Source organism: Oncorhynchus kisutch, linkage group LG15, assembly GCF_002021735.2.
Source record: "Oncorhynchus kisutch isolate 150728-3 linkage group LG15, Okis_V2, whole genome shotgun sequence".
NCBI classification, from domain to species: Eukaryota; Metazoa; Chordata; class Actinopteri; order Salmoniformes; family Salmonidae; genus Oncorhynchus; species Oncorhynchus kisutch.
The window spans coordinates 56,482,920-56,555,008 of NC_034188.2; the positions used below are offsets into that span (position 1 = coordinate 56,482,920).

A 72,089-nucleotide genomic window follows, 5' to 3' on the forward strand; every position below is an offset into this window, starting at 1 on the left:
ACATTGATGGAAGCTACAATCTATCTGCAATATTAAACCCGATCTACCCCACCAAAACTGTTTTAAAAATGTAAGATAAATAAAAGGGTCTTTAGAATAGGGGATCAAAAACCTAAAACTTACCCTTTCCTTGTCGGTTTTCAAAAAGTCTTCGAAATGTCACCTTCTCATGGGGTGTGTCTGTCTCTATGTCTATGAGGTGGTGTGTATGATTCTCTTGCATTAACACCAGCACTGTGTCTGTCCCTATTTAATACCTCAGCAACATGAGACCGGGTTGAGTTATGGGTGACGCCACAGATCAACTTCAACATGCTGCTTTGGCAAGTACTATCACTTTTGAAACAACAATGTCCCAATGTTTAATACCAAGGGTAAGAAGAATTACATATGGGCCTACAGTAAATTGCAAAAAATAATGTAAGAGTAGTGGTTTTAGTATGCAGTATGATTTTACCATGCAGTAAAACATGATTATAATAATCACAGATCTTTAAGTTTAGTTCCAATAATTATGTTGCAAACCTAAAATCCCTACTGCTCTGCAGAGGAGCCATGTGAGGAAGACAAAGAGACAACAGCTTCCTGCTTGGCAACGGTAGACCACAACACCCTGTAACCTACAACTGGCACCTGGAACAGTTACACTCTCACCCAGGCACTAAGACACAATGCCTCAAACAGTACCACCCCTATGCCTCAAACAGTATCACCCCTATGCCTCAAACACAACCACCCCTATGCTTCAAACACTACCACCCCTATGCCTCAAACACTACCACCCCTATGCCTCAAACACTACCACCCCTATGCCTCAAACACTACCACCCCTATGCCTCAAACAGTACCACCCCTATGCCTCAAACAGTACCACCCCTATGCCTCAAACAGTACCACCCCTATGCTTCAAACACAACCACCACTATGCTTCAAACACTACCACCCCTATGCTTCAAACACTACCACCCCTATGCTTCAAACACTACCTCCCCTATGCTTAAAACACTACCACCCCTATGCTTCAAACACAACCACCCCTATGCTTCAAACACTACCACCCCTATGCCTCAAACACTACCACCCCTATGGCTCAAACACTACCACCCCCATGTTCGACACAAATAACAATGCACTAACCACAAGTAAGACAGAAAACACTTTTCTTAGAATAATTGCGGTTTACAAAATGTTGATTTTGGCCAGTCTTATTACACACAATCACATATACCCAGACAGCAGTGTCAGAACCATAAAAGATAGAGCAGAATCAATTCCCCACCATCAGTGTCAAATGAACACAATCTGAGATATAATTGTCATATGCGAATGTCATCACAATTTCCATTTGACTTAAGGCTGCATTTCCTCCCACTGGCTCAGCACACTGATATGGGCTAACACTAGCTCCATTACAGCAGAACCAGTGAAGGCCAGCCCTGCACTGTCCCCTGATGATGCCCAGTCCTGACCTGCAAAGCACAGCTGACCTATGACAGCATTAATATGACAAGAAGACAGACCATTATATGTAAATCAATAGACAGTTGGTTCCTTAAGTCTCCAACCTGGGTATTTGACAGGGTAAGATTAGTGCCCCCTGCTGGTTAAATAAAAGCAAAAGCAGAATTGACTGTCCATAGTCAAATTCATAGTCGTATTAATCTTAACTAGATGTATTTTATACACATATACACATAAATACAAATGTACATGTACACGTTATATACTTTTAGAGAAATATCTATTGTTTATGTATATATCCATAGAAAAATATCAGTTCACATAAATTGTCTTGGACATTCTTATGATATACAAAGAACATGAAGCATTCTGTAATGCAACAGGAGGTTATGGTATGTGATCAACAGACTGTAGTATATGGAGATTTGGTATTTGGTATGTTATTAGGATCCCCATTAGCTGTTGCAAAAGCAGCAGCTACTCTTCCTGGGGTCCACACAAAACATGAAACATAATACAGAACATCAATAGACAAGAACAGCTCAAGGACAGAACTACATACATTCTTTTTAAAGGCACACACAGCCTACATATCAATGCATACACACAAACTATCTAGGTCCAATAGGGGAGAGGCGTTGTGCCGTGAGGTGTTGTGCCGTGAGGTGTTGTGCCGTGAGGCGTTGTGCCGTGAGGCGTTGTGCCGTGAGGCGTTGTGCCGTGAGGTGTTGCTTTAGCAATTTTTTGAAACCATGTTTTCTTTTTATTTGAGCAATATGAGATGGAAGGAAGTTCCATCCAATAAGGGCTCTGTATAATACTGTAGGTTTTCTTGAATTTGTTCTGGATTTGGGGACTGTGATAAGACCCCTGGTGGCATGTCTGGTGGGTATGTATGTGTCAGAGCTGTGTGTAAGTTGACTATGCAAACATTTTGGGATTTTCAACACATTGTTTGTTATAAAAAGAAGAGGTGATGTCTGTCTCTCCTCAACTCTTAGCCAAGAGAGACTGGCATACATAGTATTTATATCAGCCCTCTGATTACAGTGAAGAGCAAGACGTGCCGCTCTGTTCTGGGCCAGCTGCAGCTTAACTAGGTCTTTCCTTGCAGCATTCGACCACACGACTGGACAATAATCAAGATAAGACCAAAACTAGAGACTGCAGAACTTGCTTTTTGGAGTGTGTGTCAAAGCAGAGCATCTCTTTATTACGGCCAGACTTCTCCCCATCTTTACAACCATTGAATCTATATGTTTTGACCACGACAGTTTACTATCTAAAGTAGCGTTAAGTAATTTTGTCTTCTCAACTTGTTCAACAGCCAAACCATTCATTACCAGATTCAGCTGAGGTCTAGCAAGGAAGGATTTGTAACAATAGTTTTAGAGACGTTCAGGACCAGAGATGTGGTAGTTGTCAGTCAGTGTAAACCATCTAAAACACTGGTACAGTATACATCCTACACTGAGCATTAGTTTAGGTGTTTGAGCCATCTAAAACACTGGTACAGTATACTTCCCACACTGAGCATCAGTTTAGGTGTTTAGAGCCATCAAAAAAACACTGGTACAGGATACTTCCCACATGGAGCATCAGTTTAGGTGTTTATAGCCATCTAAAACACTGGTACAGTATACTTCCCACACTGAGCATCAGTTTAGGTGTTTAGAGCCATCAAAAAAAACACTGGTACAGGATACTTCCCACATGGAGCATCAGTTTAGGTGTTTATAGCCATCTAAAACACTGGTACAGTATACTTCCCACACTGAGCATCAGTTTAGGTGTTTAGAGCCATCAAAAAAAACACTGGTACAGGATACTTCCCACATGGAGCATCAGTTTAGGTGTTTATAGCCATCTAAAACACTGGTACAGTATACTTCCCACACTGAGCATCAGTTTAGGTGTTTATAGCCATCTAAAACACTGGTACAGTATACTTCCCACACTGAGCATCAGTTTAGGTGTTTATAGCCATCTAAAACACTAGTACAGTATACTTCCCACACTGAGCATCAGTTTAGGTGTTTAGAGCCACAGTATACTTCCCACACTGAGCATCAGTTTAGGTGTTTAGAGCCATATAAAACACTGTTACAGTATACTTCCCACACTGAGCATCAGTTTAGGTGTTTAGAGCCACAGTATACTTCCCACACTGAGCATCAGTTTAGGTGTTTAGAGCCACAGTATACTTCCCACACTGAGCATCAGTTTAGGTGTTTAGAGCCACAGTATACTTCCCACACTGAGCATCAGTTTAGGTGTTTAGAGCCATCTAAATGTGTTAACTTGATTCTACAACTGCACCTTTTGATGATTCAGTTCATGGCAGTCAGAGTTATTAGCCTGGTCCCAGATCTGTTCATGACATATTGTCACACCAAACAGAGAGACAGCACAAACAGATATAGGACCAGGCTACAGATTTATTCCAGTCAGCTTGAAATACACTAAACAATTAACATAGGACCTGATATTCTGAGTTTCTGATTTTTACTGAATTAAGTTGGAATGTGATTACCTGCTGTAATAGGTTCATCTGGATAAACCCAGAGTGAGATAGCTACCTAATCGGTTGCTCTTGCTGGTCTCCGCCTGTAATCATCTCAGCATCTCGATTGGTCCTTTTTGAAGATGAGATTGGCTGACAGGCAGTCGTTCACAGGTTCCTATTGGCCGGTTGAACTGTGGTTTGACCACCCAGTGGTGGGACTGTGGCATAGTAGTCAGAGCCAGATCTCATCACTGCTCTTGCTGTTCACCTTATTAGATGTCGCCCACCATGGAGTACCGGGCAAAGCCTGGAGGGGGTGTCAACAACAAACTTTATAACAATGTACGGACATATGTGTTGCACGGTATATACACACAAACAATAGTTATATATACACACACACACACACACACACACCCTTTGTAACAGCCTGAAAATATGTAACATTACATTAGTGTGGAGTGGGCCAACTAATTTCCATTCAACAGGTAAGCTAACCCTAAACCTCTGAACCCTGTCTTACCCCTCGCAGCATAGGCAGCAGACAGATCCTCCTCTTCCTCGCTCATCTTCTCCCCAAGGTGGTGTTTGGCGGCCTCTCGTGCTACAGAGTGACATAGTGATGAGGAAGTAGAATAACAGATGGGACGGAGTCATGGAGTAGACCACCGGGACAGGTGCCAATGCCCAGGGCACTAACATGGCCACTCTGTTTCCTGTTTTGGAATTGCTTTGCACCAATTTATGAGACTTCTACCTCGGTTCTAATGAGGTATCTGTCTCTCAGCAGTAGTGTCATACCTTTATGCAGGGTGCTGAGGTCCTTGAGTTGCATGTTGGAAGGTAGAGACATGTTCTCTCTGGGTAGGTATATCTTGTCTACCTTCATAGTAGGTGATTCGACACTGAAACAAGAATCATGGGGTGTATTCATTAGTGCACACCGTCGCAAACCAAAGCAATGAAAATCAGTCTCTTCTTGGATAAGTTCAGGTATGTCCCTGCCCGTTTTGGCATGTGTGCTTCCGTTTGTTTCCTAGTGAATACATATACATACATGTAAAGTATATAATTATACAGACACTTGCCTTATATACTGTACTGTAAATACAAACAGAGGAGCATGCGCATGCATAAATATATACCATTGAATACAATACGTAGGTATTACATCTTAGTCATTTTACCAGACGCTCTTATCCAGAGCAAGTTACAGTAGTGTTGAATGCAGACATTTTCATACTCCCTCCCACTTTACCTTTTTTTTCATATTCAAAGAAAGACACATTTTAAACCCACACCTACGCTGACAACTGACACAAACAACAGATAAACTAGCCAAATAATGTACGTTACTATTTTTTCGCCATTATAATCTCGACTGGCTCATCTGAAAAAGGACAGGCACAGAAATTTTTCTGAGACTTAAAGTACCTCATTCATTGAATCATGAAAATACAACAGTTCCTCCCACCCTCCTTGCTCCCCTGTCTCACCGATGACGGTCTTGCCCTTGTGCAGAAGGCAGAGGATGAGAAGGGTAATGAAGCCCACTGCGCCCCCTGTCAGGTGCCCAGCACTGGCACTTCCACCCTGGACTGGAGGAACACTGGAGAATACAGATACAGGACTGTAGTAGAAAAAGGGGCTTTTCACACTATTGAGTGGAACCGAGCTGGGCCAAACCAAGCTATGCTCAGGTGGCCTGGTTACGCGTCCACCCTTTGCAAGACGGTCTGGTTCGGTACCATAGTGAGAAAAGGGTAAAAGTGATAACGACCTGCCAGAGTTAGGTTGCTCTGAGCTGCAACGACACTGTTGCTGGTGTTCACAGAGACGTTCCCTGATAGACTGCTCAGGGTGACCTGCAGCGTGTGATTGGTCAGCCATGGGTAGCTCCGCAAGTCCAGGATGAGGAAGTTCGATGTGTTGGCCACCAGCTGGCCAGACTGGTCCACCCAGGTGATGTGGGCAGAAGGGTTGGACCGTACCAAGGCAAAGAGGACCAGGGAGAGGCCAGGGTCTGAGGTTTCAGTGTAGTGAGCGTTTACACGCAGAATCTCCGGCAGGACTGGGATAGAAAAGGTATGGGAACATAACAAATAGAGGGAAACTGAGCATCACATCAGTTCAATATTACTGGGTCTAAATAACCTACAGTGGTGGGATCATATTGGATGTTGATATTCAATGAGAAGATCTGAGTAGGCAGAAGGACTGGGGTTAATACTGTATTTGGTTATGACACCTTAACAGCCACAAGATATAACCATATAAACACATTCCCCACAACACATCAGTAGATCATTCAACAAGCCTCCTGACACTGCACATTGAGGGTGACGGTGGTGTTGTAGCTCTCTCCACTGCGAGGGCTGGAGGCGGCACACACCAGCTCTGTATCCCACTTCCTGGCTCTCAGAGAGAAGGTGCTGTTGTGCTTGAAGTCCGATTTGAGCAGCCCAGACTCCTCCACTGATGTCATCACCAGGCGCCCAGGTGTCCGTTTGTCTGCCGGCTGTCTCTGTCGCTTCCCGTTGAGATACCACGTCAGCAGGTGGCGGGGCATTAGGATTCCAACCCTCTGACTGGCAGTTGAACTTGTGGGTGACATTCTCTTTCAGTATTAGTGCAGCTTGATGCCGTCCATCAATCTTGGGATCATGTTCGATCGCACCTGGATCTAGAGAGAAGTTTATATGTTCAAAATATGTGCACTTGAAACCCAGTGTCCATTTAAATGTACTTTTCATCTGTTTCTCATGAGAATCCTTATCCTTAATCAATATATTGTGACTCATAAAGTACTGAGTAGTATACTGTGTGGTGGTATATTTTCCATGATCCAGTCTTGTTACTGACCTGTCCATGCCCAAGCCAAAGTGTGTAGCAGCAGGACAGTGGTGCCTGGCCCTTGCATCAGACACAGACACTCCATGCTCGTCCACAGGACCACCAACACCCAGCTGCTGAGACAGAGACAGACGGACGGACGGGACAGGACAGGACAGTAGTGCCTGGCCCCTGCATCAGACACAAACACTCCATGCTCGTCCACAGGACCACCAACACCCAGCTGCTAAGACAGAGACAGACGGACGGACGGGACGGGACAGGACAGGACAGGACAGGACAGTGCTTGCTCTCCAGTGACTGAATAGAGGGATTACACAGAGAAGAGAATGACAAGGAAAACAGAGGTGGACAAACAGACAGAAACAAGACAGGGAGAGACTGCGAAAGAGCGAACACTGACATGTAAGAATTACATTAGCCCTAGAAAGAAAGACAAGAAAACACTGACAGAAGGAAAGAAACTGGAACGAAGACAGTAAAAACACACCGGAATAAAGAGGATAGATCCCTACGAGAGACAAAGAGAATGTGGTGAACACAAGTTGAGACAGATAAACAACTAATGTGAACAAAACGTCAACAGAGGAGCAGTAGCTTCTTGGACAATCCATTAAAAAAAGACAAAGGAACAGCCAATCAGAGAGGATACAACAGTCTATGAAAGACACAGAAATAGCCTAAGTGCATTTCAAATGATTTTTTACATTTTAGTAATTTAGGGGACACTCTTATCCAGAGCAACGTACAGTAGTGAGATCATACATTTCCATACTTTTTTCATTTTTGGTCCCCTGTGGGAATCGAACCCACAACAATGGCGTTGCAAGTGCCATGCTCTCCCAACTGAGCCACATGGGACCATAGGCATATAAAGACAATGAACAGTGACGAGGAGAGGTAGAGCAAGAGTTGATTATGCTCCTCACAAATAGACCCTGAATCCAAAGTATTCAATCATTTGCTGGCTGTCCAAATTTGATTTGTGAGGAGTTGCAGTGTAAATTCTGAGTAGGTCTCTATCAGTAGATTAAAAACACAGGCCTATTTAAAAGAAGTCCAGGATTTCAAACCACACATATGCAAATGAATGTGTGAAAAGGCACCAGAAATGACAAAACGCCTGATACTATTAATCATGGATGGTCATAGTCACATGATCAATGTGTCACTGCCTTCCACTAAAGCAGGAATGTAAAGCATGACATCAACATATAAAGCTGACAGCATGAGAATAGTATTCCCCAAATCAACAATTGTGCAATCAGTCTAGTAAATAGAGGAGTGGAAGCTTGTCATCATAACAAGCACAGGCACGATGGATTGAAGGGAGTAACGGACAAGAGTGGGCTAGACTCTGCACAACACACTTAATCTGCTGTGCAGGGATGCATGCAGTGTCTCAAAACACACCCACCCAAACACATACACAGCAATGCACACAGCACTGTCTTTCAAACTCAGATACACCAACAAACAACACATAACAGTCCTAATCTTTCTTCCCCCATTCTTTCTTATGTTTCTCTCTCTCACACACACACACGTTAGTGTTACCTTGGCACAGTCGACAGAAAGGTGGTGGGATGATTCAGCCTGTCGGTCCTCCATGCATGCTGGGTAGGGTAGTAGAGGAGGCGATAGGCAGCAGCCCCCCCCCCCCCCGGCTCACTCAACTACACACACACGATCCTCCGACTGCAGCAAGCAGCATTTAGTGGCTGACGCAGGCAGTCATGCTGTCGCCACACAGATAACAAGGGGAGAGGGGGGGCGAGAGGAAAATGGGACAAGCTACGCAATGCATCCGTCATTTAATGAGCCACTAACCATGTATTCCAAGGTGTGCGAGAGAAAAAGGGCGAGATGGCTGGAAGGAGAGTGATGAGAGGGGGGGGGGGGGGGGCAAGGTGTCAGTCTTAAGGCGACTAAATGTATCCATAATTCTTGTCCATCTTCCAATCGCAGCATCCCTGCCTGCCCCTCCCCTATTACATACTACAGGGCTCCCATAGATCTGTGCTCAGCTACCATTGCCTGAAAAGCAACTGCAGTGCAGCTCTACAGACAGACCAAAGAAGATGATCACAGAGCACTGCAGCACCGAGGTAGAGGGATGTATAGATCAATAGCTTACCCAATGATCCACTTTCATCCCTACAGTGCTCCTGTGTCAGTGGCAAATAGGTCCTTTCCTTAAATCTGACAAATAGAACTAGTGGAGTTATTCTTCTCACCCATGAGGATTTCAGGTTTGTGCCCCATGTATCACATACTGTCAAACCTGGAGTATATGTCAGGGTTGATCATTTTTAAATGCAGTCAATTGAGGAAGTAAACTGAAATTCCAATTCCAGTGGGTATGTCTGTTTACTTTCTGAATTGACTTTATTGAACTGGAATAGAAAGCAACCCTGTTATAGTGCATAAAGATGTTTGCCGTCGGTGTACATGTTTGACCATCATTAAGTCTGCTCCTCAACTACAAGCAACTGCATCACAATAACTTCTATCTTTTGTATCGACTCAATCAGTATGACATTCAGACTGGCAAAAGACAAGCATTAATACAAGCAAACTTTCCACACAGGTGGTATACAGATTCCTTAAATGTATCGAACATCACCCAAACACATAGTCTTTTTAAATTATTTATTTATATATATTTATTTAATTCATCTCAGTTTGGTTGGAATTCTATTTAATCATTGTTGCACTTTAGTATTTTTGTACAAAAAAAAAAAAAAAATTAAATGAAAGGATAGAAAAAGAGAACATAGGATACAGGTGCCGAGCAGAGAGCTGGTTTACAGACGATGAGGGGGAAGTCAGACAGAAACAGATAAGGAAGAAGAAAACGAGGAGGTGGTCCCTCATCAGCAACACACACACAGTCCCTCGCTGGACCATGATGCACTGGGAGTCCTTGCGGACAAGGGGGAGGATAGGTGGGCGGATCATTCTCACAAACCCTACGCTCACTATCTGAACTGTACATACTGCGTTGGGGTCAAAACTTGAGAACGCTCAGTTTATGGTCAGTTCCTCATTTCTCTCCTTCTGAAGCGATGGAGGACTGAATCCAGTATTGGGGTTGGAGTAGGTCTCCCTTGCTGATCATGTGACAAAGGGAGGGAATGAGAGAGCGAGAAAGAGATAGAAAAGGGAGGCAGCATATGTGCAGAGTAGTAGTCTCCTCCTGGAGATGTGGCCGTAGCGGGGCCAGAGTCGGGAGGAGAAGCAATGTCCATTGTGTGTCGGCCAATAAGGGGGGCGATGAGGTCGGAGACGGAGGGTACCACTGCAGATTGGGGGAGCGAGAGGAGAAGGGTTCTTTCTCTCTCCACCTCTAAATGTCTTATGATGATGATGGGGATGATATGTCAGCTATATTACAGTTCCCCTCCATTTCATTTACTGCACTCCCAGCACCGAACCACCCTACAACGCCTTGCCTGCAAAATCTACCCCTAAAAAGCAGAGAACGATAACAATGGCAACGGCATCAATGATTGAAATGATAAAAAGTAACACAAATAATCACTCTCCTCTTCAAGTGTCTCGATAATAAAACAATAAGAACAATATTTTTTTATGACAATGAAGGAGACTTCTCCCTGTACTCTTTTGGCTAAAAATCTCAATATTCCCCCCCAAATAAAAAAAATATGACATCTGAAGACATCCAAAAATACAAAATAATAACAATATAAAAATGCCTCCCCAACACCTCCCCCCAAAAATACGATACAGAAATTGCAATCTATACATGGTGTCGCTGTACAGAGGAGGAAGGGGAAGAATGTCAGTTAAAACTACCCACAATGCCACACTGTCACAAGAGGGGGCAGGGGAGCGATGGGGAGTGGAAAAAGAGGGAGGAAGGATGGAATGAAGAACAGGGGGGGGGGGGGGGGGGGAGTAGGGCATAAAACATGAGAGAACAAGGGAGTGAGAAAAGGAACAGGTAGTATGAGAGGGTAAACAGGGAGAAGAATAAAACATAGCATTGAACTGAAAGTGCAGAATTACAGAAGTAATCAAAACTAAAATGTTGTCCTCCTTGCAACACAGAACATTTTTTTTTCTTTAATAATAATTGTCATTATAATCATAATAACAATAAAAACTTATTTTACAGTAAACAGTAATAACAATAACAGTAACAATAATGATCATAACTTCTAGATGAACATTAGCCGTAAAAATTAATTTTAAAAACAATTAAGAAAAAGAATGACAGAACAGGAAAATAAAATGTAAAAATGAGAGCTGGTTGTGCTGTGCAATCCTCGATGTCACTGAGCTCCATAGTTTTTTTTTAGCACCCCTGAGCCTGAACCAAACCCATCCCCGCAAGCCCAACGTAATGGGTCATTCTGAGAGAGAGCCTCATAGGATCTGAGATCACAGTCCGCTCCGGAATGGTCCACCGGAATACAGCGGAGGGGAGAGGGAGGAGCGGACAGAACCTCACAGGAATCCCCACGCACAGACTTGGTGTGAATACTTTGGGTTTGTGGCTGAGTGTTTGCACGTGTATGTTTATGTGATCTATATATTTTGCCTGTATGACTGCCTGGGACATTGAGGCGCATGAGTATGTTGCTATGGCAACAGTTGGGGGAGGGGGACCACAAGGGGTAGTAAGGAAGAAGTGAATGGGGGTGGCAGAGCCCAATCTATCCAATCGGATGGAAGAGCAGAAATGGAGAGAGCCAATGATGGCAATGCTTGCTAGATGGCTGTGCAGAACAGAATGCTGGCATTGGACCCACTCCCCTCACCCAGCCAATCCCGTCCCACCCACCCCGGACTGCAGCCTGCAGGCAGCCTGCCCTCCCCCAGTACTGACAGAGAGTGCCCCCCCCAGACAGACAATGGCGGTTTGGCGTGATGCTGCTCAACACAGGTGGCTGATGTGGACCTTTATACACAGGACACGCTCCTAGGAGAGAGAGAACACAAAGGGACAGCGTTAACGCTAGGGGTGAATCCCAATCGTCTTTCCCTCATCTCAAAACACATTGAAAGAGCAGATCTGAGGTTCCTCCCCACGGTCCTTCTCCTCCAGTGCACTTAGAGAAGGCGGTGAAAGAGGAGGTGAGGAACCAAGGTAATACTATTGAGATTCACCCTCGATATCCCCTAGCTAGGAGCACTAACAGTTCAAGTACTGTGCTTTATCATGTTCACCTCTTGACCAACAAAGTCGGTACTGTGAATGAGAATCAGGCCAAAAATGACATGCCTGGCAAAATGAAGGTTTAACTAACTGACAGCTGATCTAAGAACAGCATTAACAAACAGTGGCAACAGTATGGACAACCATTGACATGATTCTGGCTAAAGACATTCACTCACTGTAGACGGAGTGTAGCGCAACAGAGTCATACTGTAAGGTTGTCCAAAATGGCTCCCTATTCCCTATATAGTGCACTACTGGTCAAAGGCCCTGGTCAGAAGTAGTGCACTACACAAGGAATAGGGCACCATTTGGGACGCAACCTAAGTGCATGTGCGTACCCGTGCTAGACCCCGGCCTGCTCCATGCTGTACTGCAGGTCTGGGGGTTTGTAGCTGTGAAGGATGTTGCTGGTGCAGGACGACGGGTAGCAGGCTCCAGCGTGGAGCTCTCCCTCCACGTCACATACTGCCAGGAGAAAACACACACACAGCCTTTCAGAAGGAAGAACTCCTCCATGTTCAAGGCAGGTATTTGGTGGGTATTGTGAGTGCATGAGCATGATCCTCCGTGGCTCAGTTGGGCGGCAGGTAGCCTAGCGGTTAGGACGTTGGGCCAATAACCAAAAGGCCGCTGGTTCGAAATCCCTGAGCCATAACGGTGAAAATCTGTCTGTGTGCCCTTAAGCAAGGCACTTAACCCTAATTTGCTTCAGGGGCGGCGTATTACTATGGCTGACCCTGGAAGTTGTTTTTAGGATAGAAGCATCTGCTAAAATGGCATATATTACACTATACATTAGTCATGTGATAGAAATTATTTTAAATAGTTCACATTTGACCGAGTCTGCCATGTTTCACTCACTTTAACCCATTTGGTGTGTGTATGTGTATGTGACACTGACCCGACTCTTCCCGTTGGTGGAGCTGCTGGCTTCCTGTCAGAGGTGATTGGTTGAGGATGTCAGACATGCGGGCGGAGCTCAGAGCCTTGCCAGCCAATAGGCTCATCCCAGTCATGGGCTCGGCCTGGTCCTGAGGAGGTACAGAAAGACACGTTAAGTTCATAAATGCACGCAATGTTCAATTCCAAATCAACCCTTCGTCCCTACCCCTAGGCATGCAGATCTACAGATCTGAAAATATAGGTATGAGCAACACGGTGCATCGTGCCCTCTGATAGGTAAATTAAGACCTATCCATTGAAACTATCCAATCGTTTGAGATCTACATAAGAGGCTGAGAAATTCAGTACATTCTATTTCTATGGTCCCAAACAGAGCACATTATGGCACCGTGAGAAACTCACATAGGCGTCGTCGCTGGTCTGGATGGTGTGGTGGCGCTGTAGCTGGCCCCGGGGCCGATAGCCGTCCCCCTGGGGGACCCTGGTGGAGTAGCCCACTCCATTATGGTCAGGCACACCCTGCTCCATAACCTGCTGCCCCTGGGTCCTGCAGTCAACATGCTCATTGTCTGGAAGGGGGGGAGAGAAGGAGGCAGGGATTACTGAAGTTAACAATGTAGACTGTAGCTTGTGCGAGCGAAGCAGGAGAGCGTGTAAAACGCATGCGAATATTAACATACAGTGACGTGAAAGCTGTTTGAGACTACAGAAATAGAATGACTAGGTTCTACGTCTGTGGTTGAGCCTGCTTGGCCATTACCTCTGGTCGTGGTGGTGCTTCTGATGTAGCCGTGTCTGTGTGTGGGGGAGTTGTAGGGGGGCGTCCCTCCCCGAGGGGGGCCCAGTAGGTCATGGCCGTCCCCACAGCCTTGGGCCTTGGCCAGGAGGCCCTCATGGTAGCCGGGCGGCAGGTCATCCTCCTCCATGCTCTCAGAGTGGGGTAGGCTGGGGGGCTGGACGTCTAGGGGCATAATCTGGAGGAGGTGTTGGTAGGGGCTCCCCGGCTCCAGAGACTCCCCTTGGCCGAGCTGGCGCAGCAGCATCTCCCCGTATTCCTGGGGCACATTGGGGGGCGTGGGGGGTGCCGGTCGAGGGCTCTGCCTCTTCAGTAAGGAGGCCAGGTCCTGGGGGGGCAGGCGGGGGTCGGTGTGGCCCGTCAGGGAGTGGCGGGGGGAGAGGAGACCCTGTAGGATGGGGGTGACGTGCTGCTGGGGCCGGTACTCCAGGGGGGCGGGGGAGAGGAGAGCCTGCTGCAGGGCAGAGGGGCTCCCGTAGCCCCCACCTCCGGCCCCACCGACCACCCCACCCTGGTAGGCCTCCATCCCTGGCACCTTAAGGGAGGTCCCCTGGAGGTAGGGGTTGTAGCCACCCACCACCCCCGAGGCCCGAGATCCCTCACTGAACAGATGGGGGTTGTTGAAGGCGGCCTGGTCGTATGTGTTGAACCGTCCGAGGCTGCGACTGGGGAGTTAGGGACCAAGGGAAGAGAGGGAGAATAGTCAGCTAATGCCACTTGCAACCAAATGAACCGTCCAACACAAACTCCAGCAAATACTGAGAGAGTTCTTCGAGGAAAAAAACGAATACACCATTGAGATAGTATTCTGGATTCCTCACAGTCAAAATGTGCAAAACATAAGCATCTATCCATCGCTTTTGGGATTTTCTATGATCCCCGACTGTCTAGATTGTTTTTAAAAGGACTGGATTGAATGGGCTGATGGGCCCATATGTTTGACACCCCTGTTATATAGAGTACTTTGATCAGGGCACATGGTCTAAAATGGTTCACCATATAGGGAATAGGGTGCCACGGGCAACACAGTTTATAAAACTGTACTATGAGTGAGTTTTTGGCTTCAGGAACATGGTTTCCTAGGGTTGACTGAGGTATGAGAGACTGAAATCTACAATAACTGTGAACATTATGAAAACGAAAAATAAAAAGGTGGGGAGAAAAATGAAATTGAAGAATTCACAAAGAAAGTCCAAAAAACAGAATTGAAGAACATGAAAGTTGAAGAAAAGTGCTGGCAGAAAAAGATGTGCAAAGGCATGCCGGTTCAGGCACAAAGTGAGCAGCGGTGTGAGGGTCACCTGTGGGTCTCGGCGTTGTCTGCACTCAGCTGCTTCCCCAGGACCCGGTGGGCGCACGGCGTGGAAAGGAAGGCATGTTGCTGGCGCTGTTGGGCCCCGCCCCCTCCCAGCTCCACCTCCTGCACCTGGATAGTCACTTGCTGCTGGGGCATGGGGACGCCCCCCCCACGGGAGGAGGAGCAGGGCTGCTGCTGGGGCATGGGTACACCCCCGCCACGGGAGGAGGAGCAGGGCTGCTGCTGCGGAGGCAGGGTGACGGGGCGCAGGCCGCAAGGGGGAGGACTCCCGTTGGAGGGCTGATAGAGGGCGGGGCCGTGCTGGTACTGAACCGCTGATGGCACACCTGTGGGAAGGAGGGAGAGATCAGTCAGTCAGAAGAGAGCTACTGTACATACAAACTGGTTATTTCAACCATCACTTCATCCTAATAAGAGATCATTAACAATTGAGTCATATTGACCTTTATCATCCTTTAGTCTAATAAAGAAAGACAAGTAAGGCTAAGAGGTGGAGTTAGAACTCACCATGGCCCTGCATCATCGCTGTTGGAGGGGGACTCTGATTGGGCTGTCTGAACAAGTGGTTGCTGGCATGTGTAGGCGGTGGGCTGGAGGGCTGGATACGCAACCTGAGGGAAGGGAGAGAACAGACAGGGATGTAAATAACACTCATTAATAGAGCGGCACAAAAGCCTGGCTTGTTGGCGGAGCTTCTCTGAGCTGCACTACATGTGTTTAGCAGACAATTGCCATTGAGTGTGTTATTTTGAACCAAGGTGTCTAAAAATAAATTATTGTTTTTAGTCACTAATGATTATCATTAGTCTCTCGCTCAGAGTTGTTGTGTGTGTGGTGTTCTCACCTCTGGAGCTGGTGGGTAAGGTGACTGGGCTGGCACTCTCCGTGTCCCAAAGACAGGGCCTGCAGAAGGGGGAGAAAGATTCAGACAATGGAAAAACAATTTAGGAACACATCATGGCACGTGTTTACTGTATTTGTGTCACATCGACCAGCCTTTCATGGTGTCTTTCAGAGAGAGAAGAGATGGGGACAGAAATGTCTAGGCTAAGGTCATGGTGACTTGCATCTGCTAGTGTAGAAAACGCTGCTCCCGCTGATACAAACCATGCAGTGTGCGTGTCGTTCTCTGTGTGTGTATGTGTGTGTGTGTGTGTGTGTGTGTGTGTGTGTGTGTGTGTGTGTGTGTGTGTGACCATGTCGGTGTGTGTCACAGTGACCTGTATCTGCTGGTGTAGAATCTGCTGCTCCTGCTGGTACAGGAAATGCTGTTGTTGTGTGTGCTCAAGCAGCCTCTCGTCCTGGGGGCAAGCGTACATCTTCTGCAGCTGCTCACACTCCTGGTACACATACGCGCACAAACACACAAACATATTGTCGTTAGAGACCACACAAAGAAAGACGGTGGCACCCGGAATATAAGGAATAGCATTATTTGCTGTCACGTTCACTCAGAATAGCCCCATCCAATGACAATAGAATGCAATGATAAACGAGGCTCAAATCAATCCAAGTCCAGATCCAAAAGGCCTCTTAACAGGTTTTACCCTCAAAGCCATAAGACCGCTGACCAGCTAATCAAATGGCGACCCGGACTACTTGCATTGAACCCCCCCCCCCCCCCCCGTTTAGGCTGCTGCTACTCACTGTTTATCATCTATGCATAGTCACTTTTCCCCTACCTACATGTAGAGTTGAAGTCGGAAGTTTGCATGCACTTAGGTTGGAGTCATTAAAACTCGTTTTTCAACTCCTCCACAAATTTCTTGTTAACAAACTATAGTTTTGGCAAGTCGGTTAGGACATCTGCTTTGCGCATGACACAAGTAATATTTCCTACAATTGTTAACAGACAGATTATTTCACTTATAATTCACTGTATCACAATTCCAGTGGGTCAGAAGATTACATACACTAAGTTGACTGTGCCTTTAAACAGCTTGGAAAATTCCAGAAAATGATGCCATGGCTTTAGAAGCTTCTGATAGGCTAATTGACATCATTTGAGTCAATTGGAGGTGGACCTGTGGATGTACTTCAAGGCCTACCTTCAAACTCAGTGCCTCTTTGCTTGCATCATGGGAAAATCAAAAGAAATCAGCCAAGACCTCAGAAAAGAAAAATTGCAGACCTCCACAGACCTCATCATTGGGAGGAATTTCCAAATGCCTGAAGGTACCAAGTTCATCTGTACAAACAATAGTGTGCCAGTATAAACACCATGGGACCATCATGTCGCTAAGGAGGGAGACGCATTCTGTCTCCTACAGATTAACATACTTTGGTGCGAAAAGTGCAAATCAATCCCAGAACAACAGCAAAGGACCTTGTGAAGATGCTGGAGGAAACATGTACAAAAGTATCTATATCCACAGTAAAACGAGTCCAATATCGACATAACCTGAAAGGCCGCTCAGCAAGGAAGAAACCACTGCCCCAAAACCTCCATTAAAAAAAACAGAATACGGTTTGCAGCTGCACATGGGGACAAAGATCGTACTTTTTGGAGAAATGTCCTCTGGTCTGATGAAACAACAATAGAACTGTTTGGCCATAATGGCCATCGTTATGTTTGGAGGAAAAAGGGAGAGGCTTGCAAGCCATAGAAGACCATCCCAACCGTGATGCACAGGGGTGGCAGCATCATGTTGTGGGGGTGATTTGCTGCAGGATGGATTGGTGCACTTCAAAAAATAGATAGCTTCATGAGGTAGGACAATTATGTGGATATATTGAAGCAACATCTCAAGGCATCTGTCAGGAAGTTAAAGCTTGGTCGCAAATGGGTCTTCCAAATGGACAATGACCCCCAAGCATACTTCCAAAGTTGTGGCAAAATGGCTTAAGGAAAACAAAGTCACGGTATTGGAGTGGCAATCACAAAGCCCTGACCTCGATCCTATAGAAAATTTATGGGCAGAACTGAAAAAGCATGTGCGAGCAAGGAGGCCAACAAATCTGACTCTGTTACACCATCTCTGTCAGGAGGAATGGGCCAAATTTACCCAACTTATTGTGGGAAGCTTGTGAAAGGCTACACAAAACATTTGTCCCAAATTAATAAATTTAAAAGGCAATGCTACCAAATACTAATTGGGTGTATGTAAACATCTGACTCACTGGGAATGTGATGAAAGAAATAAAAACTGAAATAAATCATTCTCTCTACTATTATTCTTAAATTTAACATTCTTAAATGAAGTGGGATAGGGAATTTTTACTCGGATTAAATGTCAGGAATTGTGAAAAACTGAGTTTAAATGTATTTGGCTAGGGTGTATGTAAACTTCCGACTTCAACTTTACATATTACCTCGACGAATCTGTACCCCCACACAATTGACTTGGTACCGGTACCCCCTGTATATAGCCTCGTTACTGTTATTTTATTGTTGCTCTTTTACTTTAGTTTATTTAGTAAATATTTTCTTAACCAACAATGCAGTATTAAGAAAAATAAGAGTTAAGGGCTTGTAAGTAAGCATTTTACGTTAAGGTCTAAACCCGTTGTATTTGTCGCATGTGGCAAATAAGATTTGAGGTAAAAAGACCATTTCCTTCTTATGTACATTTGATGGACAATAAAGCTTTTTGAATTAAATTGAATACATTTCAGAGTCCATGAGGTTTGTATATAAGGCATGTTGTCCTTCCTTACACTTCTAAAATCGCTGTTGACTCCATAATACAGACCGGTTCTGAAATTGTCAAATGTTTATTTTCGCTATTGCTTTGTTGTGCACTGTTACAATGTCCTTGGAGATCCCTTCGCCACCTCTCATCCCAGCCTTGACATTAAACTGTTAAATCGATTAGCTGATATCTAGCCTGGTCCCAGATCTGCTTGTGCTATCCTTTCGGCATGACAAAGAGTTGACATGACAGCACAAACAGATCTGGCACAAGGATAGCTGAAGTGGTTTTGGGTGCCGAGATAACTCTAGCTCTGACCGAGGGCAGAGGTGCCGTCAACATCAACGGCAGCTTGTTTTGTGTTGCCTCACCCCCGTAACCCAGCAGCCTAGTGTTTACTCCGACCACGTCACCATTGAAACTTGAGTCTATGGGATTACTCCTAATTACCACTAGTTACATCAGCACCCGTGGCCAATCCCAATATCCCCTTCAACCTGCCTTTAAACCCTCTATACCCATCCTACCATGGCCAGGGACCTCTAACCTCTTGATACCCCCCTCGGTGCCCCAACCTTGGATCTACAGTACCAGTCAAAAGTTCAGACACACCTACTCATTCCAGGGTTTGTCTTTATTTTTACTATTGTAGAATAATCGTGAAGACATTACAACTTTGAAATAACATGTATGGAATCACATAATAACCCAAAAACTGTTAAATCAAAATCTATTTTATAATTGAGATTCTTCAAAGCAGCCACCCTTTGCCTTGACAGCTTTGTACAGTCTTGGCATTCTCTCAACCAGCTTCATGAGGTTGTCACCTGGAATGCATTTCAATTAGCAGGTGTGCCTTCTTAAAAGTTCATTTGTGGAATTACTTTCCTTCTTAATGCGTTTGAGACAATCAGCTGTGTTGTGACATGGTAGGGGTGGTATACAGAAAATATCCCTATTTGGTAAAAAAAAGTTTCAAGTGCAGTTGCAAAAACCATCAAGCACTATGATGAAACTGGCTCTCATTAGGACTGCCACATGAAAGGAAGACCCAAAGTTACCTCTGCTGCAGTGGATAAGTTCATTATATAAAACTGCACCTCAGATTGCAGCACAAATAAATGCTTCACAGAGTGCAAGTAACAGACACATCTCAACATCAACTGTTAAGATGAAAATCAGGCCTTCATGGTCGAATTGCTGCAAAATAAACACTACTAAAAGGACACCAAAGAAGAGACTTGCTTGGGCCAAGAAACGAGCAATGACATTAGACCGGTGGAAATCTGTCCTTTGGTCTGATGAGTCCAAATTAGAGATTTTTGGTTCCAAACGCCGTGTCTTTGTGAGACGCAGTAGGTGAACGGATGATCTCTGCATATGTGGTTCCCACCGTAAAGCATGGAGGTTTGCTGGTGACACTGTCTGTGATATATTTAGAATTCAAGGAATACTTAACTAGCATGGCTACCACAGCATTCTGCAGCGATATGCCATCCCATCTGGTTTGCGCTTAGTGGGACTAACATTTGTCTTTCAACAGGACAATGATCCAATACACCTCCAAGCTCCAGGGCTATTTGACGAAGAAGGAGAGCGATGGAGTGCTGCATCAGATGACCTGGCCTCCACAATCACATGACCTCAATTAAGATGGTTTGAGATGAGTTGGACCGCAAAGTGAAGGAAAAGCAGCCAACAAGTGCTCAGCATATGTGGGAACTCCTTCAAGACTGTTGAAAAAGCATTCCAGGTGAAGTTGGTTGAGAGAATGCCAAGAGTGTACAAAGCTGTAATCATGGACAAGGGTGGCTACTTTGAAGAATCTTCAATATATTTTGATTCGTTTAACACTTTTTTGGTTACTACATGATTCAATATGTGTTATTTAATACTTGTGATGTCTTCACTAAGATTCCACAATGTAGAAAAGACTAATACATTTTTTTTTAAAACCTTGAATGACTAGGTGTGTCTAAACTTTTGACTTGTACTGTATGACAAAGCGACTCTTTGGCTAAAGCAATTCAGTGTCTCAATCCAACGCTGCACAATCAGTCCTTAAAATGTGTATGGAATCCAACTAATTAAAAGGTTAAGTGGGAGTAAGTGGATGAGATCAATGGAAACTTGTTCACACTTCTACAGCATGGACATTTCTGTAGGCTGCTGCCTACACGCTTAGGTGCAGAAGGAAGATAAAATGAGACAGAAGCGTACGGGGTAAGGCAGGACAATGCTTAGGAACTGCAGGGCTTACTAAATAAGTATTGTAGACCGCAGATCAACGCAAAAAAATACAAGTTTGTCTTTACATATTTCAATATAGTTCAGCCAGCCCTGGAGTTGTGCAGGTGAGAAAATGTAGGGGGAAAATTGACAAAAAAGATGGAAAAATTGAGCCGGAAAAGTGCGTTGATTACTTGTTCTTTACATGGAAAAATATATAAAATTAAAAATGTCTGGTTTCTGGGAAAACTAAAATGGTATTGTTTCTGAAAAAAAAAAGATGGATGGGAGAGAGAGGGATCTTTAAGTAAACAGACTATACAAGAACCAACTTGCGTTTTAGTGTCTCTCTCTACACTGGTTATACCCCGTACCTACCTGTTCCATTGTAAGGCAGGACCCGCAGGATCAGGTGGGTAGGGTAAATAAGGACCAGCACAGATGTGACAGAATGAGAATTAAGAGGCATTAAAATCGATGGGATCTCAATGAAGAGCCAGTCCATGTTTCACACCACCTGGACCCTCCAGGGGTCCAAGTAAAGCACTTGGAAAGCTATCTAGCTGTGTGCGTACGCAAGTGGTTGTATTGTGACAAAGGAATTAATTGAATCACGGTAAGACCCGCTCTTTTCACTGAATGCATTCATAAAATACTTTCCAGTGACGCCAGACTGTTTGGTATGACGATAGAGGACGTCAGGGGCCAGGCATTAAACACCAGTACAACACCAGGTGGAGATGTTCACACTGAATCTATGTCGTCTAAAGAGGCTCAGGATCTAAATCTAACCCAGCACGCCTGTCCTTTCACTGTGTAGGAAAACAAACTAAGAGGAATTACATGGAAAGTGAGTGGATGATGTCAAGGGAGGCTTGTGTGGCATTCACACTTGCGCCCCAGGGGTTGTGGGCAGTCCGGGCACCGATGTAGGATGCATGCATGCTTAGGAGCAGCAGGTAGATACATTGGCGCAGGTACGGGGTAAGGCAGGGCTATGCTTAGGAGCTGCAGGTAGAGGTAAATCAGGGCTAGTCTCTCATGAAAGAAGAACACATTAAAAGGGGGTGTATAGAACCAGGTGGGGGTTTATAGTACTAGGTTTGGGCGTATAAACCAGGTGGGGGTAGGGTTGTGGCGCTCATGACATTTTGTCAGCCAGTGATTGTCATGTAAGTATACTGTCGGTCTCAGGTAATTGAACGTAATTAACAAACATGTTTTGCATCTCCTGGCTTCCACGCATAACCTATAAGCCACTGATGCAGACCTTTGGAACATCTACAAGTCTAATAAATCCATGTAATATAGCCTACACCATCACAATAAATCCACTTTAGGTGTGATACAAACATTAGGCTATATGTTCTGATTTTTAACACATTCTAAGGCTGCATAATGCGACACGTTTTGTTTTAAGTCACATGAAACGCTTGAGCTCTGCAGTTTCTTGTGCCGGCTGCACACACTTCATCAATCGCTCAGTCACAATTTGACAAGCACTTGGCAATATTCTCACCCATCAGACTACTCAATGTAATCTGGTCTTTACATATAGCCTAGTAATATATTCAATTTCAATTTGCCATACATTTTTAAACTGTGCTGTTTCACAAAAGTCCTGAACATTTCTATTCTCATAGTTTGACCGACTTTAAATTAAAGATAAACATTTTTGCCAAAAGTATTATTATATAAATGATCGATTGACTATGACTGTTCAAATCACCCAGTAGTGCTACCTGCACAGTTAGCTCCAGGTAAATATACAATTCTTCAGCCATTCCTGGACCTGCGACCAAAAACAAGCTACATATGGACAATGCCAAAACAAATGATCCTGTCTCTTCACAGCAAAATCTGCAGAGCTGGGATGGTTGTATCCCCCATACACACTACCGTTCAAAAGTTTGGGGTCACTTAGAAATGTCCTTGTTTTCGAAAGAAACCACATTTTCTTGTCCATTAAATTAACATTGATCTGAAATACAGTGTAGACATTGTTAATGTTGAAATTTACTATTGTAGCTGGAAACGGCAGATTCTTAAAGGAATATCTACATAGGCGTACAGAGGCCCATTATCAGCAAGCATCACGTGTTCCAATGGCACGCCGTGTTAGCTAATCCAAGTTTATCATTTTGTGTTAGCTAATCCAAGTTTATCATTTTAAATAGGCTAATTGATCATTAGAAAACTATTTTGAAAGTATGTTGAAAACTGTTGTCTGTTTAAAGAAGCAATACAACTGTTGAGTATCTGGTGCATAAGCATTTGTGGGTTTGATTACAGGCTCAAAATGGCTAGAAACAAATACTTTCTTCGGAAACTCTTCAGTTTATTCTTGTTTTGAGAAATGAAGGCTACTCCATGCGAGAAATTGACAAGAAACTGAAGATCTCATACAACGGTGTGTACTATTCCCTTCACAGAACAGCACAAACTGGCTCTAACCAGAATAGAAAGAGGAGTGGGTGGCCCCGGTGCACAACTGAGCAAGAAGTACATTAGTGTGTCTAGTTCGAGAAACAGACGCATCACAAGTCCTCAACTGGCAGCTTCATTAAATAGTACCCGGCAAAACACCAGTCCCAACGTCAACAGTGAAGAGGTGACTCGGGGATGCTGGCCTTCTAGGCACAGTTACAAAGAAAAAGCCATATCTCAGACTGGCCAATCAAAATTAAAGATTAAGATGGGCAAAAGAACACAGACACTGGACAGAGGAACTCTGCATAGAAGGCCAGCATCCCGGAGTCTCCTCTTCACAGTTGACAATGAGACTGGTGTTTTGCCACTCAAGTCTCAATGTCCTTGAGTGGCCCAGCCAGAGCCCGGACTTGAACATGATCTAACATCTTTGGAGAAACCTGAAAATAGCTGTGCAGCCAATCAAACCTGACAGAGCTTGAGAGGATCTGCAGAGAAATGGAGAAACACCCCAAATACAAGTGCCAAGCTTGTAGCGTCACACCCAAGAAGACTCAAGGCTGTAATCGCTGCCAAAGGGGCTTCAACAAAGTACTGAGTAAAGGGTCTGAATACTTATTTAAATATGATATATTTCAGTTTAAATTTTTTAATAAAAATGACAAAAATATTAAAACCCTGTTTTTGATTTATCATTATGGGGTTTTGTGTGTCGGTTGACAAGGTAAAAAAACGAACATAAGAAAATGTGGGGAAAAAATAAAGGGGTCTGAATACTTTCCGAATGCACTATAAACTCCAATCGTACTTTATCAAAAGCCTTTTCAAAGGAAGCTATAAATATCAGGCCTGTTTTTTTTTTTTCATAGTGTTTTATTGTTTCTACTAATTATATTATCTTCAATGTCCATGTAAAGTCCATGTAAATCACATGTCTGATTAGGATTAATAATGTCTGACAATACCTTTCAAATTCTATGCACAATGCTAGAATTTTTGCATCACAACACTGAAGTGTAAGGAAACTAACATTTTTTTAAATGGACTGGATCTTTATACTTACCACTTGGATTCTGTTTCAGTAATAAGGAAAATCAGACTTTCTTGTCGAGTATCTGATAATCTACTATTTTTATAAGAGTGGTTAAAAAACATGCTAATAACGGTCCTCTGAGTATATCAAAAAAGGTTTGGTATACCTCCACCGGGAGTTTTCCTCAGACTTAAAGGCTTTAATTGCATCAAAAAGGTTCCTCCTCTTTAATTTGGCCTTCACATGAGCCTTTCAGTAACTAAAGTTCATTTAGTTCATTTTACATTATTAATAGATTATTTTTTTTTACATACAATTAACTTAACTTTGGTTAGTGGAGACAGAGGAGACATACGAAAACATACTTTAAAAGGACTTTGCTTCCTCTCAAAATATTGTTTGGTGAAGTTTCAGTAAATTATTTTTGGTAGCATTTCTATGTTGAAGATTAAATAAACAATTTGGGGCATTTTTCCAATATTACATAAAGGTCGCTTTATTTTTTATAATATATTACACTCAATTTTTCTTGAATAGGTTCTTCAATTTCTTTTTGTTTTTCCTCTCACTTATTCTGTGCCTATGTTAGTTTTTATTGCTATCTGTCTGTATTGTTAGTCCTACTTCCTTTGTTATAATGGGCTCTTTTTACCTAAATTGCTTTGTTTTAGAGATGAGTACTGAATTGCATGGCCTCTAAAGGCACATTTAAAAGTGTCCCACACAATAAGGGAATCTGCTATACCTATGTTATTTTGGAAAAAGTCAGTTCTAAATTATTCTGTTTTAGCTAAAATCAAGTTATCATCCAATAGGCTTTGATTAAATTTCCAATATTCTCACCCATAGGGGAATTCTGCATTCGGTCCCCTCTCAACAATAAAAAAAAAACCTTCGGTGCCATCGAGAATAACATAAGAAAGTCGTCAAGACAACTAGCTTGATTGAGCCTCTGCCATGTATATCTCACTAGGTCAGGATATTTAAGCCTCCATATTTCCACTAGTTTCAATATATCAATGACATTGGTGATTTCCTTAAGTGCACGAGGGTGATAGTTTGTAGCGCGATTTCCTTTAAGATCCAGTTTATAATTTACCACCATTGTATTGCTTGTAGGTTTGATAAATTATTATATATATTTTCAAAGAATCATGGATCATCATTATTTGGACCATATATATTAAATGAGCCAAATCTGTTTATGGTCCCATAAAATATTTCAAATCATCCATCTACCTTGAGCATCTGTTTGGACAATTTCCAGATTCAGATCAAAATTATTGTTGATTAAGATCATCAACCCTTTCGAGTTTCTTTGCCCATGGAAGAAATATATTTGATTGCTTTCCTATATATTTATATATTTTGTTATTACAATCCCTACCACGGATAGTATTGGGTGTTCCATTATTCGACTCCTCTACGGGAACGTTGTAATATTTAGTTACCGTCTTCTTGTCTCGGAACATTTGGTTATCAATACAGTTTATCGACTACAAGGGCTACATGTTTCCCTTTTAATCTATTCTCCTTGAAGGGGATTGGTACAGAACTTTGCGCCGCGCTGCAAATTTCTTTGGGAACTGATCATTCATGCCTATTTTCGTGCCAGCGAGTGTGTAGAATTACTTTTGATTTAGAATAGCCCACAAAAAGAAAACTTGTCATCTGTAGCCTGCACTCGAATAGCGAATGGAGGTTACATGCGGATACGTTTTTAATATGCTAGCATAGGCAGTTCTTCCATAAGGCTAGTGGAAGCTAAGATTTCCCTAAAGTACATTTAATTAAATAGCCACAAATATATTGCCAAATTAGCCTATTCCTGTCTATACAGAAAGAAATAACATAATCCAAAATACAGTTGCATGGCCTATAGAAATGCTGTGCAACAAGCCTAGTTACCTTGGAATGGAATTTGACTGTGGTAATACATACGGTCACCGTAACAGCCCTAGGTGTAGGTTTACAACACCAGGTGGGGGTGTACAGAGCCAGGTGGGGGTGTACAGAGCCAGGTGGGGGTGTATAGTACCTGTTTGAGCTGCCTGATGAGGCTGCTGTTCTCCAGGTGGGCCTTAAAGGCCTGGATTGTGGTGGCCCCATCGGAGAAGCGCCTCACGGGGGAGAAACGCTCCATGGGCAAGTGCAGGGTGTTACAGTCCTTGTAGCTGGACCTGGGGAGGTGCGCAGAGCCGCACACATACAGACACACCGATCCAGATGTATAGACAGGAGCCAGATATAGATAGAAATGGATACGCAGGTGAGGTCGCAGAAATGGACACAGAGGTGAAGTCGCACACAGACACACAGTCATACACAGATGGAAAAATAAAATAAAAATCATTTACATGAGCTAGTCTGCACTCTCTGCATCCGAATGTCACTGTAAACACAGAGCTGATCCTAGAGCCGTGAACACAGGATACACAGCAGGAATGCACCACTGTGTCATCATACCCAATCCAAACGTAGACCTGATCGACAGGATCATTTGGAGAATCCCATACCTGGTTGTAACATCTAAGCGTCCTTCAGCTGCAGTCAAAAAACCGAAACATCTTATTTTTTTCTATATCGAGAATAGCAAGCTAGAGAAATCAGAGAATAGCTAGGCTAACTTAAACTGGCTGTAGACTGAACCGTTTGGAATAATAAAGATGTTTCTCCGAAACAGAGTTGAACGTGTTCAATCAGTATCAGAAGACCAGCGGCCGGCCATATGTATCAAGCGTCTCAGAGTAGGAGTGCCGATTTAGGATCAGTTTTGAAGTTTAGATCACAATGAAAGAAATCTAAATGGAGAGCTGATACTAGATCAGCACTCCTACTCTGAGACGCTTGATGCATAGACAGACAGACCTCATCCAATGAGATGGCAGCTTCTCCACAACACAGACTGTCCAATGGCTGACCTGCAGCTCAGGAGGAGATCTCAGAGCCCGGCGCAAGGCTCTGATAACTGTTCTGTTACCTAGCCTACCCCTGGATCACTAGAAGTCCTCATATCGTATGCTCCAAGCTGGTGACTGTGATAGTGTAACCTGCACGGTGCACTAGTGTCCCTGCTCCTGCGTGCTGGCTGGACACCATGCATAACCTCCTCCCGGTGTGGACTTTTGCCTCATTATAAAGTGAGAATATGTGTCTCGGTGAATGTCCCTAAAAGTTCCCATGCCCCTATCCCTGCCTCGCTGAATGATGGGGCCCATGCATAGTGAAGGGGGTGTATGTGTGTCTGTGCATCTTAGTGCTCGTGTCCCTATCTCTATTACTGTCCCTGTGTGCTGGGGCCCATGCATGCCCCCCCTGGCCTGGGGTGTCTGTCAGCCTCAGTGTGGGGACCCTCACCGGCAGTGCTGCTCCGGGACCCACCCCCTCTGCCGGGAGCCCTGGGGCCTCTGCGAGTCTGCCAGTGGCTCAGCGCCGTGCGCTGTGCTCATGAGCGCGTGCGTCGTGTGCCGCTTGGAGCGGTTCGCCAAGTACCTGGGCCGCGGGGAGGGAGACAGGAAGCAGCACTGGTCAGCTCTCTGTCCTCATTGTCCCTTGCGTGGGGAAGGGGCAAAACCACCCTCCCCTTCCTTCAGGCAGGACGAATCACATGTCAGATAACTCCCACAACCCCCCGTTCCAATTTGAGGATTGGATTGTTTGAGCAAGCTTAGTGTAAGCGAAGCCGTGGCGAGATAATTTGGCGGCATAATTTGAAATGAGAGAGATAGACATATTTTAAAGAGGATATTTAGAGAGGTAGATTTGGTAGAAGTTGGAGAAGAGTTGATTGATTGCCTAATGAAAGCCAGTTGCGTGATGGAGAGAAAGCAGTGCTGCAGTGCTGCAGCCTACTTGCACCTCGACTCCCAGTAACCCAGGAACACTAGCTCTTCTACAGTCACGCCTCAAAGCCCCCCGGCCCCTGTGCCCCTCCCAGGCTTACCTCTGCACCGCTTCCTGGTCGGGTTCCCCGTCAGAACCCTCCTCATCCACCGGAGCCACAGCCGGGATTGGGTGCTGCGAGAGGGAGGGACAGCGTGAACGGGAGGAGATGGAGAGAACATGATGAGGGAAAAAAATGTTGGACAGCGAAACTCTGAAAACAGGTGGGTGATGTATAAAACCACTGTCAACTCAGTAGACAGAGTAGGTACATTGGCACTGACAGAACATGGCATCGTAGACTGGACAAAAAAAAAACTATGCTCTTAACATACCTGCGTTCAAATTTAGGGTATTTCAATTACCTTCAAAGACATTTGAAAGAACATCTTTTGATATTTTTAATTTGAAAAAACAAGTAGTTGAATATTGGAATGTATTTGGAAATACACTGGGAAAGTACTGGCATGTATTTAAAAATACTCAAATACACAGTGTAAATACAAATAAATATTCCCATGCATTTGAACCAAGTATTTGAAATAATGGATTTGTAAATAATAGGACATTTGAAAATACGTCAAAAACTTCCAATGTACAGTACCAGCCAAACATTTGGACACACCTAGTCATTCAAGGGTTTTTCTTTATTTTTTACTATTTTCTACATTGTAGGATAATAGTGAAGACATCAAAACTATTAAATAACACATACAGAATCATGTAGTAACCAAAAAAAGTGTTAAACAAATCTAAATATATTTTATATTTCTTCAAATTAGCCACCCTTTGCATTGATGACAGCTTTGCACAATCACGGCATTCTCTCAAACAGCTCCACCTGGAATGATTTTCCAACAGTCTTGAAGGGGTTCCCACATATGCTGAACACTTGTTGGCTGCTTTTCCTTCACTCTGCGGTCCAACTCATCCCAAACCATCTATATTGGGGTGAGGTCAGGTGATTTTAATTGTCTCTGGCCCCCCCCCCCCAGTTAGGGGGAGTGATGAGCTCTACAGCGGAGTCTCACAACTCAATCGCTGGTTGAAAACAGTTTTCTGCCCCTACCAAAAGATAGAATTTGTAGATAATTGGCCCTCTTTCTGGGACTCACCCACAAACGGGACCAAGCCTGGCCTGCTGAGGAGTGACGGACTTCACCCTAGCTGAAGGGGTGCTCTCATCTTATCTACGAATGTAGACAGGGCTCTAACTCCACTAGCTCCACAATGAGATAAGGTGCAGGCTAGGCAGCAGGCTGCTAGCCAGCCTGCCAGCTTAGTGGAGTCTGCCACTAGCACAGTCAGTGTAGTCAGCTCAGCTATCCCCATTGAGACTGTGTCTGTGCCTCAATCTAGGTTGGGCAAAACTAAACATAGCAATGTTAGCTTTAGCAATCTCACTGGAATAAAGACCTTCTCCATTCCTGTCATTATTGAAAGAGATTGTGATATCTCATACCTCAAAATAGGGCTACTTAATGTTAGATCCCTCACTTCCAAGGCAGTTATAGTCAATGAACTAATCACTGATCATGATCTTGATGTGACTGGTCTGACTGAACCATGGCTTAAGCTTGATTAATTTACTGTGTTAAATGAGGCCTCTCCTCCTGGTTACACTAGTGACCATATCGCCCGTGCATCCCGCAAAGGCAGAGGTGTTGATAACATTTACGATAGCAAATTTCATTTTATAAAAAAACTGACTGTTTTTGTCTTTTGAGCTTCTAGTCATGAAATCTATGCAGCCTAATCAATCACTTTTTATAGCTACTGTTTACAGGCCTCCTGGGCCGTATACAGCGTTCCTCACCAAGTTCCCTGAATTCCTACCGGATCTTGTAGTCATGGCAGATAATATTCAAATGTTTTGGTGACTTTAATATTCAAGGGGCCTCCCGGGTGGCGCAGTGGATAAGGGTGCTGTGCTGCAGCGCCAGCTGTGCCACCAGAAACTCTGGGTTCGCGCCCAGGCTCTGTCGTAACCGGCCGCGACCCGGGAGGTCCGTGGGGCGACGCACAATTGGCCTAGCGTCGTCCGGGTTAGGTAGGGGTTGCCCAGTAGGGATATCCTTGTCTCATCGCGCACCCGTGACTTCTGTGGCAGGCCGGGCGCAGTGCGCGCTAGCCAAGGGTGCCAGGTGCACGGTGTTTCCTCCGACACATTGGTGTGGCTGGCTTCCGGGTTGGATGCGCGCTGTGTTAAGCAGTGCGGCTTGGTTGGGTTGTGTATCGGAGGATGCATGACTTTCAACCTTCGTCTCTCCTGAGCCCGTATGGGAGTTGTAGCGATGAGACAAGATAGTAGCTACTACCGAATTGGGGAGAAAACAGGGTAAAAAAAAAAAATTATAATAATATTCACATGGAAAAGTCCACAGAGCCACTCCAAAAGGCTTTCGACTCAGTGGGTGTTGTCCAACATGTCTCCGGACCTACTCACTGCTGTCATGACGTTGGCCTGGGGGTTGGTTTATGACAGTCATAAATACCTCTTCCCCCCTTTTTCCTCTCTCTACCCTATTGATGTTACATTTGCAAACACCTTGATTAACATAGAGATTCTGGGAACATCAGAAGGTGGGGGGAAATAAACTATATTCTGGTAATCCGACCAATTGAACATATGCGGTGGTACTTAATGAATATGATGTCAGTTCGGTTGTCATCTGAGACATTCTCGTCAATGATGACAAACTCTACAGTGGAAAGTCTACACATCAGAGTTATCGAATTCACATGGAATTGTTGTTCAATTTAAATGTTTGAATATGAAATTATTCGTGATGGGATGAAATGTGATTTTAGCTTCTAAAATGTGAGATTTGGTTAGGGCTCTGCTCAATCAGTGGCCCACCCCTGTGAAGGGACATGGGCTATAAAACATTTCAAACACGCCCTCCCCTCCCCTCCTATATAAAGCCTTGACGACAATATAACTTCCTGTTCCGAGGATGTGAGGACGACGGTCCGATGTCAGAATGGTTCAGATAATATCTACAGAACGAAGCCAACATCAGCGTGTGCTATGGTTGCGAATGGTATGAACTTTGAACTCTTATTCACTACAGAAGTTATATCTCCTAGCCGTAGAGTTAGCAACAGCAGCTGCAAACACAGGTTAGGAAGGAACAGACAGAGTATCTTGTCAACCACACAACGACGTTACTACAACGTATCCAATTAACCAACAGAGACATTCTTCAAAGGACAAAGGACTCGGTTGGGCAACACGGCCTTCCATCTACCACCAACCTACCGAAGCGCAGCTCAGAGTAAATATTTATTGCATTTTCCTTTTCCAAATGGGTGGTAATTTAGAATGCATAAGATACTGTATTTACGATAGCACAGCTTCGCCCCTTGTTCCTCAATCTTCCCGCTCTTTCACTCAAACTCAGACCCTTCCTTTTCAAGTCTCTTATTCTTATTGGTGTCCTTTAGTAGTGGTTTCTTCGTAGTAATTCGATCATGAAGGCCTGATTCACACAGTCTCCTTTGAACAGTTGGATGTTGAGATGTGTCTGTTACTTGAACTCTGTGAAGCATTTACTTGGGCTGCAATTTCTGAGGCTGGTAAATCTAATGAAATTATCCACATAGGTAACTCTGGGTCTTCCATTCCTGTGGCGGTCCTATTGAGAGCCAGTTTCATCATAGCGCTTGATGGTTTTTGCGACTGCACTTGAAGAAACTTTCAAAGTTCTTGAAATGTTCCGCATTGACAGACCTTCATGTCTTAAAGTAATGATGGACTGTCGTTTCTCTTTGCTTATTTGAGCTGTTTATCAAATAGGGCTATCTTCTGTATACCACCCCTACCTTGTCACAACACAATTGATTGGCTCAAACACATTAAGAAGGAAAGAAAACCCACAAATGAATTAACACAGTTAATTGAAATGCATTACAGGTGACTACCTCATGATTGAGGTAGATTGAGGCTGGTTGAGAGAATGCCAAGAGTGTGCAAAGCTGTCATCAAGGCAAAGGGTGGCTACTTTGAAGAATCTAAAATATAACATATATTTTGAATTGTTTAACGCTTTTTTGGTTACTACATGATTCCATATGTGTTATTTCATAGTTTTGATGTCTTCACTATTATTCTACAAAGTAGAAAATAGTAAAAATAAAGAAAAACCCTGGAATGAGTAGGTGTATCCCAAACTTATGACTGGTACTGTAAATAGTTGATCACGGCTATATTATTGATTTATATTTACATTATACATAGAAAATAAGTATTAAATAACAGATAATCAAATACACATATATTTGAATGAAGTTCTGGCTCTTAAACACAAACACACATTGGGGGTTGGGGGGGAGGGGCAGGGACTCACAGGGTTGGCAACCAGAGGGGACTGTCCACGTGGCCTCTTCAGTAGCTGGGCGTGCAGCTGAATGTTGGCCCCGCCGTCCGAGGCCCTACGGCCCAGGGGTCCCATGCCATTCAGCAGCTGCAGGGTGGGGGGCTGCAGCAGGGACTGCTCCTGGAGGGACAGAGAGAGGGAGAGATGTCAGGACTATGTAACTATACTCTGTCATACCAAACACACACACATCCTTTCCGATCCCTCACCTTGTATTCCAGCTGCTGTGTGGGCTGCAGGTGTGGGTTCTGGATGGGCATCAGTGTGTGCATGTGGCCCATGGTGGGGGGCATGGGGAAGGTGGGCTGCGGGGCCACACGGGGGAACCCAGGGGGCAGCTTCTGCAGATCCTCCTGCATCTCCGTCCTGATAGAGAAGAACACCGTCAGTAAGGAGATGCAAGCACACACAGATGGCAAGACAGAGACAGCCAAACAGCCAGGGAGACAGACGGACAGACAAGGTGTATCCAGTACCTGGGGTCTGGGACGCCCACAGTGTGACGCCTCATGGACAGGTAGCGAGCCATGGCCTCTGGAGACGGCTCCTCCGCGTCATCACTGTCCAGGGCCATGTTTCCGTCCGGCTACACAGCAAACGACAAACAATATCTGTATGTGTAAAAATGCATTTGTTTCTACATTTGTGTACAGTGCCTTGCGAAAGTATTCGGCCCCCTTGAACTTTGCGACCTTTTGCCACATTTCAGGCTTCAAACAAAGATATAAAACTGTATTTTTTGGGAAGAATCAACAACAAGTGGGACACAATCATGAAGTGGAACGACATTTATTGGATATTTCAAACTTTTTTAACAAATCAAAAACTGAAAAATTGGGTGTGCAAAATTATTCAGCCCCCTTAAGTTAATACTTTGTAGCGCCACCTTTTGCTGCGATTACAGCTGTAAGTCGCTTGGGGTATGTCTCTATCAGTTTTGCACATCGAGAGACTGAAATTGTTTCCCATTCCTCCTTGCAAAACAGCTCGAGCTCAGTGAGGTTGGATGGAGAGCATTTGTGAACAGCAGTTTTCAGTTCTTTCCACAGATTCTCGATTGGATTCAGGTCTGGACTTTCACTTGGCCATTCTAACACCTGGATATGTTTATTTTTGAACCATTCCATTGTAGATTTTGCTTTATGTTTTGGATCATTGTCTTGTTGGAAGACAAATCTCCGTCCCAGTCTCAGGTCTTTTGCATACTCCATCAGGTTTTCTTCCAGAATGGTCCTGTATTTGGCTCCATCCAACTTCCCATCAATTTTAACCATCTTCCCTGTCCCTGCTGAAGAAAAGCAGGCCCAAACCATGATGCTGCCACCACCATGTTTGACAGTGGGGATAGTGTGTTCAGGGTGATGAGCTGTGTTGCTTTTACGCCAAACATAACGTTTTGCATTGTTGCCAAAAAGTTCAATTTTGGTTTCATCTGACCAGAGCACCTTCTTCCACATGTTTGGTGTGTCTCCCAGGTGGCTTGTGGCAAACTTTAAACGACACTTTTTATGGATATCTTTAAGAAATGGCTTTCTTCTTGCCACTCTTCCATAAAGGCCAGATTTGTGCAATATACGACTGATTGTTGTCCTATGGACAGAGTCTCCCACCTCAGCTGTAGATCTCTGCAGTTCATCCAGAGTGATCATGGGCCTCTTGGCTGCATCTCTGATCAGTCTTCTCCTTGTATGAGCTGAAAGTTTAGAGGGACGGCCAGGTCTTGGTAGATTTGCAGTGGTCTGATACTCCTTCCATTTCAATATTATCGCTTGCACAGTGCTCCTTGGGATGTTTAAAGCTTGGGAAATCTTTTTGTATCCAAATCCGGCTTTAAACTTCTTCACAACAGTATCTCGGACCTGCCTGGTGTGTTCCTTGTTCTTCATGATACTCTCTGCGCTTTTAACGGACCTCTGAGACTATCACAGTGCAGGTGCATTTATACGGAGACTTGATTACACACAGGTGGATTGTATTTATCATCATTAGTCATTTAGGTCAACATTGGATCATTCAGAGATCCTCACTGAACTTCTGGAGAGAGTTTGCTGCACTGAAAGTATTTTTCAGTTTTTGATTTGTTAAAAAAGTTTGAAATATCCAATAAATGTCGTTCCACTTCATGATTGTGTCCCACTTGTTGTTGATTCTTCACAAAAAAATACAGTTTTATATCTTTATGTTTGAAGCCCGAAATGTGGCAAAAGGTCGCAAAGTTCAAGGGGGCCGAATACTTTCGCAAGGCACTGTATGTGGTATGTGTATGCCTGTGTGTCTGGGTTATTCAGAGTTGGATATATATGAATCACAGGGATATATTAGTGTAGGATCTTACAAAACAATGTGCTGCCTAGATACAATGTTCCCAAATTAAAAAGTCCCAGTGCAGTTTAATATACTTCCACACTATGAGACTGGAATAATACTGTGAAATTATGATAATGCCCTTTAAGTGAAAGAGCTGTTTGGAAAAAAAGCCTGAAATTTCAGTGTGTTTTAGTGGGATAGAGTCCTGGCCTGTCTGGTAAATTTGTTAATAGACCAATCAGAAAAAGAGCTCCAAACCTCTCTGCCAATAGCTAGTTTTCTCCTCCCCAATCAGACCACAGTCCAAGCAAAATTCTTGCTTGAGAAATTGCTCTTTGAGTGGGTTGAGCTATTTTTTTTTTTTCTTGTTTGGCTATTTTAAATTGAAAACAAATCACAGTGAGGCACTTAATTGTTACCCAGAATGTCATTGAACCTTAAAGAAGTGTGCTAGGAGGCGAAGCTTAAAGCGATCATAGCAAACAGGCCAGCATGTCAGTGTCACTAGAACAGCTGCATTGCAGGATTGTGTAATGGATGTGGGTGGACTCACTAACCTCAACGATCTGGTTCTCTGGGTTGATCAGCTGGACGTGTGGGACATTCATGTTAACAGGATTACCCTGCTGATCCGTCTGCAGGAAAAAGACATGCACACACACAGACACACACACAGGTGAGGTTACTCAAGGATTGAACTGATTGGCTCGCAATCTGCTCTGTCCTGCTGCTAAGTGGATGTGGGTCACTCAGTTCACCTCAACATAACAGATGGAAATGAGGATTGTCACTCACAGGCATCCTTCTTTCAAAACGTGCCTTTTTACAATAATATGCCAATTAGCAGACGCTTTTATCCAAAGCCACACACAGGGCCTTCAGAAAGTATTCGGACCCCTTGACTTTTCCAAATGTTGTTGTGTTACAGTCTGAACTATGAATGTATTATTGAGATTTCCTGCCACTGGCCCACCCTATAATGTCAAAGTAGAATTATGTTTGACATTTTTACAAATTCATAAAAAATGAAAAGACGAAATGCATTGAGTCAATAAGTATTCAAGCCGTTTTTTTTATGACAAGCCTAAATAAGTTCAGGAGTAAAAATGTGCTTAACAAGTCACAAGAACTCAATCTGAGTGCAATAATAGTGTTTAGCATTATCTTTGAACAAATACCACATCTCTGTACCCCAACATATACAATTATCTGTAAGGTCCCTCAGTCGAGCAGTGAATGTCAAACACAGATTCAACCACAAAGACCAGGGTGGTTTTCCAATGATACGCAAAGGGCACTTATTGGCAGACATTGGATATCACTGTGAGCATGGTGAAGCTATTAATTACACTTTAAATGGTGTATCAATAACACCCAGTCACTAAAGATACAGGCATCCTTCCCAACTCAGTTGTTGGAGAGGTAGGAAACCACTCAGGGATTTAACATGAGGCCAATGAAGACTAAAACAGTAACTGAGTTTAATGGCTGTAAAGTATTACTAAAGTAATACTGCAAAAAATGTGGCAAAGCAATTCACTTTTTGTCCTGAATACAAAGTGTTGTATTGGATTTGCCCCAAACATATTAGTGAGTACCACTCCACACATTTTCAGGCATAGTGGTGGCTGCATCATATTGTGGATATGCTTGTAATCGTTAAGGACTGGGGAGTTTTTCAGGATAAAAAAAGAAACCGAATGGAACTAAGCACAGGCAAAATCCTAGAGGACAAACTGGTTGTCTGCTTTCCACCAGACACTGAGAGATGAATTCCCCTTTCAGCAGCACAATAACCTAAAACACAAGGCCAAATATACACTGGAGTTTTTTTTAACAAGAAGACAGTGAATGTGGCCGAGTTACAGTTAGATTTCAAGCAGATTTAAGTTATGGCAATACCTGAAAATGGTTGTCTAGCAATGATCAACAGCTTGAAGAATTAAAAAAGGTTATATATTACTTTAAAAATATATATATATATTCAGCAATATTCACTATCCAGGTATGGAAAGCTCTTAGTGACTTTCCCAGAAAGACTCACAGCTGTAATCGCTGCTAAATGTGATTCTAACTCAGGGTTTTGAGTACATATCTAATCAAGATATATTAGCATTTTCTTTTGTTTTTCTTATTTTTTACACATTTTATATATATTTTTTATTGTGTGTAAATTGTTGACAAAAAAATTATGTCAATTAAATAAATTTGAATCCCACTTTGTAACACAGTAAAATGTGGAAAAAGTCAAGGGGTGTGAATACTTTCTGAAGGCACTTGCATGCTTTCATACATTTTTATTTTTTTATTCTTTACATTTGACCTTTATTTTACTAGGCAAGTCAGTTAAGAACAAATTCTTATTTTCAATGACGGCCTAGGAACAGTGGGTTAACTGCCTGTTCAGGGGCAGAACGACAGATTTGTACCTTGTCAGCTCGGGGATTAGAACTTGCAACCTTTCGGTTACTAGTCCAACGCTCTAACCACTAGGCTACCCTGCCGCCCCATATAGGGGTGGACACAGGAATTGAATCCACTATCCTGGTGTTTCAAGTGTCATGCTCTACCAACTGAGCTACAGAGGACCTCCAGGAGTTAGTCCCTCCAGGATTCCATTTTTATATATTTTTTTATTCAACTGCATATTATGCGAGGGCATGACAATTTGACCAATCACTGCACTATTTCCACATAAAACAGTCAAATCATCACAATATTTTAGCATAAAACTGACCACCATAGTACAAAAATAGGCCTTGCATTTTCAACCAATCACCACATAATATGGTTCAATCAAGCAATGCGTCAAAAAAACATTTCCCATTGTCAGTGCATTTTCGCTCTAAATTGGACAAAATCATTGCATATTGCCATGCAAAATGTCAGAATGGCCAATGGCAAAATCAAGTATTTTTGACTGCAAATATTTTGGACTGCAAAAAAAATACCCTCAAAATCTTGGAGTGACAGTAACGTACTAATCACTAAAACACTAAATACGAAAAGGCACTAATCTCTCACATAGGTTAAACAAGTGTGAGCTCTGAATTCAGTGTACTTAGTAGTCACGTTCGCTTCTGTCTTTAAAGATTGACAAAGGAGTGAATATTAATTCCTGTCCAGTCTTGTCAATTTTTTTCCTATACTGTTCTGATCCCGCAACAGTTCTATAACCCCGGAACTTTCCTGTCCCGTCCTGATAAAAATCACTCCAGTCCGGGCTCATTTTAAAGTGCAGAAATAAGAAATAACTTCCTCCCATTTGCTGCTTGTCTGTCTGTCCCCCCGCCGCTCTGCGTGTGAGTAGCCATAGCAACTGCTCCGTTTGGCTGTTGCTCAGCGCTCACGAGACAGTTGCCTGCACACACAGCTGATAATAACAACCACATTACGAGGTTTTGGCAATGAAGGCAGCCCTTATACTTACCCAGAGTCGGATTAATTCATAGATCTGGCCTTTGGGCCACAATTTCGAAACCATTGCCCCAAACCAGATTAAATTGCCGGAGGTCTTTTGCGCACATATCTGCCACCCTATCGGCAATCCTACTCTTCACCTCAGACGGGTTTAGTTAAATATTTAAACAATTGGGCTTGACCGGTAACGTTGTTGGTAGTAGAGCAGCTATGCCGCTTGTCCCATTCTCCGCATTTTTTTTCTTCTCAAGCCGTCTACTCAGTTTGTTCGTCATCAAAGACAACAATGTCATTGATGGGTCCTTGGCTGCAACGAGACATTGCAATTCCTCTCTTGGAAGGCTTCCCCATTCACTGACGTACGTTGGCATCTGAGGTAAAGTAGTGACTGGCAGAGGATACTGGAGCAAGGAGCGAGAGTGAGCCGATGCAAAGTGGAGAAGGGCAATAACCATTTATTTATTTGGTATTTTTATTAAGTAAACTAAATATTAGGCCAGTTTGCTCCACACATGACATATTTCTAACCCCCCCCCAAATAAAGAAACCTAATTTAACCATGATATGGTATCTGTTTCATATAATCTTAGTAACCAATCAGATTCCTTAGAATCTGTAGATCTGAGGGGCAAAGGTTACCTGTACAGCGTTGAGAGGGTAGACAATGGGGCGGGGCGTTGGCGGGGCCATGCGCAGGGTCTTGTGTTTCTTCAGGCGGTCAGAGAGCAGGCTGTAGATGGCGCTGTAGTGATCGTACGCATCAGTGTGCAGAGACTGGAGAGACGGGGTGAAACAAGCCAAGGCAGAGGTAAGCCAATGGCATTTCATATGCACTACAGCCTTTGTCCACTGTAACAATGTGTCTAATGTGTGTGTTGGTCCCACCTGGAGCGTGCGTTCGCGATCCAGTCCCATCTCAGACATGGCCATCAGCACCTGCTCGTTAATGAGCTCTGTCTCCCGCTCAGACTTCACCTGCTCACATTCCACGATCAACTGAGAGAGAAAGAGAGCGAGAGAGAACGAGTGAGAGACAGGGAGAGAAAATCCATTAAAACGCTGGGTCCATTCTTCATGGAGACCAGAGATGTCTTGCCAGATCATCCAAAAGCAGCTCGATGGACCAAGAGTTTGGGAACTCACCCTCTCAAACTCTGGGTCAGGGTCTCCCTGCTTCATCCACTTGTTCTTACAGATCTGCTCCATGGAGAGGCGTCTACTGGGCTCCAGCACCAGCATGTGTCGGATCAGGTACTCACAGTCTGTCAGACAGAACACAAGGGCAGAAGCAACACTGATGCTAGTGACACACTTCATAGCAGCCAGTCAGACCCCGTAGAAGACACCCACCTCCCCAATTCCGTGGTATCCAATTGTTGTAGTCGCTACTATCTTGTCTCATCGCTACAACTCCCGTACGGGCTCGGGAGAGACGAAGGTTGAAAGTCATTTGTCCTCCGATACACAACGCAACCAGCCGTACTGCTTCTTAACACAGCGCGCATCCAACCCGGAAGCCAGCCGCACCAATGTGTTGGAGGATACACCGTGCACCTGGCAACCTTGGTTAGCGCGCACTGCGCCCGGCCCACCACAGGAGTCGCTGGTGCGCGATGAGACAAGGACATCCCTACCGACCAAGCCCTCCCTAACCCGGACGACGCTAGGCCAATTGTGTGTCGCCCCACGGACCTCCCGGTCGCGGCCGGTTACGACAGAGCCTGGGCGCGAACCCAGGGACTCTGATGGCACAGCTGGCGCTGCAGTACAGCGCCCTTAACCACTGCGCGACCCGGGAGGCCCCGTAGAAGACACCATTGTTTCACCTTACAAGGTATTAGTACTGGCATCAGGTCTCACCTGTGGACATGAAGAAGGGGATGCGGAACTTCCCACTCAGCACCCGGGCCCTCAGGTTCTGAAGGGTGCTGCCGTCAAAAGGCAAGGCACCGCACACCAGAACATACAGCACCACACCCAAACTCTACACAGAGAGAGAGATAGAGGGAGAGTGAAAGAAAGGGGGGAAAGAAGGATGAGAAGTAATCCTCACCCTTTCTCAAAAGTGGGCACATGCACACTCCCCTGTCATTGATTTGAAAGCACTGGATTGGGGTGTAAGTATTTGGCTGGAGGGGCAGTCCACCACTGTTAAATCCATGCCGGGAAGTGTGCAAGACAAATGCACACGTTAAGAAAAGGGTGGAAAATTGGGACGTAGCCATGGTCCACGATATGCTATGAGGGGCAGCTGTGGTTGTTCCTTATAGGAACTAGGATTGCTAAGACTAGGTTACTGACCCAGATATCCACTTTGGGTCCGTCGTACTCCTTCCCTTCGAAGAGCTCTGGGGCTGCATAGGGAGGACTTCCACACCAGGTCTTTAGGAGCTGGCCTCGGGAGAACAGGTTACTGAAGCCAAAATCTACCACGGACAGAGGAGGAGCAGGGAAGTACAGAAGGGGGGGGGGGGGGGGGTCAGGGAAAATCAACCTGGTCACTCCTAAAAATTCAGTGGAAAAAATACACACACTCGAACACACACACACACTGTACTATACCTGCAATCTTGATGTTGAGGTTGTGGTCCAGGAGCAGGTTTTCGGCCTTCAGGTCTCGGTGGACGATGTTGCGGCAGTGGCAGAAGTGGACGGCCGCCACGATCTGCTTGAACTTCCGCCGCGCGTCCTTCTCTGCCATCCTGCCGTGGGCCACCAGGTGGTCTGAACACAGACAGGTCAGAGGTCAAAGTTCGAATTCCGTTCACTTTCCTTTGAAAGGGGGAGGTTTGCTTTGCCTTTCCCCGAGCTCCACCACTTCACATCATAAATCAACACTGAAACAATGACGACGTCAAACCCAGGATCACAGAGAAACAGATCGTCACTAGTCAGAGCCATTGACATAGGTAGCAAAGCCATACAATTGGACGCAGGAGGAGAGGTCAAATGTGACAATGTGAGCATACAAAAAAAGACACTAGCTCACTACAAAAGAGACAGAAACTTACCGAAAATCTCCCCACCACTGGCATACTCTGTTACTAGGTAGATCATCTTCTCATTCTCCATCACCTGATGACACGGACAGACATTTGCATTGACAATATAACCGCTGCAGTCAACAATACTAAACATAAGGTATCAGCGATGTGGATCCGGTGATAGACACTGATCTTGGGTCAGATTTGCTTTGTCCATACAAATGGTAAAGGTTGTGGTTGGGGGAGGGGATGCTGACCCTAGATCTGCAAACTCCACCCCAGAGCTGTGGATCTACTGACCTGGTAGAGACGAATGATGTGGGGGTGCCTCAGCATCTTCATGATCTGCACCTCCCTGAAGATCTTCTTCAGGTTTTCATCGTCCAGCTGGGTCTTGTCCACTATTTTGATGGCCACCTGAACAGAGACAGAAAGCCAATGGAGTGGGGTTAGGACAAGATATTCATTGAACCATTTCAAGCGAACCAAAACCATTTGACCGAAATGATTCATCAACGAGTGACCATACTCGACTCAACAGCAGGAGGTCAAAGTCAGAGCACTGATCAGGGACAAAGTGGCACCCTATTCCTTATTTACTGCACTCATTTTGTTCAGGGCTCAAATGACTCTAGTCAAAGATCACGGTCTTGGTAAAAGGGTGCAATTTGGAACTCAGACAGATTGTTCATATCTGACAATCAGTTACTTCCTTTGGCTTAGATAAAGAACCACTTGGACACCAAGACTGGGACATAGAAAGTCAAGATTCCTACCCATCTCACACCATCCACAAAAGCCAGGATCCTAAGAATTAGCCTAATGGGTTCATCATATAATACATGGGTTTTATAAATAGCTTAGCGCTCGTCAAAGACCCAAAGAGGGCACGTTCCTACAACCAAGCTGAACCAGGCAGCTAATCAGACATAGAGAGACAATGCCTCAGATGTCAGTGACCTTAGGGCGGGAGATCATTTGCATAACGCCACTAAAATACCAAGTCCATGTATATAATCCAGGGGTGCAAAACTCAATTCCTTTAGTGCTTCAGTGCCTTCAGAAAGTATTCACACCCCTTGACTTTTTCCACATTTTGTCATGTTACAGCCTGAATTTAAATTGAACTAAATAAGCCCATAAATGTCAAAGTGGAATTATATTTTTCTAAATTCATTAAAAATGAAAAGCTGAAATGCATAGAGTCGATAAGTAGTCAACCCCGTTGTTATGACAAGTCTAAATAAGTTCATGAGTAAACATGTTCTTAACAAGTCACATAATAAGTTGCATGAACTCACTGTGTGTGCAATACTAGTGTTAACATGATTTTTGAATGACTACCTCATCTCTGTACCCCACACGTACAATTATTTGTTAGGTCCCTCAGTCGTGCAGTGAATTTCAAACAGATTCAACCACAAAGACCAGGGAGGTTTTCCAATGCCTTGGGTAGATGGGGAAAATTGAAGGGGAAAAAACGGAAGTTGAATATCCCTTTAAGCATGGTGAAGTTATTAATTACACTCTGGATAGTGTATCAACTTAGTTGACGGAGAGGAAACCGCTCAGGGATTTCACCATGAGGTCAATGGTGACTTTAAAACAGTTCCGAGTTGAATGGCTGTGATAGGAGAAAACTGAGGGTGGATCCACATTGTAGTTACTCCACAATACTAACCTAACTGACAGAGTGAAAAGAAGGAACCCTGTACAGAACAAAAATATTCCAAAACATTCATCCTGTTTGCAACAAGGCACTACCAATTACCCCCCCGAAGACATTCTTTTAAAAAGTATACTTAGTCATAACAGACTTTAAATGGACAAATAAATGTCATAGAATAAAAATACAAGACCTGTTCCTGAGTCTGGTTTTAACCTTCCAGACTTGGAATTGTATCAACTTCCCACCTAGGGATTTTACTTGCAACATATAGTTAAATACACTGAAGAGGAACAATGGGTACATATTGAAGATGAGCATGCTCATCCTCAGAATATTTTTTACGTGTCTAATTTTAAGGACAAAGCTAAGAACAAATTCAGTTAAAAACATCATAACCATATGGAAGAAAATTGAACGTATTCTACAAGAACCAATATCAGTCCCTAAAAAAACAAAAACAACCCTATGGAACAATATTTGGATAGCTTTTCAGAGTTCACAGATAAATTGGTCTACATGGAAAACTATAGACATAGAAACCGTCAATTAATTGGTAATAGGAAATAAATGTATTTCCATGACAGAATTGAAAAGCAATTGTGGACTGACCAATGTAGATATGTTCAAGTACATGCAACTTCAAAGTTTAATATCAAGAAATTTCTATTTTAAATCTTTTGGACAACAGAATCATCTTGAGGGAACCTTTTTTTGAGTCAGAAAATTATGTTCATATGATAGGTAAGACGTACAAAACCTTGCAGAGGTCCTATCCAACGGACAATCTCTTAGAAAAAAGGAGTTGACACATTTATCCAATAAATCATTTTTCCCGTAACGTTATCAAGTGAATTAAGAAGGAATATCAACGATTTAACTTCTTTGACTGCTATGAGTAAGCAATAAGGCCTGAGGAGGTGTGGTCTATGGCCAATATAGCACAGTTAGAGCTGTTCTTAGGATATAGCCCTTAGCCATGGTACTGTATATTGGCCATATACCACAAACCCGAGTTGCCTTATTGCTATTATAAACTGGTTACCAACTTAATTAGAACAGTCAATAGTACGTTTTGTTCATTTTGGTACATGTCTGATATACCATGGCTTTCAAACAATCAGCATTCAGGGCTCAAACCACCCAGTTTATAATTGTTAATAAATCCTGTTTGCCCATGTATAGATAAATATGACAGGGGAGTCTGATGTAAATTGGACAGAGGATCTCAATGTATGTGCAAGAAACACTTTGACGAACTTAAATGTTAGGCTATTTTCTGGCAAGTGTGCCGTTATCATGTGACAGATGTTAAGAAGTCAAATGTAAACACTAAAAACCGTTATAAATGGCCTATTTGAGAAATGGATTTATTTCAAAAGGCATAGGCTACTGACTAGAATCCGGGTTTATAATTGTAATTCTATTTTGCCATGGTTTGCGGAGCTAGATGCAAGTAGCCTACAGCCAGATAGGCCAACATCTAATTTCAGGGAAAAGTCCACAATGAAACTGACATTAAGAAATGTGGAGAATGAGCTGTGACAGTGATCACAATTGATAACTTCCAATTTAAATGAACTAAACAAGGCCATTAATAATTGCATAATAACACAAGGCTTCAACAACAAACTGAGTTATAGGCTATTTAATCCGTTTACCGGCTCCAGGTAGGCTACACAAGTGCCATAAAATGTATTTGCAATGACTCCAGTAATATCGTCATTTCAACATATTATATCAAATGGTAGGCTACAGTAGCCTATAATGGAATATATATTAATGGCCTACTTGATGGCCAATATGCAAATTTAGCCTCGAAACATTTAATGTCATTTTCATTGTCCACTTTTTCCCACCACACAAGCAGGCGGTGGAGTTGAACAACATCCCATCTCAAATGTCCACTGGCGCAGCGCTCCAAACCCTAGAAATGAGCATGAGTAAAACCGTTCGCTTGATACGGTTATCCATAAGAAAAGTAGACATTAGAAAGCAGTTTATTTTAAACCACCTCTGAGCGAACTGATCTAAAGAGCTTGTGCGCCTAAAATCCTTTTCCAATTCTTTGTCGCCGTTACATAAGTTCTACCGAGGTAATATGTTTTATGGAAAAAGGGTGTCTCCATAATGACCAAACTAAATAGCCTACCTGCAACTGGCCAAAAAAAAGTTGTCACGACGTGTGCGCTTGCTGCTCTGTCTCCGTGACTCAGCTGCAGCACTCTCTCAACGCACACACACCGCTCCGGCCCTCCTCCTCTCCACCACTCACTCACTCACTCACTCACAGCCTGATAGTCAGCAGCAGCAGGTCACCGTGAAATATATACATTTCTAAAAGAAATACGTTGGTGGCAATGGTGCAATTTAGAAGTAGCCCAAAAACCCAACACCCAGGACATCGTTTTCAAACTAGCCCAATTTGGCTGGAAAACCGAGAACATGGCAACACTGATAGCCCATGGCTTCTTGGAATGCTATAAAATCATACAATTAAGGGCGGAGTTACAAAATTGGCTGTCAGAAGTATTACAATGTAAATGTACTTCTAATACGTCTTTCTGCATATTTCAAGACATAGCACATGAGGGTGCAGTGAGATACCCTATGGGTTTGGACAATACTTTTCTCTTCAATCATCTTTAAAAAACGGGTACCTAAAAATTGGATATCAACAAATTCGCCATCTATAACACAATGGAAAGGTCAGATGCTTTATTATCTATATGTTGAAGGGGCATGGGCTACAGACAGAAACAAAATGGTGCGGTTTGAGGTCATGTGACAGAGTGATAATGGTGCTGGAGATGGTGGTGTGAGCAGGTGGTTCTGGGCAGGGGTTATGTTGAGGATGTTTGTGTGCTGTATGTTGTTGTTTGTATGTGTATACTTTGTATTGCAAAAATATATATAATAATCTTACCCAAAAAAGTTATACTGCAAAAAATGTGGCAACGCAATTCATTTTTTGTCCTGAATATAAAGTGTAATGTTTGGGGCAAATTCAATATAACACATTACGGAGTACCACTCCCTATTTACAAGCATAGTGGTGGCTGCACCATGTTATGGATATGGTTGTAATCATTAAGGACTGGGGAGTTTTTCAGGATAAAAAAACAAAAACAGAATGGAGCTAAGCACAGGCAAAATCAGAGGAAACCCTGGTTCAGTCTGCTTTCCACCAGACACTGGTAGATGAATTCACCTTTCAGCAGGACAATAACTTTAAACACAAGGACAAATCTACCCTGGAGTTGCTTACCAAGAAGACTGTGAATGTTCCTGAGTTTACATACACTATAGTTTTATCAAGTCCATTAGGACATCTACTTTGTGCATGACACAAGTAATTTTTCCAACAATTGTTTACAGACAGATTATTTCACTTATAATTCACTGTATCACAATTCCAGTGGGTCAGACGTTTACATACACTAAGTTGACTATGCCTTTGAATTCAGAAAATGATATCATGGCTTTAGAAGCTTCTGTTAGGCTAATTGACATCATTTGAGTCCATTGGAGGTGTACCTGTGGATGTATTTCAAGGCCTACCTTCAAAAACAGCGATTCTTTGCTTGACATCATGGGAAAATCAAAAGAAATCAGCCAAGAATTCAGAAAAACAATTGTCGACCTCCATAAATCTGGTTCATCCTTAGGAACAATTTCCAAATGCCTGAAGGTACCACGTTCCTCTGTTCAAACAATAGTACGCACATATAAACACCATGGGACCATGCAGCCGTCATACCACTCAGGAAGGACAAAAGTTGAAATCAATCCCAGAACAACAGCAAAGGACCTTGTTTAGATGCTGGAGGATACAGGTACAAAAGTACCTATATCCACAGTTAAACAAGTCCTATATCGACATAACCTGAAAGGCCGCTCAGCAAGAAAGAAGCCACTGCTCCAAAACCACCATAAAAAAGCCAGACTGCGGTTTGCAGCTGCATATGGGGACAAATATTGTGTGATGAAACAAAAATAGAACTGTTATCGTTATGTTTGGAGGCAAAAGCGGGAGGCTTGCAACCCGAAGAACACCATCCCAACCGTGAAGCACAGGGGTGGCAGCATCATGTTGTGGGGGTGTTTTGTTGCAGGAGGGACTGGCGCACTTCACAAAATAGACGGCATAATGAGGCATGAAAATTATGTGGATATATTGAAGAAACATCTCAAGACATCAGCCAGGAAGTTAAAGCTTTGTCGCAAATGGGTCTTCCAAATGGACAATGACCCCAAGCATTCTTCCAAAGTTGTGGCAAAATGGCTTAAGGACAAAGTCAAGGTATTGTAGTGGCCATCCCAAAGCTCTGACCTCGATCCTATAGAAAATTTGTGGGCAGAAATGAAAAGGTGTGTGTGAGCAAGGAGGCCTACAAGCCTAACTCAGTTACACCAGCTCTGTCACGAGGAATGGGTCAAAATTCACCCAACTTATTGTGGGAAGCTTGTGGAAGGCTACCCGAAACATTTGACCCAAGTTAAACAACTTAAAGGCAACGCTAACAAATACTAATTGAGTATGTAAACTTTTGAACCACTGGGAATGTGATGAAAGAAATTAAAGCTGAAATAAATCACTCTACTATTATTCTGACATTTCACGTTCTTAAAATGAAGTGGTTATCCTAACTGATCTAAGACAGGGAATGTTTTACTAGGATTAAATGTCAGGAATTGTGAAAAACTGAGTTTAAATGCATTTGGCTAAGGTGTATGTAAACTTCCGACTTCAACTGTATATATATGTGTGTGTGTGTGTGTGTGTGTATATACACACACATACACACAAATATGACACACACACACACATATATATGATACACACACACTACTGTTCAAAAGTTTGGGGTCACTTACACATTTCCTTGTTTTTGAAAGAAAACCTATTTTTTTGTCAATTAAAATAACATCAAATTAATCAGAAATACAGTGTCAACATTGTTAATGTTGTAAATGACTATTGTAGCTGGAAATGGCAGATTCTTTATGGAATATCTACATAGGCGTACAGAGACCCATTATCAGCAACCATCACTCCTGTGTTCCAATGGCAAGTTGTGTTAGCTAATCCAAGTTTATCATTTTAAAAAGGCTAATTGCTCATTACAAAACCCTTTTGTACGTATGTTTGCACAGCTGAAAACTGTTGTTCTGATTAAAGAAGCAATAAAACTGGCCTTCTTTAGACTAGTTGAGTATCTGGAGCGTCAGCATTTGTGGGTTCGATTACAGGCTCAAAATGGGGAGAAACAAATAACTTTCCTTAGAAACTAGTCAGTCTATTCTTGTTCTCAGAAATGAAGGCTAATCCATGTGAGAAATTAATAAGAAACTGAAGATCTCGTACAATGCTGTGTACTACTCCCTTCACAGAACAGCACAAACTGGCCCTAACCAGAATAGAAAGAGGAGAGGGAGGCCCCCTTGCACAACTGAGCAAGAGGACAAGTACATTAGTGTCTAGTTTGAGAAACAGACGCCTCACAAGACCTCAACTGGCAGCTTCATTAAATAGTACCCGCAAAACACGAGTCTCAACGTCAACAGTGAAGAGGTGACTCCAAGATGTTGGCCTTCTAGGCAGAGTTGAAGAAAAAGCACATCCAATTTGTTATCCAATGATTATCCAATGATTTCACGTTGGCTAATAGGACTGATGGTAGAGAGGGATTACACACACACCGTCGGATCCTGACAAGGCACCCCGACCTACATCCCTGATTTCTCGGTCTCTTCTTCATGCGAATGACTGGGATTTGGGCCTTGTTGGGTGTCTGAAGTAAATCCTTTGCGTCCGACTCTTTAAAGTGAGTAATCGTTGTCCTGATATCCAGAATCACTTTTCGGTCATAAGAGACGGGGGCAGAAACAGTATGTACAAAATAAGTAAAAAATAACGAGAGAAAAAAAACAGTAAATAGAAAAACGGCAGCCATCTCCTCAGGCGACATGGAATCTATGACAAGACTTGAAAACGGTTGTCTATGAATGATCAACAATCAACTTGACAGAGCTTGTAGGATTTTGAAAAGAATATCAGGCAAATATTGAACATTCCAGGTGTGCAAAGCTGTTAGACTTACACAGAAAGACTCACAGCTGTAATTGATGCCAACGGTGATTCTAACATGTATTGACCCAGGGGTGTGAATTAGAGGTCAACCGATTAATTAGGGCCGATTTGAAGTTTTCCTAACAATCACTAATCAGCATTTTTGGACGCCGGTTATAGACAATTATATTGCAATCCACGAGGAGACTGCGTGGCAGGCTGCCCACCCCTAGTTACGCGAGGGCAGGCTGCAAGGAGCCATGGTAAGTTGCTAGCTAGCATTAAACTTATCCTATAAAAAAACTATCAATCTTAACATCATCACTAGTTAACTACACATGGCTGATGATATGACTAGCTTAACTAGCTTGTCCTGCGTTGCATATAATCAATGCTGTGCCTGAAATTGTGTCACTTCTCTTGCGTTCAGTGTAAGCAGAGTCAGGGTATATGCAGCAGTTTGGGTCGCCTAGCTCGTTGCGAACTGTGTGACCATTTCTTCCTAACAAAGACCATAAATAATTTGCCAGAATTGTACATAATTATGACATAACATTGAAGTTTGTGCAATGTAACAGCAATATTTAGACTTAGGGTTGCCACCCGTTCGATAAAATACGGAACGGTTCCGTATTTCACTGAAATAATTAATATTTTGTTTTCGAAATGACCGTTTCCGGATTTGACCATATTAATGTCCCAAGGCTCGTATTTCTGTGTTTATTATATTATAATTAAGTCTATAATTTGATATTTGATGAAGCAGTCTGACTGAGGTGGTGGTAGGCAGCGGCAAGGCTCGTAAGCATTCATTCAAACAGCACTGTCCTCCGTTTGCCAGCAGCTTTTCGCTAATAAACAGCTCTGTTCATGTGTTCAAGCCTATCAACTCCCGAGATTAGGCTGGCAATACTATAGTGCTTATAAGAACATCCAATAGTCAAAGGTCTATGAAATACAAATGGTATAGAGAGAAATAGTCCTATAATGACAACAACCTAAAACGTATTAACTTGGAAAATTGAAGACTCATGTTAAAAGGAACCACCAGCTGTTCTCATGTTCTGAGCAAGGAATTTAATTGCTAGCTTTTTAAAATATTTTTTACATGGCACATATTGCTTTCTTCTCCAACACTGTGTTTTTGCATTATTTAAACCAAATTGAACATGTTCATTATTTATTTGAGACTAAATAGATTTTATTTATGTGTTATATTAAAATAAAAGTGTTCATTGTTCATTTAGTATTGTTGTAATTGTCATTATAAATGAATAAATATATATATATAAATATATATTACGGCCGATTAATCGTTATCGGCTTTTTTTTTGGTCTTCCAATAAATCGGTTTCGGTGTTGAAAAATCATAAAATCGGTCGACCTCTAGTGTGAATACTTATGTAAATTAATTTTCAAGAAATTAGCAAGAAATTCTAAAAACATGTTTTCACTTTGTCATTATAGGCTATTATGAGTAGATGGCTGAGAATAGTTTTTTTTAATCCATTTTGAATTCAGGCTGTAACCCAACAAAATGTGGAATAAGTCAAGGGGTGTGAATACTTTCTGAAGGCTCTGTGTTTGCTTGTTTTTGTTATTTCCTTTTGTGTCTAATTAAGGTCTAGACAACCAGGTGAGGGGTTCCTAACTAATCAATTACCTTAATTGATTAATCAAGTACAAGGGAGGTGCGAAAACTCGCAAACGCACGACTTTCCAGGAATTGAGTTTGACACCATGCTGATCTAACCAATTCTGGCGGTGCTTTCTTTTACCAATAACTGTGACGTGTCAGCTCGACGTCATGTTTTAGGCTAATGAATAAATTAGTGTAATGGGGTGATCGGTTTTGTCCAATGAGACGATAACCTGCTCTTACACAAGCCTAAACCTCCTTGTGAGCTGGCTTCGCATTCTGGGAATACTAGTTATTTCTGAAGCTACTCTTCCCCCTCTCTGTTCTTGGCCGAGATAATAGAATGGGACCATATGAAAGCAAGCTGCGGCCCATTTCCGGCTAGCGGACAGGAAAAGGAAGAGCCAGGCACATGGTGTTCTAGCATTGAACCCTGTGTGTGTGTGCAGTGGGTCCATCTTCCTCACTAGGCCTGTGTGCATGTCCATCTCCGTGGTATTTTAAGCTTCATTGGGCTATTATTGCTCTGGCAGTCATCCAGCTGTGTTGATGTAAACTCCCCCCCCTGCATCGTGGGTACGATGGCCAACATCTGGAACAGGGAGACACTTGAAAAACACACACTACGTATTATACAGTAAAAACAGAAAGGCCCAAATGAGGGAGGAAGGTCATGAGGCCTTGTGAGTTCACACTCCCGGTCTCACGCCACAAACCCATATTCTTTAGGGAACATCAAGTCCCTCTCCATGCAAATGGACTGAAAATAAGGAAATCGGGTGCGAAATCAAAACTGGAAGAGAGAGCTATGCTGGCCTATAAAAGCTGGTGCCAGCATCATGTTTGATAGAACATCATTTGGCCTGATAAGCTGAGCACACAGAGGAGTTTGGACAAGCTATCCGAATGACTAGCACAAGTCATTTCCTCACACACACACAATTCAAATGGCCAGTTGTAGTTGGAACTATTGGCTGGTTTTATAATGTACAGTTATAGTTACAGTAATCTACTTGGAGGGGTGACGTGCCTGGCCTGCATTACCTTGGAATTTTCCATTGAAAGACATGGATACAGAGTCAGTTAAGCTGAAGTGTCATATAGCCCCCCGCGATCACACGACTGTTGACCTAACCATAGCACCGCGCCACTGCTGATACTTAGCAACCAGGAACAGACAAGTGGCCTACAACATAAACAGGAGAGATAGATAGGCCTCCAACACAAGCAGACCAGTAAACTGACATTATTTGGGGCAAGGCACTCTAAACGACACGACTGTGCTGCTGACAATTACATCAAAAGGAATGCGGACAAGAGGACTTTTAAAGTTTGGTATGAAGACTTTGCCGTCATTAAATTCCTTTTATGTTTTACAGAACAGCGTATGACTGCGGAGAGCTCAGAGAGGCAAATATGAAGAAAAAAAACCCCGCAATCTGGAGATCGAAGATGGAATAAAAATGATGGCTCAAAGAGTCTAATAAAAGTTAAGAACAAAACAAGGAGTTTAACACAAACCAAATGAAACACATTGGTGATGGTGTCATGTGTGGATTTAGCCTAACCTCTAACAATATCACGTGGGATACCAGTAAGTAGTCTAACAGGTGAGAGCTTTTTAAAAAAGACACCATCTCAGACGTCTGCAATGAGGATAGTCAAAGTTTAATCTGCCTTAGTCAGTCAGGCCCAAAGCCACTTGGCTCAGGAGCAATGCTAACCAACAGAGGCCAGGGCTGTGTCCTCATCTGAGAGGAGACTAGACCAAGAATCCCCCCCCCCCCCCCCCCTCCCAAGACACACTCAAACATACTCTTACAAACATACTCTTACATAGAAAAATAGCCCACACACACACACACACACACACACACACACACAAAGTGCATCTAAACATAACAGTCAGTATGAGTCAGCATGAGTGGGATTGTGGATAGGGTTGGTTTGGGTGCACAGAGTGCTAACAAGCATGTGCATGTGAGTGACCGTGAAGCATGCACGTGGCTGTATTCTGCTGTGCGTGAGCAAGAGATGATCAGTGTGACATTGTTCTAGTATGGGGAGACGGGGGGCACTTGCCAACACTGAGATCAAAAACATTCACATTTCCACCAGTTAAAGATGGTCGAAATGACATCATCACATCGTCATCTCTATCAGCTTAGCCCGCTGGGTTCCCTGTTGTAGAGGGTTGACCTTCTACTTCAATCAAGCTCCCTTATGTGGAGGTTAACGTGTGCAGTGAGCATCACATGATCACACAAATAAGTCTGCATCTTTTTTTATTCAAGCCATGTTGTTGGTTTTCTTTGCGTGTCCCTTTCAGTGGGAACACTACGCACCGCTGCATTTGGGAGGTCCTCACCCCTGCTGCTCAACGTTCTCATCATCTGGAGACGGTCACCACACAGGGTGAAAGTTCAACGCTGCAAGGTTACCAGTAATAAGAGACTCAGACTTTGACCTGGGGGGGGCAGTGTGATATCGTCATATTATTAGTAATTTTTTAACCTTTATTTAACTAGGCAAGTCAGTTGAGACCAAATTCTTATTTACAATGGCAGTCTAGGAACAGTGGGTTAACTGCCTTGTTCAGGGGCAGAACGGCAGATTTTTATCTTGTCAGCTCAGGGATTCAATCCAGCAACCTTTCGGTTGCTCTAACCACTAGGCTACCTGCCACCCAGCTAACAACAAAACGGTCTCCCTGCCCTTCAACCACACAGCGGAGCCACAGGCTTTACACACTCCCCCAGGGAGAGCGAAAGACAATGTTCTCTGTGTGGATGTGTGTGTGTGTCACGCATGTGGGTGACTCAGCTAAGTCATAAGTCTACGTTCAGATGTTCCTGTATGTGTCTGTACTGTAGAGCGAGTGTGTGCACCAAATTATGGGCCTATTCATGTACGTGCGGATCAGGAGTGCACGTGCTATTTTAACTGTGAATAGGTCTCATTCATCAATGAGGCAGCCAATACCCTAAATGGACAATGGAGAAAATCAAGAAGACGCAGTCTTTCTAAAAAACCAAAGCAAACAAACAAAACCGGGATGAGCAAAGAGGCATAAAACACCAACAGATACAACACAGAGGATAATCTGTATGATAAAAATGGGTCGTTCCAGTCCTGGATGCTGATTGGCTGAGTTTATGATCCAGTCGTGTGTATCATCATGATACGGCCTATTCACAATACCACAGTCTCTAGTGTCTTATTGCTTTAATGTCCACGGTTATGTAGGTGGTTTAGTCCATCTGACAGTTTTTCTGTAGACAAGAGTTTGCATTGGATCTTGATATCAACCAATGACTGGGGTCCCCTTGCAGCAGCTGAGCTCCATACATGGAGGGGGTCAAGTCTCCGTAGTCCTCCATCTCTCACCAACACATGGCCAATGTCTCTATGGATACCAACAAGATTCCAATGGAATTACCATTCCCGGGGCACCTGACGTTGATAACTCACTAAAGTTAAGTGACTCTAATGTGTAAGTCTCTGTGAAAGACGCATCATGTCGTCAATGTTGCCAACTGACTCTCGAGGGGGACTGGCCGGACTGGCACACGCAGGAAGGCGATGCCGTGGGGCAGTTTGTCAAGGGGCTAAATATAGCTGATGATACAGTGTTGTAAGGCATGGACCCAAACCATACAGTCAGTAAGACCTGAATGTAGGTGAAAGTTTCCATTATGGGGATGCTTACTGAGGAACCTTTCTGTGGTAAAAGGGGGTGAGTTTGGACAATGGTATCAGACCTAGGTGGCAAAGGCTCGGATGGATATCGTCAATTATCGGCATACTAACAAACCCCCACCTCGTAACACGTGACCCCAAACTGTTCACAGCTCTGTTGTTGGCGGAGAGAAAATGTTGCAGTTTTAAAGCTAATTTCCCACAATTCTAAACATTTTGCATGGGCCCAGAGATTTTTTCTGTTTCAAGCTAATTTCCTGCAATTAAAAAAAGAAAGTCCATGACTTATGTGTGTTTATATGATACCAGGAGTCGAAAGCTGACCTAGTTGTACTCTGGAGCCGTGGTCCGTATTAACCCCGTTCTGGGTCTAGACCGCCAGTTGAGTATGGCTGGTCTACTGTATATGAGTGAGTATGTTTTGTCACCATAATCTAGCTAAGCTACTACCAAACAGCCTAAACAGATATGACGTCATAGATACACTAAAGTATTCAGACCCCTAGACTTTTTCAACTTTGTTACGTTACTGCCTTATTCTAAAATAATTATGACATAAAATCCATTACGACAAAGCAAAAACGGGTTTGTATAAAAAACTGAAATATCACATAAGTATTCAGACCCTTTAACTCAGTAATTTGTTGAAGCAGCAATGGCAGCGATTACAGCAGAGTCTTCTAGGGTATGACGCTAAAAGCATGGGGCGGCAGGTAGCTTAGTGGTTAGAGCATTGGGCAAGTAACCTAAAGGTTGCTAGATCAAGGACAAGGACATTCAGAGACTTGTCCCGAAGACTAAATGGTGTCTTGGCTGTGTGTTAGCGTCGTTGTCCTGTTGGAAGGTAAACCTTTGCCCCAGTCAGCTAGTCTCCCAGTCCCTGCCACTGAAAAATGCTTCCCAAGGTCTGAGTCTTTAGGTGCCTTTTGGCAAACTCCAAGCGGACTGTCATGTGCCTTTTACTGAAGAGTGGCTTCCGTCTGGCCACTCTACCATAAAGGTGCGATTGGTAGAGTGCTGCAGAGATGTCAGAGTGACCTTCTCCCCCAATTGCTCCGTTTGGCCGGGCAGACAGCTATAGGAAGAGTCTTGGTGGTTCCAAACTTCAACCATTTAAGAATGAAGGAGGCCACTGTGTTCTTGGGGCAGACAGTTTTTGGTACCCTTCCCCAGACAGATCTGTGCCTCGATACAATCTTGTCTCGGAGCTCTACGGACAATTCCTTCAACCTCATGGCTTGGTATTTGCTCTGACATCCACTGTCAACTGTCTGATGTTATATCATCAGTTGTGTGCCTTTCCAAATCATGTCCAATCAATTGAATTTACCACAGGTATCAAGTTGTAGAAACATCAAGGATGATCAACAGAAGCAGGATGCACATGAACTCAATTCCGAGTCTCATAGCAAAGGGTCTGAATAATTATACTTAGTTTTTTTATTTTTAATAGATATGGCAAATTTCTAAAAACCTGTTTTTTCTTTGACATTATGGTGTATTGTTTGTAGATTGATGGACATTTATATTTTTTTTATCCATTTTATAATAAGGCTGTAAGGCAACAAAATGTAGAAAAAGTCAAGGAGTCTGAATACTTTCCGAATGCACTGTAAGTAGTATTTAATTGCCTGTCAAAAACGACTAGTTTTGATTTTTTTTTAAATGACGTGAGTTAGACCTAGGACAGATTCTACTAGGGCTAGTCCTGAACGCACCAACAAGAACATGAGAAGATGGGCATACAGAATCAGATTCTCTCTGTGCATAACCCAATAACTATGGGACATGAAGGTAGGTCAAGCAGCAACACCACAATTGTCAAATTATTAATGCAAATTAAATCACCGCATGACACGTGCATTAGGCCCGTTATCTAACATTGCCTGGCCTTCGCGGTGGCTGCTGCTCCTCCTCCTCCTCCTCCTCCTCCTCCTCCTCCTCGATGCAAATCTAAGCTGAGGCGGCGGCGGTAGGGGGAGAAGTAGTCTGGATAGATGCAGTGTAACATGAGGAGGCGGTGCGATGCACCGCAGACAAGCCAGAGCACGCCGGCTGCCTTCTTTAGCCATACCTGTCTGACTGTAGTGGAGCCAAGAGGAGGTGCCCCGTCTTCTGATGAGGAGGGAGCTAGTCAGCTGGTAGACACATTTAGGTTTAGAAACACTTTTTATTCAGGTGTGTGTTTTGTTGTTGACCCTAGAACCGAGCCTGTCAGGTCTGCCCTAACGACTCTAAGACAGTCCCTCTTCCATAGCTGTGACGCTTGGCTCAGTCTAACGCCACGGCTCCACAAACCCCTTCTCCCTAACTGGCTTTGCGGACCGAAGCATTGAGCTATAGCTCCTGTCTTTCACACCGGTGATTAGGCATGACTAATGCTGGTGGAAAAGGTGTGCAGTGCGAAGATCTGTCCAAATATACTGAATTTGCTCACTTCTACATCGGCTAACTGACTGCTAGGGAGGGTGTCACGTCAATACATGTGAGCAAAATTAAGAGATCGGCTACTGTTTGAATTCAGAAGATATGTTGTTGATGTAGCTAGAAGAGGCAACTTTGTTTGTTTATTATTCCATTATCATGCAATTTCTCTTAAATCGGGACATCAGTAGCTCTTCGGTTGCATAATGTGCCCTTTTTGGGACACACGACCAGAAATATCAGTGTTTATAATCTTGAGTTGGTGAGACGGCAGCACCAAGGCACTGGTTTCATATGTTTGAGCATCTTTAAAAAAAGAAAAACATTATCTAGTCCCATTTAAATTGTACATATACACCAGGTGAACCTGAAGCATGTCATGGTTCATAAGATGCAATTGGAGGGGTAAAAAAAAAATTTGGAAAAAAATAAGGTTTTGGGTGGTGGTACATTTAATGCCAAATCCAAATCAATCATACTTGGAGCAGCTACTTACACAGAAACCACACTGGCCACAAAATAAATGTACACATACAGGTTATTCAATCATTTCACCCCCACCATTCACGCTCGTGAATGAGCGTCTGCGTGGCCAAGCGCTAAAATAGAACTTGGTTCTATTTGAGACACTCCACAAGCTGCAAGTCCCCTCCTTATTGGATATGGGGAAAATACAAACCCATGTGGGTGCTTGAAAGACAAACGAAGAGAGATTAGTTAAGGAAAACCTAGTTTGTTTTTAGTTGGTTTCACTTAATCGTTGGAGTAGAGTAACACCCAATTTTGTACGACTCCGGGTCAAAATTCTACAAAGAACCGGCTAAAGAGAGGACCATATGCATGTCAGGGAAAATAACAACCCAATGTTCATCAACCAGGAAAAACTAGCTAGCAACAGCCAGCTAGCCAAATGCCCAGTCATGTGTTGACCTGCCCCTGTGATTCAGCATGGCCTTTATTAAATGAGAGAAATCAAATGTAAATTCTCACAATGACCTCTGCCTAGAAAGGGTCATTTTCAAATTGCACTAATGCAATCCATTCTACCAATCCAGTAGAATGCAAAATATCAGGGCCTGTGTGGAGTCCCCCTTTGCAAAAGAATCACTCAACAAAAAACGTGGCCTAATAATGGAGAGATTGTAGTTTTTAGTGGTTAGTGTTTTATCAATGAATCGTTAAGTAACTTTTAAGCACTAATATGTGGTTCCCTATAAATACATTTTCACAAGTTCTGTGGCTTAGCCTAAGCTGCTTAGGCCACAGCCTAATGTGTTTTTGAATATGTCCCATGTCACCATGTGAGCTAATCTATCAGAATAGTCAGCCTCCTTCACACAACACACATGGAAGTAGTCACGTGTTCTCGGTCTTCTACACACACATTACAATCGTGATGTCCTTACAGGTAGCCTTCTGTTTATCCCTCTCTGATGACTGGCCTCAGTTCGATTCCATGAGCGTGTTGCAGATCCAGTCTTATTACTAGGAGATATGTCAGCTTAGTGGCACTGGCACAGGCTTAAAAGTATGGCCAGAGTGGGTAGGCCATCAATTGGCCCGCTCTACTCCTTGGCCACCCAAGTCGATATTGAGAGAAAAACATTGAAAGGGAAAGGGGGATACCTAGTCAGTTGTACAACTGAATGCATTCAACTGAAAGGTGTCTTCCACATTTAACCCAAACCCCTCTGAATCAGAGAGGTGCGGGGGATGCAACCACTTCTCAATAAGATACCTGGGAAAATAAAATGGAACGGTAATTTGTGTGAAGGCAAAATGTGGATAAAAAAAAAAGTAGTTTACTGTTCATGCTAAGGTCTCTCAACTATAAGGATGAGAAATTATATGTAGGTAAAAGTTGCGACTACTATGATTGTTTTTTTGTTTCAGTATTGAAAAACAAGTGTCAAGCGGACAGTGACTATCCACCAGCAATGCATCTGCCTACAGACGCCCACACTATGCAACAGCATAAGCACACTCAAAGGGATATCAATAAGCTATGACATATCGGAGGCTGCAAATTTTCCCATAGCCTCTGCCTATACTCAAATGGAGATGCCACATAACCAGGCTAAAACTAAAATACCAGCCCCCGAATATACCACTAAATCAAATAAATACACCATGAGAAATTTAAAAACATGAGCTTTTTCAGTGAGAAAATACGTTGTAAGTGAACACATTTTTAGGGATGAGATATGGCCAGCCAGTAATATGTTTACTGCCTGTCAAGCAGGTTTGTTATTTTAGTTAACTACCAAGCCAACTTAACTTGCCAAAGGCGCATTCACTTCAAAATATCCCAAATAATATATATATATATAGTTGCTTGCAAATGATACGTGTAAACTACTGATGACATGATACTTGTGATACTACCTAGCTAATACAGAATGCCAAAAATAGCTGGTTAGTTAACGAACGCAGTCCACGCTCGAAGCGCCCCTCTACTCTCTTTCATCCCAGCGGTACCCTCATCTCCGTAGACAAGTCACCACCGCTGCCCTTGTTACATTAGAACTGGTTCTATCATGTGAAAAACTACAAGGCGAATGATTGCTTATGATGCCCCATGTTTACACCCCCGCACTGCGACCAAAAGCGGTCTAGCCGTTATAACGTTACTCGCTCTCAGCCCGAAGGCCCAATCTTCAGCCTGGATGAGAGTGACAGCGATAACAGTCAAATTAGTAGAAATCGTTGACAACCTGGAATTGATCCCCTTCAAAAGCCTTGTATTAATCATCCTACCTTTGCTTTGGTGATTATGTGTGTTGCTAATTTAACAACGGCGAAATTTCCCTTGCCGATGGTCCGCTCGATTTCGTAGTAGCCCACTCGGGCTAGGGGGGGCCTGCCGGACGAGGGGTGGCCGGGGTTGGTGATGCACCCCGCGGCCGGTCGATTGGAGTGGCTGATCCCAGAGGATGGCTGTGCTCGGTTCTGGGTGCCCATGCCTGCGTGGGCCGGTCGGGTAGAGTGCGTAATCCCGGCCGCAGCGGACCCAGCTGCACCTCCGCTTGACACGGCCGCCATCTTCTCGCCTCTCTGCGGGAACAACAACCAGCCTTGCGCAGCGCGCATCGCGAGCACGCCCCCACCCTGCGTCATATTACGTACATAGCCCCTCCGCAGCGCCCTCTCTAGGTTGTAGCTATAGCAACTATCAGCGTAACAATGACTTCATCCACAGAAACGGTTGTCTTGGCGACAGAACTGCGCATTATGCACTAGTACAAGTCTGTGTGTGTTTATAACCGGGAAGGCAGCGGTGCAGTTTCACAAGTCTGTCGAGTGTAACATCACATGGTTGGATGGATTCAAACTCTCGACTTCAACTCATTCTAATGGACACTGAAAATACTTTATTGTCTGCAAAATAACACTCAATACACTTATGATGTTCTGTTCGTTTACACCTGGAGGCCTATAACTCTGCATTTTTGGGAAGGGCTCGTAAACAAACATTTCACTGTAAAGTCTAACGTTATACCTTTGTATTCGGCGCATGTGACAAATACAATTTAACTTGATTTGATGTCATGACTCATCCATCGTCTACAGCAGGGGTGTCAAATATATGGCGAGGCGTCCAATCCCGCTTGAGTAAAATAAACACGGGAACGAACTCAATATACTGAATATACTTTCAACCTCGTTGAAGACCGAATCCTGTCTCGGAGCTCTATGGACAATCCCTTCGACCTCGTGGCTGATTTTTGCTCTGACATGCACTGTCAACTGTGGGACCTTATATGTTAGATCACACAAGGGCCATTCCCTTTTCTGAATCTAAATGTATCTATTTCCTTTATCAATATTATACAATGTTTCCTTGCACAGGACAAAATCATAGTTGTATAATAAGAATTAGAAGAATAAGAATTTGATGGCAATTGGACATCTAGGCTACCTCCTACTTTGATGGTTAAACTATAGAGGCAGCAAATATAAGTTGAGAAAGAAGAAGAAAAAGAAGGAAAGGAAAATAATGCAAACATATTTATTCTGATGAATTATAACAGATGAGAAATTGCCAAAGACACACAGCACTGTTATTACCTATTAATTAAACTATTTATTTCTGGAAAAACTAAGGGGATGTGACTGACCGGAAAACCAATGTTGAAATTCAGAATTGGTTAATTTATGGTTAGGGGTACGTTTAAGGGTTAAGAAGGTTAGGGTTAGTTTCAGATGTTGTCCTATTCGGGCTGTCAATAGGATGCTGATCAGTCAAGTCTCTAGTAGACCCATTTATCACAGGATGCCATTTATTGTCATGAATCTTGCTCTGGAGGCAGCTCTGCAGAGTGATCACTAGCTGACAAAGTCATAACATTTCTTACCTTAACCCTAACCACATTGGTAACCCTAATGCCGAACTCTAACCTTAAATTAAGACCATGAACTTATACGATATAGCCAAATTTGACTTTGCAGCTGGACCATCTAGTGGAAATAGTTCAGTTTCGCCTCCAGGTCAATAAACATAAACACACATGTACACTTTTTTGCAGTAACTCTCCTGCACTGACTCTATGCACACACACACACACACACACGCCCACACACACATAACATGCACACACATACATACACATAACATGCACACACATACATACACATAACATGCACACACATACATACACATAACATGCACACACATACATACACACACACAAACAAACACACACTTTCACACTCACCACATACCCTGCTAATGTCTATTATCCTGTTGCCTAATCACTTTACCCCTACCTATGTACATAGCTACCTCGATTACCTCGTACCCCTGCACATCAATTCGGTACTGGAACTCCAGTTCTAGACCTCAGCTGAATCTGGCAATGAATGGTGTGGCTGTTGAACAAGTTTAGGAGAATAAATTACTTGACATTACCTTAGATTGTACTCATGGTCAACACATATAGATTCAAATGGTTGTAAAGATGGGGAGAGGTCTGTCCATAGTAAATAGATGCTCTGCTTTTTCGACACCACACTCCAAAAAGCAAGTTCTGCAGTCTCTAGTTTTGGTCTTATCTTGATTATTGTCCAGTCGTGTGGTCGAATGCTGCAAGGAAAGACCTAGTTAAGCTGCAGCTGGCCCAGAACAGAGCGTCACGTCTTGCTCTTCACTGTAATAAGAGGGCTGATATAAATACTATGCATGCCAGTCTCTCTTGGCTAAGAGTTGAGGAGAGACTGACTGCATCACTTCTTCTTTTTATAAGAAACATTAATGTGTTGAAAATCCCAAATTGTTTGCATAGTCAACTTACACACAGCTCTGACACACACACTTACCCCACTAGACAAGCCACCAGGGTTCTTATCACAGTCCCCAAATCCACAACAAATTCAAGAAAGCATACAGTATTATATAGAGCCATTATTGCATGGAACTCCATTCCCTCTCATATTGCTCAAATAAACAACAAACCTGGTTTAAAAAAAACAGATAAACTGCACAACGCCTCTCCCCTATTTGATCTCGATAGATTGTTGGTATGTATTGATATGCAGGCTATAGAAGAGTAACTGCTGCTTTTGCAACAGCTCATGGGGATCATAATAAAATACAAAATACTCCCTGTATATAGCCATGTTATTTTTTACTTTTTATTGCTATTTGTTATTCACTGTGTATTTATTCCTCATATCACTATTTGTATTTTTATTTTTATTTTTTTAATCTTCATCTTTAATTCTGCATTTTTGGAAAAGGACCCATATGTAAACATTTCACTGTTAGTCTACATCAATTCTTTACTAAGCCTGTGATGTGATCATGACATGGCAGTTCAGTTGGAAACAGTGCCTCTGCTGGTGGAAGACCCATCCTGCATCCAGGCAAGGCTTAATTTCTTTCAGGAAAGGCCTGTGTACACAGGCTTCAGTCATGTGTCGCATGAACAGAGTTCCAATAATTACAGGATTAGTTCCAGGATTATGGGAATAATATGAAGGACCTGTGACTTTTCTTGTTCCTGTGATAGTGTAAATGAGTTAGGTTAAATGATTTACCCTGGACACAGAATATGTCTATTAATCTAAATTAAATTAATGTGAGTTGCATTATGGTTTAAATAATAGTTTATATAGTCCCCCTGGGATGGTTAGTGGAGAGGTAAACAAGACAGTCACTGGGATTGACTGAAGGTACTTTCTTCTTCTTCGTGTGGTTTTCTAGACTAGACGCGGTGTTGCGTATTGCTGCCTTTAGCAGGTCGGAGTGCGAAATGCACAATTTGGTCACCCAGAAAATAAGGGAATGGGAAAAACTTAAATTAGACCAACATCTAACTCATAAAAACCCACCACCCCATCCCACTACCTGGCCCTTAACGATCCTACACCAGGGCATCTGCCTGTGAGGATGGAACCCCTTCTCTCAAAACTCTTCTCTCAAAATGTTGGAGGACTCTACCATATCTCTCGCCGCAGGTAGGAGCACTACATCCTGGACTAGCTCAACTTCAGAGAATTCACCACGGCCGACTGACTCCATTTCGAGATAATCAAGGTTCTCAAGAGAGCAGGAAGACCTATAAATAACATTACATGGTTTGCAATCAGGAGATGTAGGTATGTACACCTCGAACTAAGGTGTATACTCTATTTGTATACAAATCTCTGATCATAATAGCATCATTATACGCTTTCGCATCATCGCATTTCCCTGAACGTATTCTCTACCACTCCCATTGAGGGAGTTCTATTAACCTGAGCAGCGGTGCACCGGTCTATGGCCTTTGATGTGAATAGGCAAAAAAGGGCGAGGGAACGCCCTTCTCAAATCCAACAGTAATCTGCGCCACTAGGTCATGTTTTCATCAATAATAATAATAATAATAATAGATGTATGTATGTTATATAAACAAACAAAAAACAATTTCATAAAACAGATTTAGGAATAATATATTATATGCAGTTCTTGTTCAGAATATGGCAGTTCTTGGGCGACAGTCTTCCACAGCTTTAGATGATAGGAAGTTCAGAAGGGTAGTATCTTGAGAGGAGGGAGCATAGATGGTACAGCAAGGCAGGGAGGTAGAGACATCTGACAGACAGGTGCCAGAGATCTTCATCGGGTAGCTTGTCGTCTTCGATAGTCACAGCTCCTCCTTCGTAGGTAGGCTGGTTCATCCTCTACTGAAATGTAGCACCCACCTTGGTGATGCTTCGGAGACTGTAGAAGCACCAGTATAAGAGTACCACACCTAAGCAGTGTTTCAGAAAAGCCCCCTACGAAGCAAGCTTCTGCATCCCATCACACAACAGTCCACTTCCTTCTAGGAACTGGGGCAGGGGGCCAAAAAGCCGATGCTGTTGATCTGGTGTTGCGGTATCATTCAAATCATAGCAAGCCAAATAAACTGACTTGCTTGCCATAATCAGTCCTGCAATTGGTCACCACCAGTTATTTAAGTTAATCTATTACAAGTTATCAAACCCCAAAATGTTGATTACATTTTTAAATAAAAATATACAAATGCAATAAAATACACAATAAAAATCGATAGAAATGCTTCTTTTAAATAAATAAAAGCTTTAAAAACAAAATATTTACTATATTGTCTATGGGTGTGTTCGTAAATTATCTCTGGCTATCTACTCCGATTTCAGAGCACTCTCATCTGTGTGCTAGAGCGCAGAATAACTGATGAATTTACAAACGCTCAACACAAGTTGATATATGGCCGGTGTCGGCAAAAAGCGTATTTAAATAGTTGCCAACAGCACAGTTACAGTCACCAATGCTCTGGATAACATGAAAACAGACTAACCAGCTCTGCTAGGGTGAGTAAAAGGGTCAGAGTGAGTGTTCTCTCATTTGTGTCTTGAAAAAGCTAGCAAGCTAGCCAATGTTATCCAGTTACTTGACTGCTTTTGTGAGGTCAGAACGCTTGGATCGACCCTACTCCTCAGCCAGAGCGTCCAGTGTGCGCTCCAAACGCGCTGAGGGCAAAACACTCTGAATTTACCAACAGACAATCTGACAACGCTCTGAATTTACAAACGCACCCTATATTTACAATATTTGCAGAGCGCTCTGCCTCTCGGTGCCATGGCAACCACAGAACAAGGCAGCATGGTCATCCATAAAATATATGCATTTTCTCTCCCATTTGCTATCGATCAGGTATTATATACATTATTCCTATAGTTTTACGTTTTATAAGTCGTATGTCGGCCTACAGGATACACGTGGTATCACCGTCCAACGAAATGCTTACTTGCAGATTCCTTCTCGACAAAGCAACAACAATAAGAAAAAAATAAAGTTTACAATACGAATTCGAATATAAAGTAAATGGCTCAGTAGAATTGAATAAACATTTTAGCTTAAGTACACAGGAAGGAACACTTTATTGTTCAATATTTACAGATGTTTGGGGGGGGGGGGGGGGAGTGTTTAAATTGTACAGTATTTGGCAATCATAATATTCTGGAAATGGGTGCATTTTTGATGCCAAGAAATTTTTGACAGTGTTATGATAAACTTTCTGGTTCTTTGAATTCTATGTTTTTATGATATTTTTTTGCACAAAACACCAGTATACCTACAGGAAATATACAAACAAACAAGAACAACATATATGCTAGGGGGTACAACAAACTACAGATTATGCAAAGGCTTTTAAAGACACACATATTGACTGTTTTTACAGCTTTCTCATTCGAATAATGTAGAATGGTCTCAAACTCCTTACAGAAAACAAGGAAGAGAGTTTTTTTTATTAGTGAATTAATATTTATGAATATAACATTTTTCCTTTAGCAAAATTAAATGTCAGAGGTAAAATTGTTTTTCTTTATCCTTATTATAGTTAAGGAAACTGAGCAGCACATGCTCCCATAATAAACTAAATTAATCAAGAATATTATCAATTATAAATCTACAAATATCTTGCCATAATCACTTTACATGTAGACAATGCCAACATAAATGCAAAAATGTTTCTGGATGCTCAACACAAAAAGTACAGTTAACGTAAAAATACATTCAGGTAATGATTCACAGGAAAATACTTATGTATAATTCTGAAAGAGACCTCTTTGACCTTGTTAGCAAGCAGGTATTAGTGTGGTAATAACCATACCTTTTCACAACAGACAGAATTGACAAAGTCAACGTTCGAATGCAGAAGTGTTGTTTTTCATTATGACAATTGTTAATCTCTTGTGACACCTATGGGTGCGTTCGTAAATTCACTCTGGAGTGACAGAGAACGCTCAAGTAACTGGCTAACGTTACTGTCAAACAAATGAGAGAACACCATTTTACTTGGCCTAGCAGAGCTGGTTTGGCTGTTTTCATTGTTATCCAGAGTGGTGACTGTAACTGTGCTGCTGGCAACAATTTAATTAAGCTATACAGAGGGTGCTCTAGCAAACAAATAGCAAAGACCTAAGGACACCATTCCAACCTGGAACTGAGCTCCCAGGCTTGAAAGGACAGACCAGATACAAATTCAATTAGCACTGAGGTGTGAAGTAAAAGGGCTGTTGGCCCAACAAGTGTCAGGAGTCTTTGAAGCGTCCTCTGAAGACCCCTCCTGCTGTTCAAAGACCATTCACTGGCATTTTCTACAAGATATCTCTTCCTCCAGAAATAAAAGCTTCTCCCAAGTGGGTGTGACACACACCTATTCCCGTTGCCTGCTGCACTGCTGCTTGGATTCCACCTGGCGATCTGTTCACGGTCTGCGCTGGTTGTCTCCCCCTGTCTGGTACAGGTACCTCCACCACACTCACCCCTCTCTCCCGAGCTTTCGCTCACCTCCAGCACACACGCACTGTTGGGGCGAGTGACTCTGAACTTACAATGGCTAGCCCCAAGTCGTTATATATTTTATTATTTTCTTGTGCATCTTGCTATTTGCCTCATGACTCCTGTATACTTTGTTGACTACAAACTTTCTTTAACCCACTGTGGGACAGACTGTTTGTTCCCACACTCAGGACTCTGACTCTCTATTGGTTAGACAGACGTTTGGCCTCCCATCCTATTCTAACCACCTCTCGCTGGCTTTGTATTCATGTTACCTGATGAAATTGCTGTACAATATGATCTTGTTGCCATCTGATGCACATTTAGATGTCATAAATCGTCACTGCAGAGCTCTCCCTGTCCTATGCTGTGCCCTGATTGTATTAAATCAAATCAAATCAAAATCAAATCAAATGTATTTATATAGCCCTTCGTACATCAGCTGATATCTCAAAGTGCTGTACAGAAACCCAGCCTAAAACCCCAAACAGCAAGCAATGCAGGTGTAGAAGCACGGTGGCTAGGAAAAACTCCCTAGAAAGGCCAAAACCTAGGAAGAAACCTAGAGAGGAACCAGGCTATGTGGGGTGGCCAGTCCTCTTCTGGCTGTGCCGGGTGGAGACTATAACAAAACATGGCCAAGATGTTCAAATGTTCATAAATGACCAGCATGGTCGTATAACAATAAGGCAGAACAGTTGAAACTGGAGCAGCAGCACGGTCAGGTGGAAGTTGAAACTGGAGCAGCAGCACGGCCAGGTGGACTGGGTACAGCAAGGAGTCATCATGTCAGGTAGTCCTGGGGCATGGTCCTAGGGCTCAGGTCCTCCGAGAGAGAGAAAGAAAGAGAGAATTAGAGAGAGCATATGTGGGGTGGCCTGTCCTCTTCTGGCTGTGCCGGGTGGAGACTATAACAGAACATGGCCAAGATGTTCAAATGTTCATAAATGACCAGCATGGTCGAATAATAATAAGGCAGAACAGTTGAAACTGGAGCAGCAGCACGGCCAGGTGGACTGGGCACAGCAAGGAGTCATCATGTCAGGTAGTCCTGGGGCATGGTCCTAGGGCTCAGGTCCTCCGAGAGAGAGAGAGAGAAAGAGAGAACTAGAGAACGCACACCTAGATTCACACAGGACACCGAATAGGACAGGAGAGGTACTCCAGATATAACAAACTGACCTTAGTCCCCCGACACATAAACTACTGCAGCATAAATACTGGAGGCTGAGACAGGAGGGGTCAGGAGACACTGTGGCCCCATCCGAGGACACCCCCGGACAGGGCCAAACAGGAAGGATATAACCCCACCCACTTTGCCAAAGCACAGCCCCCACACCACTAGAGGGATATCTTCAACCACCAACTTACCATCCTGAGACAAGGCTGAGACTGGAACGAATTGCAAAAATCGCTGAAGTTGGAGACTTTTATCTCCCTCACCAACTTCAAACATCAGCTATCTGAGCAGCTAACCGATCGCTGCAGCTGTACATAGTCTATTGGTAAATAGCCCACCCTTTTCACCTACCTCATCCCCGTACTGTTTCTATTTATTTACTTTTCTGCTCTTCTGCACACCAATATCTCTACCTGTACATGACCATCTGATCTTTTATCACTCCAGTGTTAATCTGCAAAATTGTAATTATTTGCCTACCTCCTCATGCCTTTTGCACACATTGTATATAGACCCCCCCTTCGTTTTCTACTGTGTTATTGACTTGTTAATTGTTTACTCCATGTGTAACTCTTTGTTGTATGCTCACACTGCTATGCTTTATCTTGGCCAGGTCGCAGTTGCAAATGAGAACTTGTTCTCAACTAGCCTACCTGGTTAAATAAAGGTGAAATAAATAAAATAAAATAAAATAAAAATAGCCCACAAAGATCTCCGCCATGGCACAACCCAAGGGGGGGCGCCAACCCAGACAGGCTAACCACATCAGTGAATCAACCCACCTCAGGTGACGCACCCCTTCCAGGGACGGCATGAGAGAGCCCCAGTAAGCCAGTGACTCAGCCCCTGTAATAGGGTTAGAGGCAGAGAATCCCAGTGGAAAGAGGGGAACCGGCCAGGCAGAGACAGCAAGGGCGGTTCGTTGCTCCAGAGCCTTTCCGTTCACCTTCCCACTCCTGGGCCAGACTACACTCAATCATATGACCCACTGAAGAGATGAGTCTTCAGTAAGGACTTAAAGGTTGAGACCGAGTTTGCGTCTCTGACATGGGTAGGCAGACCGTTCCATAAAAATTGAGCTCTATAGGAGAAAGCCCTGCCTCCAGCTGTTTGCTTAGAAATTCTAGGGACAATTAGGAGGCCTGCGTCTTGTGACCGTAGCGTACGTGTAGGTATGTACGGCAGGACCAAATCAGAGAGATAGGTAGGAGCAAGCCCATGTAATGCTTTGTAGGTTAGCAGTAAAACCTTGAAATCAGCCCTTGCTTTGACAGGAAGCCAGTGTAGAGAGGCTAGCACTGGAGTAATATGATCAAATTTTTTGGTTCTAGTCAGGATTCTAGCAGCCGTATTTAGCACTAACTGAAGTTTATTTAGTGCTTTATCCGGGTAGCCAGAAAGTAGAGCATTGCAATAGTCTAACCTAGAAGTGACAAAAGCATGGATTAATTTTTCTGCATCATTTTTGGACAAAAAGTTTCTGATTTTTGCAATGTTACGTAGATGGAAAAAAGCTGTCCTTGAAATGGTCTTGATATGTTCTTCAAAGAGAGATCAGGGTCCAGAGTAACGCCGAGGTCCTTCACAGTTTTATTTGAGACGACTGTACAACCATTAAGATTAATTGTCAGATTCAACAGAAGATCTCTTTGTTTCTTGGGACCTCCACTTCCTTATGTCTGAAACACATGCTTCTAGCAAGGGCAATTTTGGGGCTTCACCATGTTTCATTGAAATGTACAGCTGTGTGTCATCCGCATAGCAGTGAATGTTAACATTATGTTTTCGAATAACATCCCCAAGAGGTAAAATATATAGTGAAAACAATAGTGGTCCTAAAACGGAACCTTGAGGAACACCGAAAATTACAGTTGATTTGTCAGAGGACAAACCATTCACAGAGACAAACTGATATCTTTCCGACAGATAAGATCTAAACCAGGCCAGAACTTGTCCGTGTAGACCAATTTGGGTTTCCAATCTCTCCAAAAGAATGTGGTGATCGATGGTATCAAAAGCAGCACTAAGGTCTAGGAGCACGAGGACAGATGCAGAGCCTCGGTCCGATGCCATTAAAATGTCATTTACCATCTTCACAAGTGCCGTCTCAGTGCTATGATGGGGTCTAAAACCAGACTGAAGCATTTCGTATACATTGTTTGTCTTCAGGAAGGCAGTAAGTTGCTGCGCACCAGCCTTTTCTAAAATCTTTGAGAGGAATGGAAGATTCGATATAGGCCGATAGTTTTTTATATTTTCTGGGTCAAGGTTTGGCTTTTTCAAGAGAGGCTTTATTACTGCCACTTTTAGTGAGTTTGGTACACATCCGGTGGATAGAGAGCCGTTTATTATGTTCAACATAGGAGGGCCAAGCACAGGAAGCAGCTCTTTCAGTAGTTTAGTTGGAATAGGGTCCAGTATGCAGCTTGAAGGTTTAGAGGCCATGATTATTTTCATCATTGTGTCAAGAGATATAGTACTAAAACACTTGAGCGTCTCTCTTGATCCTAGGTCCTGGGAGAGTTGTGCAGACTCAGGACAACTGAGCTTTGAAGGAATACGCAGATTTAAAGAGGAGTCCGTATTTTGCTTTCTAATAACCGTAATCTTTTCCTCAAAGAAGTTTATGAATTTATCACTGCTAAAGTGAAAGTCATCCTCTCTTGGGGAATGCTGCTTTTTAGTTAGCTTTGCGACAGTATCAAAAAGGAATTTCGGATTGTTCTTATTTTCCTCAATTAAGTTAGAAAAATAGGATGATCGAGCAGCAGTAAGGGCTCTACGGTACTGCACGGTACTGTCTTTCCAAGCTAGTCGGAAGACTTCCAGTTTGGTGTGGCGCCATTTCCGTTCCAATTTTCTGGGAGCTTCAGAGCTCGGGTATTTTCTGTGTACCAGGGAGCTAGTTTCTTATGAGAAATGTTTTTAGTTTTTAGGGGTGCAACTGCATCTACGGTATTGCGCAAGGTTAAATTGAGTTCCTCAGTAAGGTGGTTAACTGATTTTTGTCCTCTGGCGTCCTTGGGTAGACAGAGGGAATCTGGAAGGACATCAAGGAATCTTTGTGTTGTCTGTGAATTTATAGCACGACTTTTGATGTTCCTTGGTTGGGGTCTGAGCAGATTATTTGTTGCAATTGCAAACGTAATAAAATAGTGGTCCGATAGTCAAAGGATTAGGAGGAAAAACATTAAGATCCACAACATTTATTCCATGGGACAAAACTAGGTCCAGCGTATGACTGTGACAGTGAGTGGGTCCAGAGACATGTTGGACAAAACCCACTGAGTCGATGATGGCTCCGAAAGCCTTTTGGAGTGGGTCTGTGGACTTTTCCATGTGAACATTAAAGTCACCAAAGATTAGAATATTATCTGCTATGACTACAAGGTCCGATAGGAATTCAGGGAACTCAGTGAGGAACGCTGTATATGGCCCAGGAGGCCTGTAAACAGTAGCTATAAAAAGTGATTGAGTAGGCTGCATAGATTTCATGACTAGAAGCTCAAAAGACGAAAACGTCTTTTTTTTTTGTCAATTGAAATTTGCTATCGTAAATGTTAGCAACACCTCCGCCTTTGCGGGATGCACGGGGGGATATGGTCACTAGTGTAGCCAGGAGGTGAGGCCTCATTTAACACAGTAAATTCATCAGGCTTAAGGCATGTTTCAGTCAGGCCAATCACATCAAGATTATGATCAGTGATTAGTTCATTGACTATAATTGCCTTTGAAGTAAGGGATCTAACATTAAGTAGCCCTATTTTGAGATGTGAGGTATCATGATCTCTTTCAATAATGACAGGAATGGAGGTGGTCTTTATCCTAGTGAGCACCGCCATGTTTAGTTTTGCCCAACCTAGGTCGAGGCACAGACACGGTCTCAATGGTGATAGCTGAGCTGACTACACTGACTGTGCTAGTGGCAGACTCCACTATGCTGGCAGGCTGGCTAACAGCCTGCTGCCTGGCCTGCACCCTATTTCATTGTGGAGCTAGAGGAGTTAGAGCCCTGTCTATGTTGGTAGATAAGATGAGAGCACCCCTCCAGCTAGGATGGAGTCTGTCACTCCTCAGCAGGTCAGGATTGGTCCTGTTTGTGGGTGAGTCCCAGAAAGAGGGCCAATTATCTACAAATTCTATCTTTTGGGAGGGGCAGAAAACAGTTTTCAACCAGCGATTGAGTTGTGAGACTCTGCTGTAGAGCTCATCACTCCCCCTAACTGGGAGGGGGCCAGAGACAATTACTCGATGCCGACACATCTTTCTAGCTGATTTACACGCAGAAGCTATGTTGCGC

At 43.2% G+C, this 72,089-nt stretch overlaps 1 protein-coding gene and 1 pseudogene across 4 annotated transcripts; both read right to left on the bottom strand.

Annotated features, from left to right (window-relative positions):
- Positions 1 to 3,052: 3,052 nt before the first annotated feature.
- Positions 3,053 to 8,710, bottom strand: LOC109904704 (transmembrane protein 25-like; annotated as a pseudogene).
- Positions 8,711 to 9,458: 748 nt separating this feature from the next.
- Positions 9,459 to 59,897, bottom strand: LOC109905522 (serine/threonine-protein kinase SIK3 homolog). 4 transcript variants are annotated; one of them, XM_020502930.2, is made up of 25 exons: positions 59,580 to 59,897; positions 41,622 to 41,738; positions 41,349 to 41,412; positions 40,900 to 41,061; positions 40,639 to 40,763; positions 40,198 to 40,321; positions 39,481 to 39,599; positions 39,223 to 39,333; positions 38,977 to 39,111; positions 35,475 to 35,552; positions 33,087 to 33,196; positions 32,820 to 32,976; positions 32,581 to 32,730; positions 28,293 to 28,366; positions 27,707 to 27,841; positions 26,388 to 26,529; positions 16,246 to 16,365; positions 15,870 to 15,928; positions 15,533 to 15,636; positions 15,009 to 15,351; positions 13,672 to 14,372; positions 13,314 to 13,480; positions 12,910 to 13,039; positions 12,347 to 12,473; positions 9,459 to 11,768 (listed from the first exon to the last, which is right to left on the bottom strand). In XM_020502930.2, the coding sequence occupies exons 1-24, from the start codon at positions 59,862 to 59,864 to the stop codon at positions 12,352 to 12,354; spliced, it is 3,834 nt and encodes a 1,277-aa protein (XP_020358519.2). In that variant the 5' UTR covers positions 59,865 to 59,897; the 3' UTR covers positions 9,459 to 11,768; positions 12,347 to 12,351. The 4 variants fall into 4 exon arrangements, with proteins under 4 accessions (XP_020358519.2, XP_020358518.2, XP_020358522.2 ...); XM_020502929.2 differs by having other exon boundaries at positions 16,246 to 16,374; XM_020502933.2 differs by lacking the exon at positions 27,707 to 27,841.
- Between the last annotated feature and the right edge of the window lie 12,192 nt (positions 59,898 to 72,089).

Excerpts from the sequence above, each read along its gene's own strand:
- LOC109905522 (XM_020502929.2), bottom strand. The coding sequence starts at position 59,864 with ATGGCGGCCGTGTCAAGCGGAGGTGCAGCTGGGTCCGCTGCGGCCGGG. Across the intron at positions 40,322-40,638 it reads GACCCAAAGTGGATATCTGG|AGTTTGGGTGTGGTGCTGTA; the intron begins GTCAGTAACCTA and ends CTCTCTGTGTAG. Across the intron at positions 16,375-26,387 it reads TCATCAGGCAGCTCAAACAG|GTGTACCAGGAGTGTGAGCA; the intron begins GTACTATACACC and ends TTGTGCGCGTAT.